This window comes from Schistocerca piceifrons, chromosome 2, assembly GCF_021461385.2.
Source record: "Schistocerca piceifrons isolate TAMUIC-IGC-003096 chromosome 2, iqSchPice1.1, whole genome shotgun sequence".
NCBI lineage: Eukaryota > Metazoa > Arthropoda > Insecta > Orthoptera > Acrididae > Schistocerca > Schistocerca piceifrons.
Window position 1 is genome coordinate 1129332023 of NC_060139.1, and position 72089 is coordinate 1129404111.

The following is a 72089-nucleotide window of genomic DNA, read 5'->3' on the forward strand; positions in this document are numbered from 1 at the left end:
CAGTGTATCGGAATCTAATTCTGATCCCCCAGGAAACGCTCAAACAAACCAGAAACAACAAGAAGAATTACTCTGCTAGTACTTAAGTCCTCACTGTGCCTTTTGTATTACATCCGGAAGCAATTTCTGTGTTTCATGGTCAATGTTAAGGTCCAAGGGATAGAGTAAAGCTGCAGTAATGCGTCAGAATCTAATACTGATCTCCCAGGAATCGGTCAAACCAAACCACAAACAATGAGAAGATTTACTCTTCTTACACTTAAGTCGGCATTGTGCCTTTTGTACTAAATCCCGACGCAATATCTGTGTTTCATCGTCAATGTGAAGGCCCGAGGGATACAGTAAAGCTGCAGTAATGCATCGCAATCCAATACTGATTCCCCATGAATTGCTCAAAGCAAACAACAAACAATGTGAAGATTTACTCTCCTTGTATTTAAGTCGGCATTGTGCCATTTTTATTAAATCCCGACGCAATTTCTGTGTTTCATCGCACAGTTCAGGTCCAAGGGATAGAGTAAAGCTACAGTAGTGCATCGGAATCTAATACTGATCTCCCAGGAAACGCTCAAACCAAACCTCAATCAATGAGAAGATTTACTCTTCATGTGTTTAAGTCGGCATTGTGCCTTTTGTATTAAATCCCGACGCAATATCTGTGTTACATCGTCAATGTGAAGGTCCAAGCGATAGAGTAAAGCTGCAGTAGTACATCGGAATCTAATACTAATCCTCCAGGATACGCTAAAAGCAAACCAGAAACAATGAGAAGATTTCCTCTTGTTGTACTTAAGTTGGCATTGTGCCTTTTGTATTAAATCACGACGCAATTTCTGTGTTTCACCGTCAATGTGAAGGTCCAAGGGATAGAGTAAAGCTGCAGTAGTGCATCGGAATGTAATACTGATCTCCTAGGATACGCTCAAAGCAAACCACAAACAATGAGAAGATTTACTCCTCTTGTACTTAAGTCGGCATTCTGCTTTTTGTATTAAATCACGACGCAATTTCTGTGTTTCATCGTCAATGCGAAGGTCCAGCGGATAGCGTAAAGCTGCATTAGTGCATCGGAATCTAATACTGATCAAGCATGAAACGCTCAAACCAAACCACAAACAATGAGATGGTTTACTCTTCATGTTTTTACGTTGGCATTGTGCCTTTTGTATTAAATCCCGACGCAATTTCTGTGTTACATCGTCAATGTGAAGGCCCAAGCGTCACAGTAAAGCTGCAGTAGTGCATCGTAATCTAATACTTATCTCCTAGGATACGCTCAAAGCAAACCACAAACAATGAGAAGATTTACTCTTCTTGTACGTAAGTCGGCATTCTGCTTTTTGTATTAAATCACGACGCAATTTCTGTGTTTCATCGTCAATGTGAAGGTCCAAGGGATAGAGTAAAGCTGCAGTAGTGCATCGGAATCTAATACTGATCTCCCAGGAAACGCTCAAACCAAACCACAAACAATGAGAAGGTTTACTCTTCATGTTTTTACGTTGGCATTGTGCCTTTTGTATTAAATCCCGACGCAATTTCTGTGTTACATCGTCAATGTGAAGGTCCAAGCGATAGAGTAAAGCTGCAGTATTACATCCGAATCTAATACTGGTCCACCACTAGACGGTAAAAGCAAACCAGAAACAATGAGAAGATTTACTCTTGTTGTACTTAAGTTGGCATTGTGCCTTTTGTATTAAATCCCCACGGAATTTCTGTGTTTCACCGTCAATGTGAAGGTCCAAGGGATAGAGCAGAGCTGCAGTAGTGTATCGGAAACTAATGCTTATCGCGCAGGAGACGCTCAAAACAAACCACGAGCATTCAGAAGGTTTACTCTTCTTGTACTTAAGTCAGCATTGTGCTTTTTGTATTAAATACCGACGCAATTTCTGTGTTTCATCGACAATGGGAAGGTCCAAGGGATAGGGTAAAGCTGCAGTAGTGCATCGGAATCTAATATTGATCCCCCAGGGATCGCTCAATGCGAACCACAAAAAAAGAGATGATGTACTCATCTTGTACTTAAGTCGGCGTTATGCCTTTTGTATTAAATCCCGACGCTATTTCTGTGTTTCATCGTCAATGTGAAGGTCCAAGCAATAGAGTAAAGCTTCAGTAGTGCACCGAAATCTACTACAGATCTCGCAGGAAACGCTCAAAACAAACCACAAACAATGAGAAGATTTACACCTCTTGTACTTAAGTCGGCAATGTGCCTTTTGTTATAAATCCCGACGCAATTTCTGTGTTTCATCGCCAATGTGAAGGTCGAAGAGATAGAGTAAAGCTGCAGTAGTGCATCGGAATCTAATACTGATCCCACAGGAAACGCTCAAAGCAAACCACAAACAATGAGAAGATTTACTCTTCTTGAACTTAAGTTTGCATTGTGCCTTTTGTGGTAAATCCCGACGCAATTTCTGTGCTTCATCGTCAATGTTAAGGTCCAAAGGGTAGAGTAAAGCTGCAGTAGATATTCGGAAACTAATACTGATCTCCCAGAAAACGCTCAAAGCAAACCGGAATCAATGAGAAGATCAACACTTCCTGTACTTAATTCGGCATTGTGCTTTTTATATTAAATCGCGACGCTATTTCTGTGTTTCATCGTCAATGTGAAGGTCGAACCAATAGAGTAAAGCTTCAGTAGTGCACCGGAATCTACTACTGATCTCGCAGGAAACGCTCAAAGCAAACCACAAACAAAGAGAAGATTTACACCTCTCGTTCTTAAGTCGGCATTTTGCTTTTGTATTAAATCCGACACATTTTCTGTGTCTCATCGTCAATGTGAAGCTCCAAGGGATAGAGTAAAGCTGCAGTAGTGCACCGAAATCCAAACCTGATCTCCCAGGAAACGCTCAAAGTAAACCACAAACAATGAGATGATTTACCCTTCTTGTACTTAAGTCGGCATTGTGCCTTTTGTATTAAATGCCGACGCAATTTCTGTGTTTCATCGTCAATGTGAAGGTCCAAGGGATAGAGTAAAGCTGCAGTAGTGCATCGGAATCCAATACTTATTTCCCAGGAAACGCTCAAACCAAACCACAAACATTGAGAAGAGTTACTCTACTTGTACTTAATCGGCATTGTGCCTTTCGCATTAGATCCCGACCCAATTTCGGTGTTTCATCGTAAATTTGAAGGTCCAAGGGATAACGCTGCAGTAGTGCATCGGAATCTAATACTGATCTCCCAGGAAACGCTTAAAGCAAACCACAAACAATGAGAAGATTTACTCCTCTTGTACTTAAGTCGGCATTGTGCCTTTTGTATTAATTTCCGACGCGATTTCTGTGTTTCATCGTCAATGTGAAGGCCAAGGGCAAGAGTAGAGCTGCAGTAGTGCATCGGAATCTAATAGATGTCACACAGGAAACGCTCAAACCAAACCACAAACAATGAGAAGACTTACTCTTCACGTATTTAGGCGGCATTGTGCCTTTTGCATTAAATCCCAACGAAATTTCTGTGCTTCATCGTCAATGTGAAGGTCCAAGGGATAGAGTAAAGCTGCAGTAGAGAATCGGAATCTGATACTGATCTCCCAGAAAACGCTCAAAACAAACCAAAAACAATGAGAAGATTACCTCTTCTGGTACATAAGTCGGCATTGTGACTTTTGTATTAAATCCCGACGCAATTTCTGTGCTTCATCGCAATGTGAAGGTTCAAGGGATAGAGTAAAGCTGCAGTAGTGCATCGGAAACCAATACTTATCTACCAGGAAACGCTCAAACCAAACTACAAATATTGAGAAGAGTTACTCTTCTTGTACTTAAGTTAACATTGTGACTTTTGTATTAAATCCCGACGCAATTTATGTGTTTCATCGTCTATCTGAAGGTTAAAGGGTTAGAGTAAAGCTGCAGTAGTGCACCGCAGGATACGCTCAAAGCAAACCACGAACAATGAGAAGATTTACTCTTCTTGTGCTTATGTCGGCATTGTGCCCTTTGTGTTAAATCCCGACGCAATCTCTGTGTTTCATCGTCAATGTGAAGGTCCAAGGGATAGCGTAAAGCTGCAGTAGTGCATCGGAATCCAATACTGATGTCCCAGGAAACGCTCAAACCAACCCACAAACATTGAGAAGAGTTACTCTTCTGGTACTTAAGTCGCCATTGCGCCTTTTGTATTAAATCCCGACGCCATCTCTGTGTTTCATGGTCAATGTGAAGGTCCAAGGGATAGAGTAAAGCTGTAGTAGTGCATCGGAATCCAATACTTATTTCCCAGGAAACGCTCAAACCAAACCACAAACATTGAGAAGAGTTACTTATCTTGTACTTAAGTCGGCGTTGTGCCTTTTGTATTAAATCCCGATGCAATTTCTGTGTTACATCGTCAATGTGAAGGTCCAAGGGATAGAGTAAAGCTGTAGTAGTGCATCGGAATCCAATACTTATTTCCCAGGAAACGCTCAAACCAAACCACAAACATTGAGAAGAGTTACTCTTCTTGTACTTAAGTCGGCGTTGTGCCTTTTGTATAACATCCCGACCCAATTTCTGTGTTTCATCGTCAATGTGAAGGTCCAAGGAATAACGCTGCAGTAGTGCATCCGAATGTAATACTGATCTCCCAGGAAACGCTCAAACCAAACCACAAACAATGAGAAGATTTACTCTTCATGTATTTAAGTCGGCATTGTGCCTTTTGTATTAAATCCCGATGCAATTTCTGTGTTACATCGTCAATGTGAAGGTCCAAGCAATAGAGTAAAGCTGCAGTAGTACATCGGAATCTAATACTGATCTCCCGGGAAGCGCTCAAAGCAAACCAGAAACAATGGGAAGATTTACTCTTCTTGTACTTAGGTCGGCATTGTGCCTTTTGTATTAAATCCGGAAGCAATTTCTGTGTTTCATCGTCAATGTGAAGGTCCAAGGGATAGAGTAAAGCTGCAAGAGTGCGTCGGAATCTAATACTGATCTGCCAGGAAACGCTCAAAGCAAACCACAAAGAATGAGAAGATTAACTCTTCTTGCACTTAAGTCGGCATTGTGACTTTTGAATGAAATCCTGCCGCAATTTCTGTGTTTCCTCGACAATTAGAAGGTCCAAGGGATAACGCTGCAGTAGTGCATCGGAATCTAATACTGATCTCCCAGGAAACGCTCAAAGCAAACTATAAATAATGACAATATTTACTCTTCTTATACTTAAGTCGGCATTGTGCCTTATGAACGAAACCCCGACGCGATTTCTGTGTTTCATCGTCAATGTGAAGGCCAAGGGAAAGAGTAAAGCTGCAGTACCGCATCGGAATCTAATACATGTCACACAGGAAACGCTCAAACCAAACCACAAACACTGAGAAGACTTACTCTTCGTGTATTTAGGCGGCATTGTGCATTTTGCATTATATCCCGACGCAATTTCTGTGCTTCATCGTCAATGTGAAGGTCCAACGGATAGAGTAAAGCTGCAGTAGAGAACCGGAATCTGATACTGATCTCCCAGAAAACGCTCAAGGCAAACCAAAAACAATGAGAAGATTACCTCTTCTTGTACTTACGTTGGCATTGTGCTTTTGTATTAAATCCGACGCAATTTCTGTGTTTCATCGTCAATGTGAAGATCCAAGGGATAGAGTAAAGCAGCAGTAGTGCAACGGAATCTAATACTGGTCCCCAGGAAACACTCAAAGCAAACCACAAACAATGAGAAGATATACTTATCTTAAACTTAAGTTGACATTGTGCCTTATGTATTAAATCCCGACGCCATTTCAGTGTTTCACCGTCAATGTGAAGGTCCAAGGGATAGAGTAAAGATGTAGTAGTGCATCGGAATCCAATACTTATTTCCCAGGAAACGCTCAAACCAAACCACAAACATTGAGAAGAGTTACTCTTCTTGTACTTAAGTCGGCGTTGTGCCTTTTGTATAACATCCCGACCCAATTTCTGTGTTTCATCGTCAATGTGAAGGTCCAAGGAATAACGCTGCAGTAGTGCATCCGAATGTAATACTGATCTCCCAGGAAACGCTCAAACCAAACCACAAACAATGAGAAGATTTACTCTTCATGTATTTAAGTCGGCATTGTGCTTTTTGTATTAAATCCCGACGCAATTTCTGTGTTTCATCGTCAATGTGAAGGTCCAACGGATAGAGTAAAGCTGCAGTAGGCATCGGAATCCAATTCTTATCTCCTAGGAAACGCTCAAAGGAAACCACAAACATTGAGAAGAGTTACTCTTCTTGTACATATGTCGGCATTGAGCATTTTCTATTGAATCCCGAAGCAATTTCTGTCATTCATCGTCAATGTGAAGGTCCAAGGGATAGAGTAAAGATGCAGAAGTGCATTGGAATCTAATATTGATCCCCAGGAAACGCTTAAAGCAAACCACAAACAATGTGAAAATTTATTCTTCTTATACTTAAGTCTGCATTGTGCGTTCTGTATTAAATCACTACGCAATTTGTGTGTTTCATCGTCAATGTGAAGGTCTAAGGGATAGAGTAAAGCTGAAGTAGTGCATCGGAATCTAATACTGATCTCCCAGGAAACGCACAAAGCAGACCACAAACAATGAGAAGATTGACTCATCTGATACTTAAGTCGGCAGTGTGCCTTTTGTATTACATAACGATGCAGTTTCTGTGTTCATCGTCAATGTGAAGGTCGAAGGGATAGATTAAATCTGCAGTGGTGCATCGTAATATCAATACTGATCTCCCAGGAAACGCTCAAAGCGAACCACAAAAAATGAGATGATTTACTCTTTTTGTACTTAAGTCGGCATTGTGCCTTTTGTATTAAATCCCGACGCAATTTCTGTGTTTCATCGTCAATGTGAAGTTTCAAGGGATAGAGTAAAGCTGCAATAATGCATCCGAATCTAATACTGATCTCCCGGGAAGCACTCAAAGCAAACCAGAAACAATTGGAAGATTCACTCTTCTTGTACTTAAGCCGGCATTGTGCCTTTTGTATTAAATCCGGAAGCAATTTCTGTGTTTCATCGTCAATGTGAAGGTCCAAGGGATAGAGTGAAGCTGCAAGAGTGCGTCGGAATCTAATACTGATCTCCCAGGAAACGCTCAAAACAAACTATAAATAATGACAATATTTACTCTTCTTTTACTTCAGTCGGCGTTGTGTCTTATGAACTAAATCCCGACGCGATTTCTGTATTTCATCGTCAATGTGAAGGCCAAGGGAAAGAGTAAACCTACAGTACCGCATCGGAATCTAATACATGTCACACAGGAAACGCTCAAACCAAACCACAAACACTGAGAAGACTTACTCTTCGTGTATTTAGGCGGCATTGTGCATTTTGCATTATATCCCGACGCATTTTCTGTGCTTCATCGTCAATGTGAAGGTCCAACGGATAGAGTAAAGCTGCTGTAGAGAACCGGAATCTGATACTGATCTCCCAGAAAACGCTCAAAGCAAACCAAAAACAATGAGAAGATTACCTCTTCTTGTACTTACGTTGGCATTGTGCTTTTGTATTAAATCCGACGCAATTTCTGTGTTTCACCGTCAATGTGAAGGTCCAAGGGATAGAGTAAAGCTGCAGTAGTGCATCGGAATCCAATACTTATTTCCCAGGAAACGCTCGAACCAAACCACAAACAATCTGAAGATTTACTCTTCTTGTTTTTAAGTCGGCATTGTGCCTTTTGTAATAAATGAGGACACGATTTCTGTGTTTCATCGTCAATGTGAAGGTCCAAATGATAGAGTAAAGCAGCAGTAGTGCAACGGAATCTAATACTGGTCCCCAGGAAACACTCAAAGCGAACCACAAACAATGAGAAGATATAAATTTCTTGTACTTAAGTTGACATTGTGCCTTATGTATTAAATCCCGACGCCATTTCAGTGTTTCACCGTCAATGTGAAGGTCCAAGGGATAGAGTAAAGCTGTAGTAGTGCGTCGGAATCTAATACTGATCTCCCAGGAAACGCTCAAAGCAAACAACAAAGAATGAGAAGATTAACTCTTCTTGCACTTAAGTCGGCATTGTGAGTTTTGAATGAAATCCTGCCGCAATTTCTGTGTTTCCTCGCCAATTTGAAGGTCCAAGGGATAGAGTAAAGCTGCAGTAGTGCATCGGAATCCAATACTTATTTCGCAGGAAACGCTCAAACCAAATCACAAACATTGAGGAGAGTTACTCTTCTTGTACTTAAGTCGGCATTGTGCCTTTTGTATTAGATCCCGACGCAATTTCTGTGTTTCATCGTCAATGTGAAGGTCCAAGGAATAACGCTGCAGTATTGCATCGGAATGTAATACTGATCTACCAGGAAACGCTCAAACCAAACCACAAACAATGAGAAGATCTACTCTTCATGTTTTTAAGTTTGCATTGTGCCTTTTGTATTATATCCCGACGCAATTTCTGTGTTACATCGTCAATGTGAAGGTCCAAGCGATAGAGTAAAGCTGCAGTAGTACATCGGAATCTAATACTGATCCACCAGGAGACGCTAAAAGCAAACCAGAAACAATGAGAAGATTTACTCTTGTTGTACTTAAGTTGGCATTGTGCCTTTTGTATTAAATCCCGACTCAATTTCTGTGTTTCATCGTCAATGTGATGGTCCAAGGGATAGAGTAGAGCTGAAGTAGTGTATCGGAATCTAATGCTTATCGCGCAGGAGACGCTCAAAGCAAACCACGAACAATCAGAAGGTTTACTCTTCATGTACTTAAGTCAGCATTGTGCTTTTTGTATTAAATCCCGACGCAATTTCTGGTTGTCATCGTCCATGTGAAGGTCCAAGGGGTAGAGTAAAGCTGCAGTAGTGCATCGGAATCCAATACTTATCTCCCAGGAATAGCTCAAAGGAAACCACAAACATTGAGAACAGTTATTCTTTTTGTACTTAAGTCGGCATTGAGCCTTTTGTATTGAATCCCGACGCAATTTCTGTGTTTCATCGACAATGGGAAGGTCCAAGGCATAGGGTAAAGCTGCAGTAGTGCATCGGAATCTAATAGTGATCCCCCAGGAATCGCTCAAAGCGAACCACAAAAATGAGATGATTTACTCATCTTGTACTTAAGTCGGCATTATGCCTTTTGTATTAAATCCCGAAGCTTTTTTGTGTTTCATCGCCAATGTGAAGGTCCAAGAGATAGAGTAAAGCTGCAGTAGTGCATCGGAATCTAATACTGATCCCCCAGGAAACGCTCAAAGCAAACCACAAACAAAGAGAAAATTTACTCTTCTTGTACTGAAGTTTGCATTGTGCTTTTCGTGGTAAATTCCGACGCAATTTCTGTGCTTCATCAGCAATGTGAAGGTCCAGGGGATACAGTAAAGCGGTAGTAGATATTCGGAAACTAATACTGACCTCCCAAAAACGCTCAAAGCAAACCAGAATCAATGAGAAGATCAACACTTCTTGTACTTAAGTCGGCATTGTGCCTTTTACATTAAATCCCGACGCGATTTCTGTGTTTCATCGTCAAAGTGAAGGTCCAAGAGATACAGTAAAGCTGCAGTAGTGCATCGGAATCCAAACCTGATCTGCCAGGTAACGCTCAAAGCAAATCACAAACAATGAGAAGATTTACTCTTCTTGTACTTAAGTCGGCATTGTGCCTTTTGTATTAAATTCCGACGCAATTTCTGTTTTTCATCGTTAATGTGAAGGTCCAAGGGATTGAGTAAAGCTGCAGTCGTGCATCGGAATCTAATACTGATATCCCAGGAAACGCTCAAGTCAAACTAGAAACAATTAGAAGATTTAGACTTCTTGTTCTTAAGTCGGCATTGCGCCTTTTGTATTAAATCCTCACGCTATTTCTGTGTTTCATCGTCAATTTGAAGGTCCAAGCTATAGAGTAAGCTGCAGTAGTGCACCGAAATCTAAAACAGATCTCCCAGCAAACGCTCAAAGCAAACCACAAACAATGAGAATATTTACTCATCTTGAACTTAAGTCGGCATTGTGCTTTTGTATTAAATCCCGACACGATTTCTGTGTTTCATCGTCAATGTGAAGGCCAAGGGAAAGAGTAAAGCTGCAGTACTGCATCGGAATCTAATACATGTCACACAGGACACGCTCAAACCAAACCACAAACAATGAGTAGACTTACTCTTCGCGTATTTAGGCGGCATTGTGCCTTTTGCATTATATCCTGACGAAATTTCTGTGTTTCATCATCAATGTGAAAGCCCAAGGGATAGAGTAAAGCTGCAGAAGTGCATCGGAATCTAATGCTGATCTCCCAGGAAACGCTCAACGCAAACCACAAACAATGAGAACATTTACTCTTCTTAAAGTTAAGTCGGCATTGCGCGTTTTGTATTAAATCCCGACGCAATTTCTGTGTTTCATCGTCAATGTGAAGTTCCAAGGGATAGAGTAAAGCTACAGCAGTGTATCGGAATCTAATACTGATCCCCCAGGAAACGCTCAAACAAACCAGAAACAACGGGAAGAATTACTCTGCTTGTACTTAAGTCCTCACTGTGCCTTTTGTATTAAATCCGGAAGCAATTTCTGTGTTTCATGGTCAATGTTAAGGTCCAAGGGATAGAGTAAAGCTGCAGTAGTGCGTCAGAATCTAATACTGATCTCCCAGGAATCGGTCAAACCAAACCACAAACAATGAGAAGATTTACTCTTCTTACACTTAAGTCGGCATTGTGCCTTTTGTACTAAATCCCGACGCAATATCTGTGTTTCATCGTCAATGTGAAGGTCCGAGGGATACAGTAAAGCTGCAGTAATGCATCGGAATCCAATACTGATTCCCCATGAATTGCGCAAAGCAAACAACAAACAATGTGAAGATTTACTCTCCTTGTATTTAAGTCGGCATTGTGCCATTTTTATTAAATCCCGACGCAATATCTGTGTTACATCGCACAGTGAAGGTCCAAGGGATAGAGTAAAGCTACAGTAGTGCATCGGAATCTAATACTGATCTCCCAGGAAACGCTCAAACCAAACCTCAATCAATGAGAAGATTTACTCTTCATGTGTTTAAGTCGGCATTGTGCCTTTTGTATTAAATCCCGACGCAATATCTGTGTTACATCGTCAATGTGAAGGTCCAAGCGATAGAGTAAAGCTGCAGTAGTACATCGGAATCTAATACTAATCCCCCAGGATACGCTAAAAGCAAACCAGAAACAATGAGAAGATTTCCTCTTGTTGTACTTAAGTTGGCATTGTGCCTTTTGTATTAAATCACGACGCAATTTCTGTGCTTCACCGTCAATGTGAAGGTCCAAGGGATAGAGTAAAGCTGCAGTAGTGCATCGGAATGTAATACTGATCTCCTAGGATACGCTCAAAGCAAACCACAAACAATAAGAAGATTTACTCTTCTTGTACTTAAGTCGGCATTCTGCTTTTTGTATTAAATCACGACGCAATTTCTGTGTTTCACCGTCAATGCGAAGGTTCAGCGGATAGCGTAAAGCTGCATTAGTGCATCGGAATCTAATACTGATCAAGCATGAAACGCTCAAAGCAAACCACAAACATTGAGAAGATTGAATCTTCTTCTACTTAAGTCGGCATTGTGACTATTGTATTAAGTCCCGCCACAATTTCTGTTCATCATCGCAATGTGAAGCTCCAAGGGATAGGGTAAAACTGCAGTAATGAATCGGAATCTAATACTGATCACCCAGGAAAAGCTCCAAGAAAACCACGAACAATGAGAAGATTTTCTCATCTTGTACCTTACTCGGCATTCTGCCTTTAGTATTAAATCCCGACGCAATTTCTGTGTTTCATCGTCAATGTGAAGGTCCAAGAGATAGAGTAAAGCTGCAGTAGTGCATCGGAATCCAATACTTGTCTCCCAGGGAACGCTCAAACAAAACCACAAACAATGAGAAGATTTACTCTTCTCGTTTTTAAGACGGCATTGTGCCTTTTGTTTTAAAACCCGACGCAATTTCTGTGTTTCATCGTCAATGTGAAGGTCCAAGGGATAGAGTAATGCAGCAGTAGTCCATCGGAATCTAATACTGATCTAACAGGCTACGCTCAAAGCAAACCTCTAACAATGAGAAGATTTACTCTTCTTGTACTTAAGTTAACATTGTGACTTTTGTATTAAATCCCGACGGAATCTCTGTGTTTCATCGTCAATGTGAAGGTCCAAGGGATAGAGTAAAGTTGCAGTAGTGCATCGGAATCCAATACTTATCTACCAGGAAACGCTCAAACCAAACCTCAATCATTGAGAAGAGTTACTCTTCTTGTACTTAAGTCGCCATTGTGCCTTTTGTGTAAGATCCCGACCCAATTTCTGTGTTTCATCGTCAATTTGAAGGTCCAAGGGATAAAGCCGAAGTAGTGCATCGGAATCTAATACTGATCTACCAGGAAACGCTCAAAGCAAATCACAAACAATGAGAAGATTTACACTTCTTGTACTTAGGTCAGTATTGTGCCTCTTGTATTAAATCCCGACGCCATTCCTGTGTTTCATCGTGAATGTGAAGGTCCAAGGGATAGAGTAAAGCTTCAGTAGTGCATCGGAATCCAATACTTATTTCCCAGGAAACGCTCAAACCAAACCACAAACAATGAGAAGGTTTACTCTTCATGTTTTTACGTTGGCATTGTGCCTTTTGTATTAAATCCCGACGCAATTTCTGTGTTACATCGTCAATGTGAAGGTCCAAGCGATAGAGTAAAGCTGCAGTAGTGCATCGGAATCTAATTCTTATCTCCTAGGATACGCTCAAAGCAAACCACAAACAATGAGAAGATTTACTCTTCTTGTACTTAAGTCGGCATTCTGCTTTTTGTACTCAATCACGACGCAATTTCTGTGTTTCATCGTCAATGTGAAGGTCCAAGGGATAGAGTAAAGCTGTAGTAGTGCATCGGAATCTAATACTGATCTCCCAGGAAACGCTCAAACCAAACCACAAACAATGAGAAGGTTTACTCTTCATGTTTTTACGTTGGCATTGTGCCTTTTGTATTAAATCCCGACGCAATTTCTGTGTTACATCGTCAATGTGAAGGTCCAAGCGATAGAGTAAAGCTGCAGTATTACATCCGAATCTAATACTGGTCCACCAGGAGACGGTAAAAGCAAACCAGAAACAATGAGAAGATTTACTCTTGTTGTACTTAAGTTGGCATTGTGCCTTTTGTATTAAATCCCGACGCAATTTCTGTGTTTCACCGTCAATGTGAAGGTCCAAGGGATAGAGCAGAGCTGCATTAGTGTATCGGAAACTAATGCTTATCGCGCAGGAGACGCTCAAAACAAACCACGAACAATCAGTAGGTTTGCTCTTCTTGTACTTAAGTCAGCATTGTGCTTTTTGTATTAAATACCGACGCAATTTCTGTGTTTCATCGACAATGGGAAGGTCCAAGGGATAGGGTAAAGCTGTAGTAGTGCATCGGAATCTAATATTGATCCCCCAGGGATCGCTCAAAGCGAACCACAAAAAAAGAGATGATTACTCATCTTGTACTTAAGTCGGCATTATGCCTTTTGTATTAAATCCCGACGCTATTTCTGTGTTTCATCGTCAATGTGAAGGTCCAAGCAATAGAGTAAAGCTTCAGTAGTGCACCGGAATCTACTACAGATCTCGCAGGAAACGCTCAAAGCAAACCACAAACAATGAGAAGATTTACACCTCTTGTACTTAAGTCGGCATTGTGCCTTTTATATTAAATCCGGACGCTATTTCTGTGTTTCATCGTAAATGTGAAAGTCGAAGCAATAGAGTAAAGCTTCAGTAGTGCACCGGAATCTACTACTGATCTCGCAGGAAACGCTCAAAGCAAACCACAAACAAAGAGAAGATTTACACCTCTTGTACTTAAGTCGGCATTGTGCCTTTTGAATTAAATGCCGACGCAATTTCTGTGTTTCATCGTCAATGTGAAGGTCCAAGGGATAGAGTAAAGCTGTAGTAGTGCATCGGAAACCAATACTTATTTCCCAGGAAACGCTCAAACCAAACCACAAACATTGAGAAGAGTTACTCTACTTGTACTTAATCGGCATTGTGCATTTCGCATTAGATCCCGACCCAATTTCGGTGTTTCATCGTAAATTTGAAGGTCCAAGGGATAACGCTGCAGTAGTGCATCGGAATCTAATACTGATCTCCCAGGAAACGCTTAAAGCAAACCACAAACAATGAGAAGATTTACTCCTCTTGTACATAAGTCGGCATTGTGACTTTTGTATTAAATCCCGACGCAATTTCTGTGCTTCATCGCAATGTGAAGGTTCAAGGGATAGAGTAAAGCTGCAGTAGTGCAACGGAATCCAATACTTATCTACCAGGAAACGCTCAAACCAAACCACAAATATTGAGAAGAGTTACTCTTCTTGTACTTAAGTTAACTTTGTGACTTTTGTATTAAATCCCGACGCAATTTATGTGTTTCATCGTCAATCTGAAGGTTAAAGGGTTAGAGTAAAGCTGCAGTAGTGCACCGGAATCCAATACTGATCTCCCAGGAAACGCTCAAACCAACCCACAAACATTGAGAAGAGTTACTCTTCTGGTACTTAAGTCGCCATTGCGCCTTTTGTATTAAATCCCGACGCCATTTCTGTGTTTCATCGTCAATGTGAAGGTCCAAGGGATAGAGTGAAGCTGTAGTAGTGCATCGGAATCCAATACTTATTTCCCAGGAAACGCTCAAACCAAACCACAAACATTGAGAAGAGTTACTTTTCTTGTACTTAAGTCGGCGTTGTGCCTTTTGTATAACATCCCGACCCAATTTCTGTGTTTCATCGTCAATGTGAAGGTCCAAGGAATAACGCTGCAGTAGTGCATCCGAATGTAATACTGATCTCCCAGGAAACGCTCAAACCAAACCACAAACAATGAGAAGATTTACTCTTCATGTATTTAAGTCGGCATTGTGCCTTTTGTATTAAATCCCGATGCAATTTCTGTGTTACATCGTCAATGTGAAGGTCCAAGCAATAGAGTAAAGCTACAGTAGTACATCGGAATCTAATACTGATCTCCCGGGAAGCGCTCAAAGCATACCAGAAACAATGGGAAGATTTACTCTTCTTGTACTTAAGTCGGCATTGTGCCTTTTGTATTAAATCCCGACGCAATTTCTGTGTTTCATCGTCAATGTGAAGGTCCAAGGGATAGAGTGAAGCTGCAAGAGTGCGTCGGAATCTAGTACTGATCTGCCAGGAAACGCTCAAAGCAAACCACAAAGAATGAGAAGATTAACTCTTCTTGCACTTAAGTCGGCATCGTGACTTTTGAATGAAATCCTGCCGCAATTTCTGTGTTTCCTCGCCAATTAGAAGGTCCAAGGGATAACGCTGCAGTAGTACATCGGAATCTAATACTGATCTCCCAGGAAACGCTCAAAGCAAACTATAAATAATGACAATATTTACTCTTCTTATACTTAAGTCGGCATTGTGCCTTATGAACGAAACCCCGACGCGATTTCTGTGTTTCATCGTCAATGTGAAGGCCAAGGGAAAGAGTAAAGCTGCAGTACCGCATCGGAATCTAATACATGTCACACAGGAAACGCTCAAAGCAAACCACAAACAATGAGAAGACCTACTCTTCGTGTATTTAGGCGGCATTGTGCATTTTGCATTATATCCCGACGCAATTTCTGTGCTTCATCATCAATGTGAAGGTCCAACGGATAGAGTAAAGCTGCAGTAGAGAATCGGAATCTGATACTGATCTCCCAGGAAACACTCAAAGCAAAACACAAACAATGAGAAGATATACTTTTCTTGTACTTAAGTTGACATTGTGCCTTATGTATTAAATCCCGACGCCATTTCAGTGTTTCACCGTCAATGTGAAGGTCCAAGGTATAGAGTAAAGCTGTAGTAGTGCATCGGAATCCAATACTTATTTCCCAGGAAACGCTCAAACCAAACCACAAACATTGAGAAGAGTTACTCTTCTTGTACTTAAGTCGGCGTTGTGCCTTTTGTATAACATCCCGACCCAATTTCTGTGTTTCATCGTCAATGTGAAGGTCCAAGGAATAACGCTGCAGTAGTGCATCCGAATGTAATACTGATCTCCCAGGAAACGCTCAAACCAAACCACAAACAATGAGAAGATTTACTCTTCATGTATTTAAGTCGGCATTGTGCCTTTTGTATTAAATCCCGACGCAATTTCTGTGTTTCATCGTCAATGTGAAGTTTCAAGGGATAGAGTAAAGCTGCAATAATGCATCGGAATCTGATACTGATCTCCCAGGAAACACTCAAAGCAAAACACAAACAATGAGAAGATATACTTTTCTTGTACTTAAGTTGACATTGTGCCTTATGTATTAAATCCCGACGCCATTTCAATGTTTCACCGTCAATGTGAAGGTCCAAGGTATAGAGTAAAGCTGTAGTAGTGCATCGGAATCCAATACTTATTTCCCAGGAAACGCTCAAACCAAACCACAAACATTGAGAAGAGTTACTCTTCTTGTACTTAAGTCGGCGTTGTGCCTTTTGTATAACATCCCGACCCAATTTCTGTGTTTCATCGTCAATGTGAAGGTCCAAGGAATAACGCTGCAGTAGTGCATCCGAATGTAATACTGATCTCCCAGGAAACGCTCAAACCAAACCACAAACAATGAGAAGATTTACTCTTCATGTATTTAAGTCGGCATTGTGCCTTTTGTATTAAATCCCGACGCAATTTCTGTGTTTCATCGTCAATGTGAAGTTTCAAGGGATAGAGTAAAGCTGCAATAATGCATCGGAATCTAATACTGATCTCCCGGGAAGCGCTCAAAGCAAACCAGAAACAATTGGAAGATTCACTCTTCTTGTACTTAAGCCGGCATTGTGCCTTTTGTATTAAATCCGGAAGCAATTTCTGTGTTTCATCGTCAATGTGAAGGTCCAAGGGATAGAGTGAAGCTGCAAGAGTGCATCGGAATCTAATACTGATCTCCCAATAAACGCTCAAAGCAAACAACAAAGAATGAGAAGATTAACTCTTCTTGCACTTAAGTCGGCATTGTGACTTTTGAATGAAATCCTGCCGCAATTTCTGTGTTTCCTCGCCAATTTGAAGGTCCAAGGGATAACACTGCAGTAGTGCATCGGAATCTAATACTGATCTCCCAGGAAACGCTCAAAACAAACTATAAATAATGACAATATTTACTCTTCTTTTACTTCAGTCGGCGTTGTGTCTTATGAACTAAATCCCGACGCGATTTCTGTATTTCATCGTCAATGTGAAGGCCAAGGGAAAGAGTAAACCTACAGTACCGCATCGGAATCTAATACATGTCACACATGAAACGCTCAAACCAAACCACAAATACTGAGAAGACATACTCTTCGTGTATTTAGGCGGCATTGCGCCTTTTTCATTAAATCCCGACGCAAGTTCTGTGCTTCATCGTCAATGTGAAGGTCCTAGGGATAGAGTAAAGCCGCAGTAGAGAATCGGAATCTGATACTGATCTCCCAGAAATCGCTCAAAGCAAACCATAAACAATGAGAAGATTACCTCTTCTTGTACGTAAGTCGGCATTGTGCATTTGTATTAAATCCGACGCAATTTCTGTGTTTCATCGTCAATGTGAAGCTACAAGTGATAGAGTAAAGCTGCAGTAGTGCATCGGAATCCAAACCTGATCTCCCAGGAAACGCTCAAAGTTAACCACAAACAATGAGAAGATTTACTCTTCTTGTACTTAAGTCGGCATTGTGCCTTTTGTATTAAATCCCGACGCAATTTCAGTGTTTCATCGTCAATGTGAAGCTCCAAGGGATAGAGTAAAGCTGCAGTAGGCATCGGAATCCAATTCTAATCTCCCAGGAAACACCCAAAGGAAACCACAAACATTGAGAAGAGTTACTCTTCTTCTACATAAGTCGGCATTGAGCATTTTCTATTGAATCCCGAAGCAATTTCTGTCATTCATCGTCAATGTGAAGGTCCAAGGGATAGAGTAAAGATGCAGAAGTGCATTGGAATCTAATATTGATCCCCAGGAAATGCTCAAAGCAAACCACAAACAATGTGAAAATTTACTCTTCTTGTACTTAAGTCGGCATTGTGCGTTCTGTATTAAATCCCGACGCAATTTCTGTGTTTCATCGTAAATGTAAAGGTCTAAGGGATAGAGTAAAGCTGAAGTAGTGCATCGGAATCTAATACTGATCTCCCAGAAAACGCTCAAAGCAAACCAAAAACAATGAGAAGATTACCTCTTCTTGTACTTAAGTCGGCATTGTGCTTTTGTATTAAATCCGTGGCAATATCTGTGTTTCATCGTCAATGTGAAGGTCCAAGGGATAGAGTGAAGCTGCAAGAGTGCATCGAAATCTAATACTGATCTCCCAGGAAACGCTTAAATCAAATCACAAACAATGAGAAGATTTTCTCTTCTTGTACTTAAGACGGCATTGTGCCTTTTATATTAAATCCCGACGCAATTTCTGTGTTTCATCGTCAATGTGAAGCTCCAAGGGATAGAGTAAAGCTGCAGTAGTGCATTGGAATCCAAACCTAAACTCCCAGGAAGCGCTCAAAGTAAATCACAAACAATGAGAAGATTTACTCTTCTTGAACTTATGTCTGCATTGTGTCTTTTGTATTAAATGCCGACGCAATTTCTGTGTTTCATCGCCAATGTGAAGGACAAGGGATAGAGTAAAGCTGCAGTAGTGCATCGGAATCCAATACATACATCCCAGGAAACGCTCAAACCAAACCACAAACATTGAGAAGAGTTACTCTTCTTGTACTTGATCGGCATTGTGCCTTTTGCATTAGATCCCGAACCAATTTCTGTGTTTAATCGTAAATTTGAAGGTCCAAGGGATAACGCTGCAGTAGTGCATCGGAATCTAATACTGATCTCCCAGGAAACGCTCAAAGCAAACCACAAACAATGAGAAGATTTACTCTTCTTGTACTTAAGTCGGCATTGTGCCTTCTGTATTAAATCCGGACGCAATTTCTGTGCTTCATCGCAATGTGAAGGTCAAAGGGATAGGGTAAAGGTGCAGTAGTGCATCGGAATCCAATACTGATCTCCCAGGAAACGCTCAAAGCAAACCACAAACAATGAGAAGATTTACTCATCTTGTACTTACGTCGGCATTGTGCCTTTTGTATAAAATTCTGACGCAATTTCTGTGTTTCATCGTCAATGTGAAGGTTTAATGGATAGATTAAAGCTGCAGTAGTGCATCGGAACCCAATACTTATCTCCCAGGAAATGCTCGAACCAAACCACAAACAATCTGAAGATTTACTCTTCTTGTTTTTAAGTCGGCATTGTGCCTTATCTATTAAATCCCAACGCGATTTCTGTGTTTCATTGTCAATGTGAAGGTCCAAGGGATAGAGTAAAACTGCAGTAGTGCATCGGAATCTAATACTGATCTCCCAGGAAACGCTCAAAGCAAACCACGAAAAATGAGAAGATTTACTCATCTTGTACTTACGTCGGCATTCTGCCTTTTCTACTAAATCCCGACGCAGTTTCTGTGTTTCATCGTCAATGTGAAGGTTCAATGGATAGAGTAAAGCTGCAGTAGTGCATCGGAATACAATACTTATCTCCCAGGAAACGCTCAAACCAAACCACAAACAATCAGAAGATTTACTCTTCTTGTTCTTAAGTTGGCATTGTGCCTATTGTAATAAATCGAGACGCGATTTCTGTGTTTCATTGTCAATGCAAAGGTCCATGGGATGCAGTAAAGCTGCAGTAGTGCATCGGAATCTGATACTGATCCCCCAGGAAACGCTCAAAGCAAACCACTAACAATGACAAGATTTGCTCTTCTTGTCCTTAATTTGACATTGTGCCTTTTGTATTAAATCCCAACGCCATTTCTTTGTTTCACCGTCAATGTGAAGGTCCAAGGGATAGAGTAAGGCTGCAGTAGTTAATCGGAATCTAATACTGATCTCCTAGGAAATGCCCAAAGCAAACCACAAACAATTAGAAGATAGACTCTTCTTGTACTTAGGTCGGCAGTGTGCCTTTTGTATTAAATGCCGACGCAAGTTCTGTGTTTCATCGTCAATGTGAAGGTCCAAGGGATTGAGTAAATGTGCAGTGGTGCATCGGAATCTCAATACTGATCTCCCAGGATACGCACAAAACAAACCACAAAAAATGAGAAGATTAATTCTTCTTGTACTTAAGTCGGCATTGTGTATTTTGTATTAAATCCCGTCGCTATATCTGTGTTTCATCGTCAATTTGAAGGTCCACGGGATAGAATAAAGCTTCAGTAGAGCACCGAAAAGTAATTATGATCTCCCAGGAAACGCTCATTGCAAGCCACAAACAATGAGAGGATTTACTGTTCTAATACTTAAGTCGGCATTGTGACTTTTGTATTAAATCCCGACGCTATATCTGTGCTTCATCGTCAATGGGGAGGTCCAAGGGATAGTGTAAAGCTGTAGTAGTGCATCGCAATCTAATACTGATCTACCAGGAAACGCTCAAACCAAACCTCAAACAATGCGATGATGTACTCTTCTTGTATTTAAGTCGGCATTTAGCCTTTTGTACTAAATCCCGACGCAATATTTGAGTTTGTTCGTCAATGTGAAGGTCCAAGGGATAGAGTGAAGCTGCAAGAGTGCGTCGGGATCTAATACTGATCTCCCCGGAAACGCACAAAGCAAACCACAAGCAATGAGAATATTTACTCTTCTTGCGCTTAAGTCGGCATTGTCACTTTCGAATGAAATCCTGACGCAATTTCTGTGTTTCATCGCCAATTTGAAGGTCCAAGGGATAAAGCTGCAGTAGTGCATCGGAATCTAATACTGATCTCCCAGGAAACGCTTAAAGCAAATCACAAACAATGAGAAGATTTACTCTTCTTGTCCTTTAGTCGGCATTGTGCCTTTTGTATTAAATCCTGACGCAATTTCTGGGTTTCATCGTTAATGTGAAGGTCCAAGGGATTGAGTAATGCTGCAGTCGTGCATCGAAATCTAATACTGATCTCCCAGGAAACGCTCAAAGCAAACTAGAAACAATGAGAAGATTTACTCTTCTTGTCCTCAAGTCGGCATTGCGCCTTTTGTAGTAAATCCCGACGCGATTTCTGTGTTTCATCGTCAATGTGAAGGCCAAGGGATAGAGTAAAGCTGCAGTTCTGCATCGGAATCTAATACATGACACACAGGAAACGCTCAAATCGAACCACAAACAATGCGAAGACTTACTCTTCTTGTACTTAAGGCGGCATTGGGCGTTTTGCATTAAACCCCGACGCAATTTCTGTGCTTCATCGTCAGTGTGAAGGTCCAAGGGATAGAGTAAAGCTGCAGTGGTGCAACGGAATCCAATACTTATTTCCCAGGAAACGCTCAAACCAAACCACAAACATTGAGAAGAGATACTCTTCTTGTACTTGATCGGCATTGTGCATTTTGCATTAGATCCCGACCCAATATCTGTGTTTTATCGTCAATTTGAAGATCCAAGGGATAACGCTGCAGTAGTACATCGCAATCTAATACTGATCTCCCAGGAAACGCTCAAAGCATACCAAAAACAATGAGAAGATTTACTCTTCATGTCTTTAACTCAGCATTGTGCACTTTGCATTAATTCGGGACGCAATTTCTGTGTTTCATCGTCAATGTGAAGGTCTAAGAGATAGAGTTAAGCTGCAGTAGTGAATCGGAATCAGTTACTGATCTCCCAGGAAACGCTCAAAGCAAACCACAAACAATGAGCAGATTTAGTCTTCTTGTACTTAAGACGGCATTGTGACCTTAAATGAAAACCTGACGCAATTTCCGTGTTTCAACGCCAATTTGAAGGTCCAAGGGATAAAGCTGCAGTAGTGCATCGGAATCTAAAACTGATCTCCCAGGAAACGCTTAAAGCAAATCACAAGCAATGAGAAGATATACTCTTCTTGTACTTAAGTCGCCATTGTGCCTTTTGTATTTAATCCCGACGCAATTTCTGTGTATCATCGTCAATGTGGAGGTCCAAGGGATTGAGTAAAGCTGCAGTAGTGCATCGGCATCTAATACTGATCTCCCAGGAAACGCTCAAAGCAAACCAGAAACAATGTGAAGCATTACTCTTCTTGTACTTAAGTCGGCATTGTGCTTTTTGTATTAAATCACGACGCAATTTCTGTGTTTCATAGTCAATGTGAAGGTCCAAGGGACTGAGTAAACCTGCAGTACTGCATCGGAATCAAATACTGATCCCCCAGGAGACGCTGAAAGCAAACCACAAACAATGAGAAGATTTACTCAACTTCTACTTAAGTCGGCATTGTGCCTTTCGTATTAAATCCCGACGCAATTTCTGTGTTTCATCGTCAATGTGAAGATCCAAAAAGGTTAGAGTGCATCGGAATCTAATACTGATCTCCCATTAAACGCTCAAAGCAAACCAGAAACAATGAGAAGATTTACTCTTCTGGTACTTAAGTCGTTATTATTCCTTATGTATTCAATCCCGACGCAATTTCTGTGATTCATCGTCAATGTGAAGGTCCAAGGGGTACAGTAAAGCTGCAGTAGTGCATCGGAATCTAATACTGATCTCCCAGGAAACGCTCAAAGCAAACCAGAAACAATGTGAAGTATTACTCTTCTTGTACTTAAGTCGGCATTGTGCTTTTTGTATTAAATCACGACGCAATTTCTGTGTTTCATCGTCAATGTGAAAGTCCAAGGGATAGAGTATAGCTCCAGTAGTGCATCGGCATCTAATACTGATCTCCATGAAACGCTCAAAGCAAACCACAAACAATGAGAAGATTTACTCATCTTGTACTTACGTCGGCATTGTGCCTTTTGTATTAAATCCTGACGCAATTTCTGTGTTTCATCGTCAATGTGAAGGTCCAATGGATAGATTAAAGCTGCAGTAGTGCATCGGAACCCAATACTTATCTCCCAGGAAACGCTCGAACCAAACCACAAACAATCTGAAGATTTACTCTTCTTGTTTCTAAGTCGGCATTGCGCCTTTTCTATTAAATCCCGACGCGATTTCTGTGTTTCATTGTCAGTGTAAAGGTCCATGGGATGCAGTATAGCTGCAGTAGTGCATCGGAATTAAAACTGATCCCGCAGGAAACGCTCAAAGCAAACCACAACCATTGAGAAGATTTACTCTTCTTGTACTTAAGTCGGCATTGTGCCTTTTGTATTAAATCCCTACGCAATTTCTGTGGTTCATCGTCAATGTGAAGGTCCAAGTGACAGAGTAAAGCTGCAGTAGTGCATCGGAATCTAATACTGTTCTCCTAGGAAATGGTCAAAGCAAACCACAAACAATTAGAAGATAGACTCTTTTTGTATTTAGGTCGGCAGTGTGCCTTTTGTATTAAATGCCGACGCTATATCTGTGTTTCATCGTCAATGTGAAGGTATAAGGGATAGAGTAAATCTGCAGTGGTCCATCGGAATCTCAATTCAGATCTCCCAGGATACGCTCAAAATAAACCACAAAAAATCGGAAGATTAACGGTTCTTGTACTTAAGTCGGCATTGTGTATTTTGTATTAAATCCCGACGCTATTTCTGTGTTTCATCGTCAATGTGAAGGTCCACGGGATAGAGTAAAGCACCAGTAGTGCACCGGAATGTAATTATGATCTCCCAGGAGACTCTCAAACCAAACCACAAAAAATGAGATGATTTACTCTTCTTGTATTTAAGTCGGCATTGTTCCTTTTGTATTAAATCCGGACGCAATATCTGTGTTTCATCGTCAATGTGAAGGTCCAAGGGATAGTGTGAAGCTGCAAGAGTCCGTCTTGATCTAATACTGATCTCCCAGGAAACGCTCAAAGCAAACCACAAACAATGAGAATATTTACTCTTCTTGCCCTTAAGGCCGCATTGTGACTTTTGAATGTAATCCTGACGCAATTACTGTGTTTCATCGCCAATTTGAAGGTCCAAGCGACAAAGCTGCAGTAGTGCATCGGAATCTAATACTGATCTCCCAGGTAACGCTTAAAGCAAATCACAAACAATGAGAAGATTTACTCTTCTTGTACTTTAGTCGGCATTGTGCCTTTTGTATTAAATCTCGACGCAATTTCTGTGTTTCATTGTTAATGTGAAGGTCTAAGGGATTGAGTAATGCTGCAGTCGTGCATCGGAATCTAATACTGATCTCCCAGGAAACGCTCAAAGCAAACTAGAAACAATGAGAAGATTTACTCTTCATGTATTTAAGGCGGCATTGTGCGTTTTGCATTAAACCCCGACGCTATTTCTGTGCTTCATCGTCAATGTGAAGGTCCAAGGGATAGAGTAAAGCTGCAGTAGTGCAACGGAATCCAATACTTATTTCCCAGGAAACGCTCAAACCAAACCACAAACATTGAGAAGAGTTACTCTTCTTGTACTTGATCGGCATTGTGCCCTTTGCATTAGATCCCGACCCAATATCTGTGTTTTATCGTCAATTTGAAGATCCAAGGGATAACGCTGCAGTAGTATATCGGAATCTAATACTGATCTCCGAGGAAACGCTCAAGGCAAATCACAAACAACGAAAAGATTTAATCTTCTTGTACATAAGTCGGCATTGTGACTTTTGTATTAAATCCCGACGCAATTTCAGTGCTTCATCGCAATGTGAAGGTCCAAGGGATAGAGTGAAACTGCAGTAGTGCATCGGAATCTAATACTGATCTCCCAGGAAACGCTCAAAGCAAACCACGAAGAATGAGAAGATTTACTCATCTTGTACTTACGTCGGCATTCTGCCTTTTCTATTAAATCCCGACGCAATTTCTGTGTTTCATCGTCAATGTGAAGGTTCAGTGGATAGGGTAAAGCTGCAGTAGTGCATCGGAATCCAATACTTAACTCCCAGGAAACGCTCAAGCCAAACCACAAACAATGAGAAGATTTACTGTTCTTGTTTTTAAGTTGGCATTGTGCCTTTTGTATTAATTCCCGACGCGATTTCTGTGTTTCATTGTCAATGCAAAGGTCCATGGGATGCAGTAAAGCTGCAGTAGTGCAACGGAATCTAATACTGATCCCCCAGGAAACGCTCAAAGCAAACCACAAACAATGAGAAGATTTGCTCTTCTTGTTCTTAAGTTGACATTGTGCCTTTTGTATTAAATCCCGATGCCATTTCTGTGTTTCACCGTCAATGTAAAGGTCCAAGGGGTAGAGTAAAGCTGCAGTAGTGCATCGGAATCTAATACTGATCTCCTAGGAAATGCTCGAAGCAAACCACAAACAATTAGAAGATAGACTCTTCTTGTACTTAGGTCGGCAGTGTGCCTTTTGTATTAAATGCCGACGCAATTTCTGTGTTTCATCGTCAATGTGAAGGTCCAAGGGATTTAGTAAATCTGCAGTGGTGCATCGGAATCTCAATACTGATCTCCCAGGATACGCTCAAAACAAACCACAAAAAATGAGAAGATTAACTCTTCTAGTACTTAAGTCGGCATTGTGTATTTTGTATTAAATCCCGACGCTATATCTGTGCTTCATCGTCAATGTGGAGGTCCAAGGGATAGTGTAAAGCTGTAGTAGTGCATCGCAATCTAATACTGATCTACCAGGAAACGGTCATACCAAACCACAAACAATGCGATGATGTACTCTTCTTGTAATTAAGTCGGCATTGTGCCTTTTGTACTAAATCCCGACGCAATATCTGAGTTTCATCGTCAATGTGAAGGTCCAAGGAATAGAGTGAAGCTGCAAGAGTGCGTCGGGATGTAATACTGATCTCCCAGGAAACGCTCAAAGCAAACCACAAACAATGAGAATATTTACTCTTCTTGCGCTTAAGTCGGCATTGTCACTATCGAATGAAATCCTGACGCAATTTCTGTGTTTCATCGCCAATTTGAAGGTCCAAGGGATAAAGCTGCAGTAGGGCATCGGAATCTAATACTGATCTCCCTGGAAACGCTTAAGGCCAATCACAAACAGTGAGAAGATTTACTCCTCTTGTACATAAGTCGGCTTTGTGCCTTTTGTGTTAAATCCCGACGCAATTTCTGTGTTTCATCGCCAATGTGAAGGTCCAAGGGTTAGAGTAAAGCTGCAGTTGTGCATCGGAATCTGTTACTGATCTCCCAGGAAACACTTAAAGTAAACGTCAAACAATGAGAAGATTTACTTTTCTTGTACTTAAGTCGGCATTGTGCCTTTTCATTAAATCCAGACGCAATTTCTGTGTCTCATCGTCAATGTTAAAGTTTAAGGGATACAGTAAAGCTTCTGTAGTGCATCGGAATCTAATACTGATCTCCCAGGAAGAGCTCAAAGCAAACCAGAAACAATGAGAAGATTTACTCCATTTGTACTTAAGTCGGCGTTGTGCCTTTTGTATTAAATCCCGACGCAATTTCTGTGTCTCATCGTCAATGTGAAGGTCCAAGGGATAGAGTAAAGCTTCTGTAGTGCATCGGAATCCAATATTTATTTCCCAGGAAACGCTGAACCAAACCACAAACATTGAGAAGAGTTACTCTTCTTGTACTTGATCGGCATTGTGCCTTTTGCATTAGATTCCGACCCTATTTCTGTGTTTCATCGTCAATTTGAAGGTCCAAGGGATGACGCTGCAGTAGTGCATCGGAATCTAATACTGATCTACCAGGAAACGATCAAAGCAAACCACTAACAATGAGAAGATTTACTCCGCTTGTTCTTATGTCGAGATTGTGCCTTTTGTATTAAATCCCGACGAATTTTTTTTGTTTCATCGTCAATGTGAAGGTCCGAGGGATAGAAAAAGGCTTCAGTAGTTAATCGTAATCTGATACCGATCTGCCAGAAAACGCTCAAAGCAAACCAGAAACAATGAGAAGATTACCTCTTCTTGTACTTACGTCGGCATTGTGCCTTTTGTATTACATCCCGACGCAATTTCTGTGTCTCATCGTCAATTTGAAGGACCAAGGGATAGAGTAAAGTTGCAGTAGTGCATCGGAATCTTATACTCATCTCCTATGAAACGCTATAAGCAAACAACAAACAATACGAAGATTTACTCCGCTTGTTCTCATGTCGGCATTGTGCCTTTTGTATTAAATCCCGACGCAATTTTTTTGTTTCATCGTCAATGAGAAGGTCCAAGGGTTAGAGTAAAGATGCAGTAGTGCATCAGAATCTGATACTGATCTCCCAGGAAACGCTCAAAGTAAACCACAGACAATGAAAAGATTTACTCTTCTTGTACTTAAGTCGCCATTGTGCCTTTTTGTATTAAATCCCGACGCAATTTCTGTGTTTCATCGTCAATGTGAAGGTCCAAGGGATAGATTAAGGCTGCAGTAGTGCATCGGAAACTAATACTTATCTCCCAGGAATCTCTGAAATCAAATCACAAACAATGAGAAGATTTACTCTTCTTGTACTTATGTCGGCATTGTGCATTTTGTATTAAATCCCGACGCAATTTCTGTGTTTCATCGTCAATGTGAAAGTCCAAGGGATAGAGTAAAGCTCCAGTAGTGCATCGGAATCTAATACTGATCTCCATGAAACGCTCAAAGCAAACCACAAACAATGAGAAGATTTACTCCTCTTCTACTTAAGTCGGCATTGTGACCTTAGAATGAAATCCCGACGCAATTTCTGTGTTTCATCGTCGATGTGAAGTTCCAAGGGACAGAGTAAAGCTGCAGTAATGCATCGGAATCTAATACTGATGTCCCACGAAACGCTCAAAGCAAACCACAAACAACGAGAGGATTTACTCATCTTGTACTTAAGTCGGCATTGTGCCTTTTGTGTAAAATCCCGACGCAATTTCTGTGTTTCATCGTCAATGTGAAGGTCCATGTGTTAGAGTAAAGCTGCAATAGTGCATCCGAAACTAATACTTATCTCCCAGGAGTCGCTCAATGCAAACCACAAACAATGAGAAGATTTACTCCCCTTGTACTTAAGTCGGCATTGTCACCTTTGAATTAAATCCCGACGCAATTTCTGTGTTTCATCGTCGATGTGAAGTTCCAAGTGTTAGAGTAAAGCTGCAGTAGTCCATCGGAATCTAATACTGATCTCCCACGAAACGCTCAAAGCAAACCACGAAAAATGAAAAAATTTTCTGATCTTGTACTTAAGTCGACATTGTGCCTTTTGTGTTAAATCCCGACGTAATTTCTGTGTCTCAACGTCAATGTGAAAGCCCAAGGGATAGAGTATAGCTGCTGTAGTGCATCGGAATCTAATACTGATCTCCCACGAAACGCTCAAAGCAAACCACAAACAACGAGAAGATTTACTCTTCTGGTCCTTAAGTCAGCATTGTGGGTTTTGCATTAAATCCCGACGCAATATCTGAGTTTCGTCGTCAATTTGAAGGTCCAAATGTTAGAGTAAATCTGCAGAAGTGCATCGGAATCTAACACGTATCTCCCAGGAAACGCTCAAACCAAACCACAAACACTGGGAAGAGTTACTGTTCTTGTACTTAAGTCGGCATTGAGGCTTTTGTATTAAATCTCGACGCAATTTCTGTGCTTCTTCGTCAATGGGAAGGTCGAAGAAATAGAGTAAAGCTGCAGTAGTGCATCGAAATCTAATACTGATCCCCCAGGAAACGCTCATATCAAACCACAATCAATGAGAAGATTTACTCTTCTTCTACTTAAGTCAGCATTGTGCCTTTTGTATTAAATCACGACGCAATTTCTGTGTTTCATCGTCAATGTGAACTTCCATGGGTTTGAGTATAGCCGCAGTAGTGCATCGGAATCTAATACTAATCTCCCAACAAACGCTCAAAGCAAACCACAAACAATGAGATGATTTAGTCTTCTTGTACTTAAGTCGGCATTGTGTGTTTTGTGTTAAATACCGACGCTATTTCAGTGTTTCATCGTCAATGTGAAGGTCCAAGGGATAGAGTAAAGCTGCAGAAGTGCATCGAAATCTAATACAGATCTCCCAGGAAACGCTCAAAGCAAGACACAAACAATGAGAAGATTTACTCTTCTTGAACTTAAGTCGGCATGTGCCTTTTGTATTAACCCCGACGCAATTTCTGTGCTTCATTCTCAATGTGCAGGTCCAAGAGATAGAGTAAAGCTGCAGTAGTGCATCGGAATCTAATACTGATCCCCCAGGAAACGCTCATATCAAACCGCAAACAATGAGAAGATTTACTCATCTTGTACTTAAGTTGGCATTGTTCCTTTTGTATTACATCCCGACGCAATTTCTGTGTTTCATCGTTAATGTGAAGGTCCAAGGGATAGAGTAAAGCTGCAGTAATGCACCGAAATCTAATACTGATCTCCCAGAAAAAGCTCAAAGCAAATCGGAAATAATGAGAAGATTAACTCATCTTGTACTTAAGTCGGCATTCTGCCTTTTGTATTAATTCCCGACGCAATTTCTGTGTTTCATCGTCAATGTGAAGTTCCAAGGGATAGAGTAAATCAGCAGCAGTGCATCGGAATCCAAACCTGATCTCCCAGGAAGCGCACAAAGCAAACCACAAACAATGAGAAGATTTACTCTTCTTCCACTTAAGTCAGCATTGTCCCTTTTGTATTAAATCCCGACGCAATTTCTGTGTTTCATCGTCAATGTGAACTTCCATGGGTTTTAGTATACCCGCAGTAGTGCATCGGAATCTAATACTGATGTCCCAGGAAAGGTTCAAAGAAAATCACAAACAATGAGATGATTTTGTCTTCTTGTACTTAAGTCGGCATTGTGGCTATTGTAATAAATCCCGACGAAATTTCTGTGTTTCATCGTGAATGTTAAGGTCCAAGAGATAGAGTAAAGCTGCAGTAGTGTATCGAAATCCAATACGTATCTCCCAAGAAATGCTCAAACGAAACCACAAACACTGGGAAGAGTTACTCTTCTTGTACTTAAGTCAGCATTGAGGCTTTTGTATTAAATCCCGACGCAATTTCTGTGCTTCTTCGTCAATGTGAAGGTCCAAGAAATAGAGCAAAGCTGCAGTAGTGCATCGGAATCTATTACTGATCCCCCAGGAAACGCTCATATCAAACCACAAACAATGAGAAGATTTACTCTTCTTCTACTTAAGTCAGCATTGTGTTTTTTGTAATAAATCCCGACACAATTTCTGTGTTTCATCGTCAATGTGAAAGTCCAAGGGATAGAGTAAAGCTCCAGTAGTGCATCGGAATCTAATACTGATCTCCATGAAACGCTCAAAGCAAACCACAAACAATGAGAAGATTTACTCCTCTTCTACTTAAGTCGGCATTGTGACCTTAGAATGAAATCCCGACGCAATTTCTGTGTTTCATCGTCGATGTGAAGTTCCAAGGGACAGAGTAAAGCTGCAGTAATGCATCGGAATCTAATACTGATGTCCCACGAAACGCTCAAAGCAAACCACAAACAACGAGAGGATTTACTCATCTTGTACTTAAGTCGGCATTGTGCCTTTTGTGTAAAATCCCGACGCAATTTCTGTGTTTCATCGTCAATGTGAAGGTCCATGTGTTAGAGTAAAGCTGCAATAGTGCATCCGAAACTAATACTTATCTCCCAGGAGTCGCTCAATGCAAACCACAAACAATGAGAAGATTTACTCCCCTTGTACTTAAGTCGGCATTGTCACCTTTGAATTAAATCCCGACGCAATTTCTGTGTTTCATCGTCGATGTGAAGTTCCAAGTGTTAGAGTAAAGCTGCAGTAGTCCATCGGAATCTAATACTGATCTCCCACGAAACGCTCAAAGCAAACCACGAAAAATGAAAAAATTTTCTGATCTTGTACTTAAGTCGACATTGTGCCTTTTGTGTTAAATCCCGACGTAATTTCTGTGTCTCAACGTCAATGTGAAAGCCCAAGGGATAGAGTATAGCTGCTGTAGTGCATCGGAATCTAATACTGATCTCCCACGAAACGCTCAAAGCAAACCACAAACAACGAGAAGATTTACTCTTCTGGTCCTTAAGTCAGCATTGTGGGTTTTGCATTAAATCCCGACGCAATATCTGTGTTTCGTCGTCAATTTGAAGGTCCAAATGTTAGAGTAAATCTGCAGAAGTGCATCGGAATCTAACACGTATCTCCCAGGAAACGCTCAAACCAAACCACAAACACTGGGAAGAGTTACTGTTCTTGTACTTAAGTCGGCATTGAGGCTTTTGTATTAAATCTCGACGCAATTTCTGTGCTTCTTCGTCAATGGGAAGGTCGAAGAAATAGAGTAAAGCTGCAGTAGTGCATCGAAATCTAATACTGATCCCCCAGGAAACGCTCATATCAAACCACAATCAATGAGAAGATTTACTCTTCTTCTACTTAAGTCAGCATTGTGCCTTTTGTATTAAATCACGACGCAATTTCTGTGTTTCATCGTCAATGTGAACTTCCATGGGTTTGAGTATAGCCGCAGTAGTGCATCGGAATCTAATACTAATCTCCCAACAAACGCTCAAAGCAAACCACAAACAATGAGATGATTTAGTCTTCTTGTACTTAAGTCGGCATTGTGTGTTTTGTGTTAAATACCGACGCTATTTCAGTGTTTCATCGTCAATGTGAAGGTCCAAGGGATAGAGTAAAGCTGCAGAAGTGCATCGAAATCTAATACAGATCTCCCAGGAAACGCTCAAAGCAAGACACAAACAATGAGAAGATTTACTCTTCTTGAACTTAAGTCGGCATGTGCCTTTTGTATTAACCCCGACGCAATTTCTGTGCTTCATTCTCAATGTGCAGGTCCAAGAGATAGACTAAAGCTGCAGTAGTGCATCGGAATCTAATACTGATCCCCCAGGAAGCGCTCATATCAAACCGCAAACAATGAGAAGATTTACTCATCTTGTACTTAAGTTGGCATTGTTCCTTTTGTATTAAATCCCGACGCAATTTCTGTGTTTCATCGTTAATGTGAAGGTCCAAGGGATAGAGTAAAGCTGCAGTAATGCACCGAAATCTAATACTGATCTCCCAGAAAAAGCTCAAAGCAAATCGGAAATAATGAGAAGATTAACTCATCTTGTACTTAAGTCGGCATTGTGCCTTTTGTATTAATTCCCGACGCAATTTCTGTGTTTCATCGTCAATGTGAAGTTCCAAGGGATAGAGTAAATCAGCAGCAGTGCATCGGAATCCAAACCTGATCTCCCAGGAAGCGCACGAAGCAAACCACAAACAATGAGAAGATTTACTCTTCTTCCACTTAAGTCAGCATTGTCCCTTTTGTATTAAATCCCGACGCAATTTCTGTGTTTCATCGTCAATGTGAACTTCCATGGGTTTTAGTATACCCGCAGTAGTGCATCGGAATCTAATACTGGTGTCCCAGGAAAGGTTCAAAGAAAATCACAAACAATGAGATGATTTTGTCTTCTTGTACTTAAGTCGGCATTGTGGCTATTGTAATAAATCCCGACGAAATTTCTGTGTTTCATCGTGAATGTTAAGGTCCAAGAGATAGAGTAAAGCTGCAGTAGTGTATCGAAATCCAATACGTATCTCCCAAGAAATGCTCAAACGAAACCACAAACACTGGGAAGAGTTACTCTTCTTGTACTTAAGTCAGCATTGAGGCTTTTGTATTAAATCCCGACGCAATTTCTGTGCTTCTTCGTCAATGTGAAGGTCCAAGAAATAGAGCAAAGCTGCAGTAGTGCATCGGAATCTAATACTGATCCCCCAGGAAACGCTCATATCAAACCACAAACAATGAGAAGATTTACTCTTCTTCTACTTAAGTCAGCATTGTGTTTTTTGTAATAAATCCCGACACAATTTCTGTGTTTCATCGTCAATGTGAAGGTCCAAGGGATACAGTAAAGCTGCAGTAGTGCATCGAAATCTAATTCTGATCTCCCAAAAAACGGTGAAAGCAAAACAGAGACAATGTGAAGATTAACTCCACTTGTACTTAAGTTGGCATTGTGCCTTTTGTATTAAATCCCGACGCAATTTTTGTGTTTCATCGTCAATGTGAACTTCCATGGGTTTGAGTATAGCCGCAGTAGTGCATCGGAATCTAATACTAATCTCCCAACAAACGCTCAAAGCAAACCACAAACAATGAGATGATTTAGTCTTCTTGTACTTAAGTCGGCATTGTGTGTATTGTGTTAAATACCGACGCTATTTCAGTGTTTCATCGTCAATTTGAAGCTCCTAGCAATAGAGTAAAGCTTCAGTAGTGCACCGGAATCCAATACAGATCTCCCAGGATACGCTCAAAGCAAGACACAAACAATAAGAAGATTTACTCTTCTTGAACTTAAGTCGGCATGTGCCTTTTGTATTAACCCCGACGCAATTTCTGTGCTTCATTCTCAATGTGCAGGTCCAAGAGATAGAGTAAAGCTGCAGTAGTGCATCGGAATCTAATACTGATACCCCAGGAAACGCTCATATCAAACCGCAAACAATGAGAAGATTTACTCATCTTGTACTTAAGTTGGCATTGTTCCTTTTGTATTAAATCCCGACGCAATTTCTGTGCTTCTTCGTAAATGTGAAGGTCCAAGGGATAGAGTAAAGCTGCAGAAGTGCATCGAAATCTAATACAGATCTCCCAGGAAACGCTCAAAGCAAGACACAAACAATGAGAAGATTTACTCTTCTTGAACTTAAGTCGGCATGTGCCTTTTGTATTAACCCCGACGCAATTTCTGTGCTTCATTCTCAATGTGCAGGTCCAAGAGATAGAGTAAAGCTGCAGTAGTGCATCGGAATCTAATACTGATCCCCCAGGAAACGCTCATATCAAACCGCAAACAATGAGAAGATTTACTCATCTTGTACTTAAGTTGGCATTGTTCCTTTTGTATTAAATCCCGACGCAATTTCTGTGTTTCATCGTTAATGTGAAGGTCCAAGGGATAGAGTAAAGCTGCAGTAATGCACCGAAATCTAATACTGATCTCCCAGAAAAAGCTCAAAGCAAATCGGAAAAAATGAGAAGATTAACTCATCTTGTACTTAAGTCGGCATTGTGCCTTTTGTATTAATTCCCGACGCAATTTCTGTGTTTCATCGTCAATGTGAAGTTCCAAGGGATAGAGTAAATCAGCAGCAGTGCATCGGAATCCAAACCTGATCTCCCAGGAAGCGCACAAAGCAAACCACAAACAATGAGAAGATTTACTCTTCTTCCACTTAAGTCAGCATTGTCCCTTTTGTATTAAATCCCGACGCAATTTCTGTGTTTCATCGTCAATGTGAACTTCCATGGGTTTTAGTATACCCGCAGTAGTGCATCGGAATCTAATACTGATGTCCCAGGAAAGGTTCAAAGAAAATCACAAACAATGAGATGATTTTGTCTTCTTGTACTTAAGTCGGCATTGTGGCTATAGTAATAAATCCCGACGAGATTTCTGTGTTTCATCGTGAATGTTAAGGTCCAAGAGATAGAGTAAAGCTGCAGTAGTGTATCGAAATCCAATACGTATCTCCCAAGAAATGCTCAAACGAAACCACAAACACTGGGAAGAGTTACTCTTCTTGTACTTAAGTCAGCATTGAGGCTTTTGTATTAAATCCCGACGCAATTTCTGTGCTTCTTCGTCAATGTGAAGGTCCAAGAAATAGAGCAAAGCTGCAGTAGTGCATCGGAATCTAATACTGATCCCCCAGGAAACGCTCATATCAAACCACAAACAATGAGAAGATTTACTCTTCTTCTACTTAAGTCAGCATTGTGTTTTTTGTAATAAATCCCGACACAATTTCTGTGTTTCATCGTCAATGTGAAGGTCCAAGGGATACAGTAAAGCTGCAGTAGCGCATCGAAATCTAATTCTGATCTCCCAGAAAACGGTGAAAGCAAAACAGAGACAATGTGAAGATTAACTCCACTTGTACTTAAGTTGGCATTGTGCCTTTTGTATTAAATCCCGACGCAATTTTTGTGTTTCATCGTCAATGTGAGCTTCCATGGGTTTGAGTATAGCCGCAGTAGTGCATCGGAATCTAATACTGATCTCCCAGGAAACGCTCAAAGCAAACCACAAAACAATGAGATGATTTAGTCTTCTTGTACTTAAGTCGGCATTGTGTCTTTAATGTTAAATCCCGACGGTATTTCTGTGCTTCATCGTCAATTTCAAACTCCTAGCTATAGAGTAAAGCTTAAGTTGTGCACCGGAATCTAATAGAGATCTCCCAGGAAACGCTCAAAGCAAGACACAAACAATGAGAAGATTTACTCTTCTTGTACTTAAGTCGGCATTGTGCCTTTTGTATTAAATCCCGACGCAATTTCGGTGTTTCATTGTCAATGTGAAGGTCCAAGAGATAGAGTAAAGCTGCAGTAGTGCATCGGAGTCTAACACTGATCCCCCAGGAAACGCTCATATCAAACGACAAACAATGAGGAGATTTACTCTGCTTGTACTTAAGTTGGCATTGTGCCTTTTGTATTAAATTCCGACGCAATTTATGTGTTTCATCGTCAATGTGAAGGGCCAAGGGATAGAGTAAAGCTGTAGTAGTGCATCGAAATCTTTATACAGATTTCCCAGGAAACGTTCAAAGCAAGACACAAACAATGAGAAGATTTACTCTTCTTGTACTTAAGTCGGCATGTTCCTTTTGTATTAATCCCGACGCAATTTCTGTGTTTCATTCTCAATGTGAAGGTCCAAGAGATAGAGTAAAGCTGCAGTAGTGCATCGGAATCTAATACTGATCCCCCAGGAAACGCTCATATCAAACCACAAACAATGAGAAGATTTACTCTGCTTGTACTTAAGTTGGCATTGTGCCCTTTGTATTAAATACCAACGCAATTTCTGTGTTTCATCGACAATGTGAAGGTCCGAGGGATAGAGTAATGCTGCAGTAGTGCATCGGAATTTAGTACTGTTCTCGCTGGAAACGCTCAAAGCAAACCACAAACAAAAAGTAGATTTACTCTTCTTGTACTTAAGACGGCGTTGAACCTTTTGTTTTAAATCCCGACGCAATTTCGTTGCTCCATCGTCAATGTGAAGGTCCAAGGGATAGAGTAAAACTGCAGTAGTGCATCGGAATCCATTACTGATCCCCCACGAAACGCTTAAAGCAAACCAGAAACTATGAGAAGATATACTCTTCTTGTACTTAAGTCGGAATTGTGCCATTTGCATTAAATCCCGACGCTATTTCTGTGATTCATCGTCAATGTGAAGTTCCAAGGGTTAGAGTGCATCGGAATCTAATACTGATCTCCCAGGAAACGATCATAGCAAACCAAGAAGAATGGGAGGATTTACTCTTCTTGTACTTAAGTCGGCATTGTGCCTTTTGTATTAGATCCCGACGCAGTTTATGAGTTTCATCGTCAACGTGAAGGTCCAAGGGATACAGTAAAGCTGCAGTAGTGCATCGGATTCAAATTCTGATCTCCCGAGAAACGTTAAAAGCAAACCTCAAACAATGAGAAGATTTACTCTTCTTGTACTTGAGTCAGCACTGTGCAGTTTGTATTAAATCCCGACGCAATTTCTTGTTTCATCGTCAATTTGAAGGTCCAAGGGATAACGCAGCAGTAGTGCATCGGAATCTAATACTGATCTCCCAGGACACGCTCAAAGCAATCCACAAACAATGAGAAGATTTTCTCTTCTTGTTCTTAAGTCAGCATTGTGCGTTTTGTATTAAATCACGACGCGATTTCTCTGTTTCATCGTCAATGTGAAGGTCCAGGAGGTAGAGTATGGCTGCAGTAGTGTATCGGAATCCAATACGTATCTCCCAGGAAACGCTCAAACCAAACCACAAACACTGGGAAGAGTTACTCTTCTTGTACTTAAGTCGGCATTGAGGCTTTTGTATTAAGTCCCGACGCAATTTCTGTGCTTCATCGTCAATGTGAAGGTCCAAGAAATAGAGTAAAGCTGCAGTAGTGCATCGGAATCTTATACTGATCGCCCAGGAAACGCTCATATCAAACCACAAACAGTGAGAAGAATTACTCTTCTTCTACTTAAGTCAGCATTGTGCCTTTTGTATTAAGTCCCGACGCAATTTCTGTGTTTCATCGTCAATGTGAAGGTCCAAGGGATACAGTAAAGCTGCAGTAGTGCATCGAAATCTAATTCTGATCTCCCAGAAAACGCTCAAACCAAACCACAAACACTGGGATGAGTTACTCTTCTTGTACGTAAGTCGGCATTGAGCCGTTTGTATTAAATCCCGACGCAATTTCTGTGCTTCTTCGTCAATGTGAAGGTCGAAGGGATAGAATAAAGCTGCAGTAGTCCATCGGAATCTAATACTGATCTCTCACGAAACGCTCAAAGCAAACCACGAAAAATGAAAAGTCTTTCTCATCTTCTACTTAAGTCGGCATTGTGCCTTTTGTGTTAAATCCCGACGCAATTCCTGTGTTTCAACTTCAATGTGAAGGTCCAAGGGATAGAGTAAAGCTGCAGTAGTGCATCGGAATCTAAAACTGGTCCCCCAGGAAGCGCTCCAAGCAAACCACAAACAATGAGACGATTTACTCTTCTTGTACTTAAGTTGGCATAGTGCCTTTTGTATTAAGACCCGACTCAATTTCTGTGTTTCATCGTCAATGAGAAGGTCCAAGGGAGAGAGTAAAACTGCAGTAGTGCATCGGAATCTAATACTTATCTCGCAGGAAACTCTCAAAGCAAACCACGAACAATGAGCAGATTTACTCCTCTTGTACTTAAGTCGGCATTGCGCGTCTTGTATTAAATCCCGACGCCATTTCTGTGTTTCATCGAGAATGTGAAGGTCCAAGGGATAGAGCAAAGCTGCAGTAGTGCATCGGAATCTAACACTGATCTCCCACGAAACGCTCAAAGCAAACCACAAACAATGAGAAGATTTACTCTTCTGGTCCTTAAGTCAGCATTGTGCGTTTTGTATTAAATCCCGACGCAATTTCTGTGTTTCGTCGTCAATGTGAAGGTCCCAGGGATAGAGTAAAGCTGCAGTAGTGCATCGGAATCTAATACTCATCTCCCAGGACTCGTACAAAGGAAACCACAAGCAATGAGGTGATTTACTTTTCTTGTACTTAGGTAGGCTTGTGCCTTTTGTATTAAATCCTGACGCAATTTCGGTGTTTCATCGTCAATGTGAAGGTACAAGGGATAGAGGAAAGCTACAGTAGTGCATCGGAATCTAATACTTATCTCGCCGGAAACGCTCAAAGCAAACCACGAACAATGAGATGATTTACTCTTCTCGTACTTAAGTACGCATCCTGCATTTTGTATTAAATCCCGACGCAATTTCTATGTTTCATCGTCAATGTGAAGGTCCAGGAGATAGAGTAAGGCTGCAGTAGTGTATCGGAATCCAATACGTATCTCCCAGGAAACGCTCAAACCAAACCACAAACACTGGGAAGAGTTACTCTTCTTGTACTTAAGTCGGCATTGAGGCTTTTGTATTAAGTCCCGACGCAATTTCTGTGCTTCATCGTCAATGTGAAGGTCCAAGAAATAGAGTAAAGCTGCAGTAGTGCATCGGAATCTTATACTGATCCCCCAGGAAACGCTCATATCAAACCACAAACAGTGAGAAGAATTACTCTTCTTCTACTTAAGTCAGCATTGTGCCTTTTGTATTAGATCCCGACGCAGTTTATTTTTTTCATCGTCAATGTGAAGGTCCAGGGGATAGTGTAAAGCTGCAGAAGTGCATCGGAATCTAATACTGATCTGTCAGGAAACGATCATATCAAACCACAAACAATGAAAAGATTTTCTCTTCTTATACTTATGTCAACATTTTTCCTTTTGTATTAAATCCCGAATCAATTTCAGTGTTTAATCGTCAATGTGAAGATCCAAAGGTTAGAATGCATCGGAAACTAATACTGATCTCTCAGGAGTCTCTTAAAGCTTACCACAAACAATGAGATCATTTACTCTACTTCTACTTAATTATGCATTGTACCTTTTGTCTTAAATCACGAAGCAATTTCTGTGTTTCATCGTCAATGTGAACGTCCAAGGGATAGAGTAAAGCTGCAGTAGCGCATCGGAAACTATGACTGATACCCCAGGAAACGCTCAAAGCAAACCCCAAAAAATGAGACGATTTACTCTTCTTGTACTTAAGTCGGCCTTATGCCTTTTGTCGTTAATCCCGACGCAATTTCTGTGTTTCATCGTCAATGTGAACTTCCATGGGTTTGAGCATAGCCGCAGTAGTGCTACGGAATCTAATAGTGATCTCCCAGGAAACGCTCAAAGCAAATCACAAACAATGAGATGATTTAGTCCTCTTGTACTTAAGTCGGCATTGTGTATTTTGTGTTAAATCCCGGCGCAATTTCTGTGTTCATCGTCAATTTGAAGCTCCTAGCTATAGAGTAAAGCTTCAGTAGTGCACCGGAATCTAACACAGAAATCCCAGGAAACGCTCAAAGCAAGACACAAACAATGAGAAGATTTACTATTCTTGTACTTAAGTCGGCATTGTGCCTTTTGTATTAAATCCCGACGCAATTTCTGTGTTTCATTGTCATTTTGAAGGACCAAGGGATAGAGTAAAGCTGCAGTATTGCATTGGAATCTAACACTGATCCCCCAGGAAACGCTCATATGAGCCCACAAACAATGAGAAAATTTACTCTTCTTGTACTTAAGTTGGCATTGTGCCTTTTGTATTAAATCCCGACGCGATTTCTGTGTTTCATCGTCAATTTGAAGGTCCAAGAGATAGAGTAGAGCTGCAGTAGTGCATCGAATTCTAATGCAGATCACCCAGGAAACTCTCAAAGCAAGACACAAACAATGAGAAGATTTTCTCTTCTTGTACTTAAGTCAGCATTGTGCCTTTTGTATTAAATCACGACGCGAATTCTGTGTTTCATCGTCAATGTGAAGGTCCAAGGGATAATGCTGCAGTAGTGCATCGTATTCTTATTCTGATCTCCCGAGAAACGCTGAAAGCAAACCTCAGACAGTGAGAAGATTTACTCTTCTTGTACTTGAGTCAGCATTGTGCGTTTTGTACTAAATCCCGACGCAATTTCTGTGTTTCATCATCAATGTGAAGGTCCAGGGGATATAGTAAGGCTGCAGTAGTGCATCGGCAACTAATACCTATCTCCCAATAATCGCTTATACCAAATCACAAAGAATGAGAAGATTTACTCTTCTTGTACTTATGTCGGCATTGTGCATTTTGTATTAAATCCCGACACAATTTCTGTGGTTCATCGTCAAGGCGAAAGTCCAAGGGATAGTGTAAAGCTGCAGTAGTGCATCGGAATCTAATACTGATCTCCATGCAACGCTCAAAGCAAACCACAAACAATGAGAAGATTTACTCCTCTTGTACTTAAGTCGGCATTGTGACCTTTGAATTAAATCCCGACGCAATTTCTGTGTCTCATCGTCGATGTGAAGTTCCAAGGGATAGAGTAAAGCTGCAGTAATGCATCGGAATCTAATACTGATCTCCCACGAAACGCTCAAATCAAACCACAAACAACAAGAGGATTTACTCATCTTGTACTTAAGTCAGCATTGTGCCTTTGTGTTAAATCCCGACGCAATTTCTGTGTTTCAACGTAAATTTGAAGGTCCAAGGGATAGAGTAAAGCTGCAGTAGTGCATCGGAATCCAATACTTATCTCCCAGATAACGCTAAAACAAAAGGACAAACAATGAGAAGATTTACTCTTCTTGCTTATAAGTCGGCATTGTGCTTTTTGTATTAAATCCTGACGCAAATTCTGTGTTTCATCGTCAATGTGAACGTCCAAGGGTTAGAGTAAAGCTCCAAAAGTGCATCGGAATCTAATACTGATCTCCCAGGAAACGCTTAAAGCAAACCGCAAACAACGAAAAGATATACTCTTCTTGTGCTTAAGTCGGCATTGCGCGTTTTGTATTAAATCCCGACGCAATTTCTGTGTTTCATCGTCAATGTGAATGTCCAACTGGGAGAGTAAAGCTGTAGTAGCGCATCGGATTCTAATTCTGATCTCCCGAGAAACGCTCAAAGCAAACCTCAAACAATGAGAAGATTTACCCTTCTTGTACTTAAGTCAGCATTGTGCGTTTTGTATCAAATCCCGACGTAATTTCTGTGTTTCATCGTCAATGTGAAAGTCCAATGGATAGAGTAAAGCTGCAGTAGTGCATCGTGATCTAATACTGATCTACCAGGAAATGCTCAAAGCAACCACACAATGGGAAGATTTACTCTTCTTACACTCAAGTCGGCATTGTGCCTTTTGTATTAAATCCCGACGCAATTTCTTTGTTTCATCGTCAATTTGAAGGTCCAAGGGATAACGCAGCAGTAGTGCATCGGAATATAATACTGATCTCCCAGGAAACGCTCAAAGCAATCTACAAACAATGAGAAGATTCTCTCTTCTTGTACTTAAGTCAGCATTGTGCCTTTTGTATTAAATCACGACGCGATTTCTGTGTTTCATCGTCAACGTGAAGGTCCAAGGGATAGAGTAAAGCTGCAGTAGTGCATCGGAAACTAATACTTATCTGCCAGGAGTCGCTGAAACCAAATCACAAAAAATGAGAAGATTTACTCTTCTAGTACTTATGTCGGCATTGTGCATTTTGTCTTAAATCCCAACGTAATTTCTGTGTTTCATCGTCAATGTGAAAGTCCAAGGGATTGAGTGAAGCTGCATTAGTGCATCGTAATCTAATACTGATCTCCATGAAACGCTCAAAGCAAACCACAAACAATGAGAAGATTTACTCCTCTTGTAGTTAGGTCGGCATTGTGACCTTTGTATTAAATCCCGACGCAATTTCTGTGTTTCAACAAAATGTGAAGGTCCAAGGGATACAGTAAAGCAGCCGTAGTGCATCGGAATCCAACACGTATCTCCCAGGAAACGCTCAAACCAAACCACAAACACTGGGAAGAGTTACTCTTCTTGTACTTAAGTCGGCATTGAGCCTTTTGTATTAAATCCAGACGCAATTTCTGTGTTTCATCGTCGATGTCAAGTTCCAAGGGATAGAGTAAAGCTGCAGTAATGCATCGGAATCTAATAATGATCTCCCACGAAACGCTCAAAGCAAACCACGAACAATGAAAAGATTTTCTCATCTTGTACTTAGGTCGGCATTGTGCCTTTTTTGTGTTAAATCCCGACGCAATTTCTGTGCTTCTTCGTCAATGTGAAGGTCCAAGGGATAGAATAAAGCTGCAGTAGTCCATCGGAATCTATTACTGATCCCGCAGGAAACGCTCAAAGCGAACCACAAGCAATGAGAAGATTTACTCTTCTTGTACTTAAATCGGCATTGTGTCTTTTGTGTTTAATCCCGACGCTATTTCTGTGTTTCGTCGTCAATATGAATGTCCGAGGGATAGCTGCAGTAGTGCATCGGAAACTAATACTCAACTCCCAGGACTCGCTCAAAGGAAACCACAAACAATGAGAAGAATTACTCTTCTTGTACTTAGGTAGGCATTGTGCCTTATGTATTTAATCCCGACGCAATTTCGGTATTTCATCGTCAATGTGAAGGTACAAGGGATAGAGTAAAGCTACAGTAGTGCATCGGAATCTAATACTTATCTCGCAGGAAACGCTCAAAGCAAACCACGAACAATGAGAAGATTTACTCTTCTCGTACTTAAGTCCGCATCGTGCATTTTGTATTAAATCCCGACGCAATTTCTATGTTTCATCGTAAAATTCGAAGGTCCAGGGGATAGAGTAAAGCTCCAGTAGTGCATCGGAATCCAATACTGATCCCCCACGAAACGCTCAAAGCAAATCAGAAACTATGAGAAGATTTTCTCTTCTTATACTTATGTCAGAATTTTTCCTTTTGTATTAAATGCCGAATCAATTTCAGTGTTTTATCGTCAATGTGAAGATCCAAAGGTTAGAGTGCATCGGAATCTAATACTGATCTCTCTGGAGACGCATAAAGCAAACCACAAGCAATAAGACAATTTACTCTACTTCTACTTAAGTCGCCATTGTGCCTTTCGTATTAATCCCGACGCAATTTCTGTGTTTCATCGTCAATGTGAAGGTCCAAAGGTTAGAGTGCATCGGAATCTAATACTGATCTTCCTGGAAAAGCTCAAAGCAAACCATAAACAATCAGAAGATTTGCTCTTCTTCTACTTAAGTAGACATTGTGCCGTTTGTATTAAATCCCGACGTAAAAACTGTGTTTCATCTTCATTGTGAAGGTCCAAGGGACAGAGTAAAGCTGCAGAAGTGCATCTGAATCAAATAGTGATCCCTCATTAAACGCTCAAAGCAAACCACAAACAATGAGAAGACTTATTCTTCTTGTACTTAAGTCGGCATTGTGCCTTTTGCATTAATTCCCGACGCAAAATCTGTGGTTCATCTTCAATGTGTAGGTCCAAGGGATGAACTAAAGCTGCAGTAGTGCATCGGAATCTAATACTAATCTCCCAGGAAACGCTCAAAGCAAACCATAAATAATGAGAAGATTTACTCTTCTTGTACTTAGGTCGGCATTGTGCCTTTTGTATTAAATTCCGACGCAACTTCTGTGTTTCATCGTCAATGTGAAGGTACAACGGAGAGAGTAAAGCTGCCGTAGTGTATCGGAATATAATACTGACCTCCCAAGAAACGCTCAAAGCAAACCACAGACAGTAAGTAGATTGACTATTCTTGTACTTAAGTCGGCATTGTGCTTTTGTATTAAATCCCGACGCAAAATCTGTGTTTCATCGTCAATGTGAAGGTGCAAGGGATTAAGTAAAGCTGCAGTAGTGCATCGGAATCTAATACTGATCTCCCAGGAAACGCTCAAAGCAAACCACAATCAATGAGAAGATTTAATCTTCTTGTACTTTAGTCGGCATGGTGCCTTTTGTATTAAGTCCCGACGCAATATCTGTTTTTCATCGTCAATGTGAAGGTCCAAGGGATAGAGTAAAGCTGCAGTAGTGCATCGGAATCCAATACTTATCTCCCAGAAAACGCTAAAACCTAACCACAAACAATGAGAAGATTTACTCTTCATGTTTATAAGTCGGCATTGTGCATTTTGTATTAAATCCCGACGCTATTTCTGTGCTTCATTGTCAATGTGAAGGTCCAAGGGATAGAGTAAAGCTGCAGTAGTGCATCGGAATCTAAAACTTATCTCGCAGGAAACGTTCAAAGCAAACCACGAACAATGAGAAGATTTACTCCTCTTGTACTTAAGTCGGAATTGTGCCTTTTGTATTAAATCCTGACGCAATTTCTGTGTTTCATCGTCAATGTGAACGTCCAAGGGTTAGAGTAAGGCTGCAAAAGTGCATCGGAATCTAATACTGATCTCCCAGGAAACGCTCAAAGCAAACCGCTAACAATGAAAAGATTAACTCTTCTTGTACGTAAGTCGGCATTGCACGTTTTGTATTAAATCCCGACGCAATTTCTGTGTTTCATCGTCAATGTGAACGTCCAAGGGTTAGAGTAAGGCTGCAATAGTGCATCGGAATCTAATACTGATCTCCCAGGAAACGCTCAAAGCAAACCGCAAACAACGAAAAGATATACTCTTCTTGTGCTTAAGTCGGCATTGCGCGTTTTGTATTAAATCCCGACGCAATTTCTGTGTTTCATCGTCAATGTGAAGGTCCAACTGGGAGAGTAAAGCTGTAGTAGCGCATCGGATTCTAATTCTGATCTCCCGAGAAACGCTCAAAGCAAACCTCAAACAATGAGAAGATTTACCCTTCTTGTACTTAAGTCAGCATTGTGCGTTTTGTATTAAATCACGACGCGATTTCTGTGTTTCATCGTCAACGTGAAGGTCCAAGGGATAGAGTAAAGCTGCAGTAGTGCATCGGAAACTAATACTTATCTGCCAGGAGTCGCTGAAACCAAATCACAAAAAATGAGAAGATTTACTCTTCTAGTACTTATGTCGGCATTGTGCATTTTGTCTTAAATCCCAACGTAATTTCTGTGTTTCATCGTCAATGTGAAAGTCCAAGGGATTGAGTGAAGCTGCATTAGTGCATCGTAATCTAATACTGATCTCCATGAAACGCTCAAAGCAAACCACAAACAATGAGAAGATTTACTCCGCTTGTAGTTAGGTCGGCATTGTGACCTTTGTATTAAATCCCGACGCAATTTCTGTGTTTCAACAAAATGTGAAGGTCCAAGGGATACAGTAAAGCAGCCGTAGTGCATCGGAATCCAACACGTATCTCCCAGGAAACGCTCAAACCAAACCACAAACAATGGGAAGAGTTACTCTTCTTGTACTTAAGTCGGCATTGAGCCTTTTGTATTAAATCCAGACGCAATTTCTGTGTTTCATCGTCGATGTGAAGTTCCAAGGGATAGAGTAAAGCTGCAGTAATGCATCGGAATCTAATAATGATCTCCCACGAAACGCTCAAAGCAAACCACGAACAATGAAAAGATTTTCTCATCTTGTACTTAGGTCGGCATTGTGCCTTTTTTGTGTTAAATCCCGACGCAATTTCTGTGCTTCTTCGTCAATGTGAAGGTCCAAGGGATAGAATAAAGCTGCAGTAGTCCATCGGAATCTATTACTGATCCCCCAGGAAACGCTCAAAGCGAACCACAAGCAATGAGAAGATTTACTCTTCTAGTACTTAAATCGGCATTGTGTCTTTTGTGTTAAATCCCGACGCTGTTTCTGTGTTTCGTCGTCAATATGAATGTCCGAGGGATAGCTGCAGTAGTGCATCGGAATCTAATACTCAACTCCCAGGACTCGCTCAAAGGAAACCACAAACAATGAGAAGAATTACTCTTCTTGTACTTAGGTAGGCATTGTGCCTTATGTATTTAATCCCGACGCAATTTCGGTATTTCATCGTCAATGTGAAGGTACAAGGGATAGAGTAAAGCTACAGTAGTGCATCGGAATCTAATACTTATCTCGCAGGAAACGCTCAAAGCAAACCACGAACAATGAGAAGATTTTCTCTTCTCGTACTTAAGTCCGCATCGTGCATTTTGTATTAAATCCCGACGCAATTTCTATGTTTCATCGTAAAATTCGAAGGTCCAAGGGATAGAGTAAAGCTCCAGTAGTGCATCGGAATCCAATACTGATCCCCCACGAAACGCTCAAAGCAAATCAGAAACTATGAGAAGATTTTCTCTTCTTATACTTATGTCAGAATTTTTCCTTTTGTATTAAATGCCGAATCAATTTCAGTGTTTTATCGTCAATGTGAAGATCCAAAGGTTAGAGTGCATCGGAATCTAATACTGATCTCTCTGGAGACGCATAAAGCAAACCACAAGCAATAAGACAATTTACTCTACTTCTACTTAAGTCGCCATTGTGCCTTTCGTATTAATCCCGACGCAATTTCTGTGTTTCATCGTCAATGTGAAGGTCCAAAGGTTAGAGTGCATCGGAATCTAATACTGATCTCCCTGGAAAAGCTCAAAGCAAACCATAAACAATCAGAAGATTTGCTCTTCTTGTACTTAAGTAGACATTGTGCCGTTTGTATTAAATCCCGACGTAAAATCTGTGTTTCATCTTCATTGTGAAGGTCCAAGGGACAGAGTAAAGCTGCAGAAGTGCATCTGAATCAAATAGTGATCCCTCATTAAACGCTCAAAGCAAACCACAAACAATGAGAAGACTTATTCTTCTTGTACTTAAGTCGGCATTGTGCCTTTTGCATTAATTCCCGACGCAAAATCTGTGGTTCATCTTCAATGTGTAGGTCCAAGGGATGGACTAAAGCTGCAGTAGTGCATCGGAATCTAATACTAATCTCCCAGGAAACGCTCAAAGCAAACCATAAATAATGAGAAGATTTACTCTTCTTGTACTTAGGTCGGCATTGTGCCTTTTGTATTAAATTCCGACGCAACTTCTGTGTTTCATCGTCAATGTGAAGGTACAACGGAGAGAGTAAAGCTGCCGTAGTGTATCGGAATATAATACTGACCTCCCAAGAAACGCTCAAAGCAAACCACAGACAGTAAGTAGATTGACTATTCTTGTACTTAAGTCGGCATTGTGCTTTTGTATTAAATCCCGACGCAAAATCTGTGTTTCATCGTCAATGTGAAGGTGCAAGGGATTAAGTAAAGCTGCAGTAGTGCATCGGAATCTAATACTGATCTCCCAGGAAACGCTCAAAGCAAACCACAATCAATGAGAAGATTTAATCTTCTTGTACTTTAGTCGGCATTGTGCCTTTTGTATTAAGTCCCGACGCAATATCTGTTTTTCATCGTCAATGTGAAGGTCCAAGAGATAGAGTATAGCTGCAGTAATGTATCGGAATCTAATATTTATCCCGCAGGAAAAGCTCAAAGCAAACCACAAACAATGAGAAGATTAACTCCTCTTGTACTTAAGTCAGCATTGTACCTTTTGTATTAAATCCAGACGCAAAATCTGTGTTTCATCCTCAATGTGAAGGTGCAAGGGATAGAGTAAAGCTGCAGTAGCGCATTGGAATCTAATACTGACCTCCAGGAAACGCTCAACGCAAACTATAAATAATGAGATGATTTACTCTTCTTGTACTTCAGTCAGCATTGTGCCCTTTGTCTTAAATCCCGACGCAATTTCTGTGTTTCATCGTCAATGTGAATGTCCAAGGGATAGAGTAAAGCTGCAGTAGTGCATCGGACTCTAATACTGATCCCCCAGGAGACGCTCAAAGCAAACTAGAAAACAATGAGGAGATTTACTCTTCTTGTACTTAAGTCGGCCTTATGCCTTTTGTCTTAAATCCCGACGCAATTTCTGTGTTTCATCGTCAATGTGAACGTCCAAGGGTTAGAGTAAGGCTGCAAAAGTGCATCGGAATCTAATACTGATCTCCCAGGAAACGTTCAAAGCAAACCACGAACAATGAGAAGATTTACTCCTCTTGTACTTAAGTCGGCATTGTGCCTTTTGTATTAAATCCTGACGCAATTTCTGTGTTTCATCGTCAATGTGAACGTCCAAGGGTTAGAGTAAGGCTGCAAAAGTGCATCGGAATCTAATACTGATCTCCCAGGAAACGCTCAAAGCAAACCGCAAACAATGAAAAGATTTACTCTTCTTGTACGTAAGTCGGCATTGCACGTTTTGTATTAAATCCCGACGCAATTTCTGTGTTTCATCGTCAATGTGAACGTCCAAGGGTTAGAGTAAGGCTGCAAAAGTGCATCGGAATCTAATACTGATCTCCCAGGAAACGCTCAAAGCAAACTGCAAACAATGAAAAGATTTACTCTTCTTGTACGTAAGTCGGCATTGCACGTTTTGTATTAAATCCCTACGCAATTTCTTTGTTTCATAGTCAATTCGAAGGTCCAAGGGATAACACAGCTGTAGTGCATCGGAATCCACTTCTGATCTCCCAGGAAACGCTCAAAGCAATCCACAAACAATGAGAAGATTTTCTCTTCTTGCACTTATGTGAGCATTGTGCCTTTTGTATTAAATAACGACGCGATTTCTGTCTTTCATCGTCATTGTGAAGGCCCAAGGGATAGAGTAGAGCTGCAGTAGTGCATCGGAATCCAATACTTATCTCCCAGAAAACGCTAAAACCTAACCACAAACAATGAGAAGATTTACTCTTCATGTTTATAAGTCGGCATTGTGCATTTTGTATTAAATCCCGACGCTATTTCTGTGCTTCATTGTCAATGTGAAGGTCCAAGGGATAGAGTAAAGCTGCAGTAGTGCATCGGAATCTAAAACTTATCTCGCAGGAAACGTTCAAAGCAAACCACGAACAATGAGAAGATTTACTCCTCTTGTACTTAAGTCGGCATTGTGCCTTTTGTATTAAATCCTGACGCAATGTCTGTGTTTCATCGTCAATGTGAACGTCCAAGGGTTAGAGTAAGGCTGCAAAAGTGCATCGGAATCTAATACTGATCTCCCAGGAAACGCTTAAAGCAAACCGCAAACAATGAAAAGATTTACTCTTCTTGTACGTAAGTCGGCATTGCACGTTTTGTATTAAATCCCGACGCAATTTCTGTGTTTCATCGTCAATGTGAACGTCCAAGGGTTAGAGTAAGGCTGCAAAAGTGCATCGGAATCTAATACTGATCTCCCAGGAAACGCTCAAAGCAAACTGCAAACAATGAAAAGATTTACTCTTCTTGTACGTAAGTCGGCATTGCACGTTTTGTATTAAATCCCTACGCAATTTCTTTGTTTCATAGTCAATTTGAAGGTCCAAGGGATAACACAGCTGTAGTGCATCGGAATCCACTTCTGATCTCCCAGGAAACGCTCAAAGCAATCCACAAACAATGAGAAGATTTTCTCTTCTTGCACTTAAGTGAGCATTGTGCCTTTTGTATTAAATAACGACGCGATTTCTGTCTTTCATCGTCAATGTGAAGGCCCAAGGGATAGAGTAGAGCTGCAGTAGTGCATCGGAAGCTAATACTTATCTCCCAGGAGTCGCTCAAACCAAATCACAAACAATGAGAAGATGTACTCTTCTTGTACTTATGTCGGCATTGTGCATTTTATATTAAATACCAACGCAATTTCTGTCTTTCATCGTCAATGTGAAACTCCAAGGGATAGAGTAAAGCTGCAGTAGTGCATCGGAATCTATGACTGATCTCCATGAAAAGCTCAAAGCGAACCACAAACAATGAGAAGATTTGCTCTTCTTGTACTTATGTCGGCATTGTGCCTTTTGTATTAAATCCAGACGCATTTTCTGTGTTTCATCGGCTATGTGAAGTTCCAAGGGATAGAGTAAAGCTGCTGTAATGCATCGGAATCTAATACTGATCTCCCACGAAACGCTCAAAGCAAACCACGAACAATGAAAAGAAGTTCTCATCTTGTACTTAAGTCGGCATTGTGCCTTTTGTGTTAAATCCCGACGCAATTTCTGTGTTTCAACGTCAATGTGAAGGTCGAAGGGATAGAGTAAAGCTGCAGTAGTGCATCGGAATGCAATACTTATCTAGCAGGAAACGCTCTAACCAAAACACAACAATGAGAAGATTTACTCTTCTGGTTAATAAGTCGGCATTGTGCCTTTTGTATTAAATACCGACGCGATTTCTATGTTTCATCGTCAATGTGGAGGTGCAAGGGATCGAGTGAAGCAGCAGTACTGCATCGGAATCTAATACTGGTCCCCCAGGAAACGCTCAAAGCAAAGTACAAACAATGAGAAGATATTCTCTTCTTGTACTTAAGTTGGCATAGTGCCTTTTGTATTAAATCCCGAGGCAATTTCTGTGTTTCATCGTCAATGTGAAGGTCCAAGGGATAGAGTAATGCTGCAGTAGTGCATCGGAATCTATTACTTATCTCGCAGGAAACGCTAAAAGCAAACCACGAACAATGAGCAGATTTACTCCTCTTGTACTTAAGTCTACATTGTGCCGTTTGTATTAAGTCCTGACGCAATTTCTGTGTTTCATCGTCAATTTGAAGATCCAAGTGTTAGAGTAAAGCTGCAGAAGTGCATCGGAATCTGATACTGATCTCCCAGGAAACGCTCAAAGCAAACCGCAAACAATGAGAAGATTTACTCTTCTTGTACTTAAGTCGGTGTTGCGCGTTTTGTATTAAATCCCGACGCCATTTCGGTGTTTCATCGTCAATGTGAAGGTCCAAGGGATAGGGTAAAGCTTCAGTAGTGCATCGGATTCTAATTCTGATCTCCCGAGAAACGCTCAAAGCAAACCTCAAACAATGAGAAGATTTACTCTTCTTGTACTTAAGTCAGCATTGTGCGTTTTGTATTAAATCCCGACGCAGTTTCTGTGTTTCATCGTCAATGTGAAAGTCCAATGGATAGAGTAATGCTGCCGTAGTGCATCGGAAACTAATACTGATTTCCCAGGAAACGCTCAAAGCAAACCAGACACAATGGGAAGATTTACTCTTCTTACACTCAAGTCGGCATTGTGCCTTTTGTATTAAATCCAGACGCAATTTCTGTGTTTCATCGTCTATGTGATGTTCCAAGGGTTAGAGTAAGGCTGCAGTAATGCATCGGAATCTAATACTGATCTCCCACGAAACGCTCAAAGCAAGCCGCGACAATGAAAAGATTTTCTCATCTTGTACTTAAGTCGGCATTGTGCCTTTTGTATTAAATCCCGACGCGATTTCTGTGTTTCATCGTCAATGTGGAGGTCCAAGGGATAGAGTAAAGCTGCAGTAGTGCATCGGAATCTAATACTTATCACGCAGGAAACGTTCAAAGCAAACCACGAACAATGAGAAGATTTACTCCTCTTGTACTTAAGTCGGCATTGTGCCTTTTGTACTAAACCCTGACGCAATATCTGTGTTTCATCGTCAATGTGAACGTCCAAGGTTTAGAGTAAAGCTGCAAAAGTGCATCGGATTCTTATACTGATCTCCCAGGAAACGCTCAAAGCAAACCACAAACAAAGAAAAGATTTACTCTTCTTGTACTTAAGTCGGCTTTGTGCCTTTTGTATTAAATCCCGACGCAATTTCTGTGTTTCATCGTCAATGTGAAGGTCCCAGGAATAGAGTAAAGTTGCAGTAGTGCATCGGAATCTAATACTCATCTCCCAGGACTCGCTCAAAGGAAACCACAAGCAATGAGATGATTTACTCTTCTTGTACTTAGGTAGGCATTGTGCCTTTTGTATTAAATCCCGACGCAATTAATATGTTTCATCGTTAATGTGAAAGTCCAAGGGATAGAGTAAAGCGTCAGTAGTGCATCGGAATCTAATACTGATCTCCATGAAACGCTCAATGCAAACCACAAACAATGAGAAGATTTATTCCTCTTGGACTTAAGTCGGCATTGTGACCTTTGAATTAAATCCCGACGCAATTTCTGTGTTTCATCGTCGATGTGAAGTTTCAAGGGATAGAGTAAAGCTGCAGTAATGCATCGGAATCTAATACTGGTCTCCCACGAAACGCTCAAAGCAAACCACAAACAATGAGAAGATTTTCTCTTCTGGTACTTAAGTCAGCATTGTGCGTTTTGTATTAAATCCCGACGCAATTTCTGTGCTTCTTCGTCAATGTGAAGGTCCAAGGGATAGAATAAAGCTGCAGTAGTGCATCGGAATCCAATAGAGATCCCCCAGGAAACGCTCCTGGCAAACCACAAACAATGAGAAAATTTACTCCTCTTGTCCTTATGTCGGCATTGTGCCTTTTGTATTAAATCCAGACGCAATTTCTGTGTTTCATCGTCTATGTGAAGTTCCAAGGGATAGAGTAAAGCTGCAGTAGTGCATCGGAATCTAATACTGATCTCCCAGGAAACGCTTAAAGCAAACCGCAAACAATGAAAAGATTTACTCTTCTTGTACGTAAGTCGGCATTGCACGTTTTGTATTAAATCCCGACGCAATTTCTGTGTTTCATCGTCAATGTGAACGTCCAAGGGTTAGAGTAAGGCTGCAAAAGTGCATCGGAATCTAATACTGATCTCCCAGGAAACGCTCAAATCAAACTGCAAACAATGAAAAGATTTACTCTTCTTGTACGTAAGTCGGCATTGCACGTTTTGTATTAAATCCCTACGCAATTTCTTTGTTTCATAGTCAATTTTAAGGTCCAAGGGATAACACAGCTGTAGTGCATCGGAATCCACTTCTGATCTCCCAGGAAACGCTCAAAGCAATCCACAAACAATGAGAAGATTTTCTCTTCTTGCACTTAAGTGAGCATTGTGCCTTTTGTATTAAATAACGACGCGATTTCTGTCTTTCATCGTCAATGTGAAGGCCCAAGGGATAGAGTAGAGCTGCAGTAGTGCATCGGAAGCTAATACTTATCTCCCAGGAGTCGCTCAAACCAAATCACAAACAATGAGAAGATGTACTCTTCTTGTACTTATGTCGGCATTGTGCATTTTATATTAAATACCAACGCAATTTCTGTGTTTCATCGTCAATGTGAAACTCCAAGGGATAGAGTAAAGCTGCAGTAGTGCATCGGAATCTATGACTGATCTCCATGAAAAGCTCAAAGCGAACCACAAACAATGAGAAGATTTACTCTTCTTGTACTTATGTCGGCATTGTGTCTTTTGTGTTAAATCCCGACGCTATATCTGTGTTTCATCGTCAATGTGAAGGTCCAAGGGATAGAGTAAAGCTGCAGTAGTGCATCGGAATCCAATACAGATCCCCCAGGAAACGCCCCTGGCAAACCACAAACAATGAGAAAATTTACTCCTCTTGTCCTTAAGTCGGCATTGTGCCTTTTGTATTAAATCCAGACGCATTATCTGTTTTTCATCGGCTATGTGAAGTTCCAAGGGATAGAGTAAAGCAGCAGTAATGCATCGGAATCTAATACTGATCTCCCACGAAACGCTCAAAGCAAACCACGAACAATGAAAAGAAGTTCTCATCTTGTACTTAAGTCGGCATTGTGCCTTTTGTGTTAAATCCCGACGCAATTTCTGTGTTTCAACGTCAATGTGAAGGTCGAAGGGATAGAGTAAAGCTGCAGTAGTGCATCGGAATGCAATACTTATCTAGCAGGAAACGCTCTAACCAAACCACAACAATGAGAAGATTTACTCTTCTGGTTAATAAGTCGGCATTGTGCCTTTTGTATTAAATACCGACGCAATTTCTATGTCTCATCGTCAATGTGGAGGTGCAAGGGATCGAGTGAAGCAGCAGTACTGCATCGGAATCTAATACTGGTCCCCAGGAAACGCTCAAAGCAAAGTACAAACAATGAGAAGATATTCTCTTCTTGTACTTAAGTTGGCATAGTGCCTTTTGTATTAAATCCCGAGGCAATTTCTGTGTTTCATCGTCAATGTGAAGGTCCAAGGGATAGAGTAATGCTGCAGTAGTGCATCGGAATCTATTACTTATCTCGCAGGAAACGCTAAAAGCAAACCACGAACAATGAGCAGATTTACTCCTCTTGTACTTAAGTCTACATTGTGCCGTTTGTATTAAGTCCTAACGCAATTTCTGTGTTTCATCGTCAATTTGAAGATCCAAGTGTTAGAGTAAAGCTGCAGAAGTGCATCGGAATCTGATACTGATCTCCCAGGAAACGCTCAAAGAAAACCGCAAACAATGAGAAGATTTACTCTTCTTGTACTTAAGTCGGTGTTGCGCGTTTTGTATTAAATCCCGACGCCATTTCGGTGTTTCATCGTCAATGTGAAGGTCCAAGGGATAGGGTAAAGCTTCAGTAGTGCATCGGATTCTAATTCTGATCTCCCGAGAAACGCTCAAAGCAAACCTCAAACAATGAGAAGATTTACTCTTCTTGTACTTAAGTCAGCATTGTGCGTTTTGTATTAAATCCCGACGCAGTTTCTGTGTTTCATCGTCAATGTGAAAGTCCAATGGATAGAGTAAAGCTGCCGTAGTGCATCGGAATCTAATACTGATTTCCCAGGAAACGCTCAAAGCAAACCAGACACAATGGGAAGATTTACTCTTCTGGTACTTAAGTCAGCATTGTGCGTTTTGTATTAAATCCCGACGCAATTTGTGTGCTTCTTCGTCTATGTGATGTTCCAAGGGTTAGAGTAAGGCTGCAGTAATGCATCGGAATCTAATACTGATCTCCCACGAAACGCTCAAAGCAAGCCCCGACAATGAAAAGATTTTCTCATCTTGTACTTAAGTCGGCATTGTGCCTTTTGTATTTAATCCCGACGCGATTTCTGTGTTTCATCGTCAATGTGGAGGTCCAAGGGATAGAGTAAAGCTGCAGTAGTGCATCGGAATCTAATACTTATCACGCAGGAAACGTTCAAAGCAAACCACGAACAATGAGAAGATTTACTCCTCTTGTACTTAAGTCGGCATTGTGCCTTTTGTACTAAATCCTGACGCAATATCTGTGTTTCATCGTCAATGTGAACGTCCAAGGTTTAGAGTAAAGCTGCAAAAGTGCATCGGATTCTTATACTGATCTCCCAGGAAACGCTCAAAGCAAACCACAAACAATGAAAAGATTTACTCTTCTTGTACTTAAGTCGGCTTTGTGCCTTTTGTATTAAATCCCGACGCAATTTCTGTGTTTCATCGTCAATGTGAAGGTCCCAGGGATAGAGTAAAGTTGCAGTAGTGCATCGGAATCTAATACTCATCTCCCAGGACTCGCTCAAAGGAAACCACAAGCAATGAGATGATTTACTCTTCTTGTACTTAGGTAGGAATTGTGCCTTTTGTATTAAATCCCGACGCAATTAATATGTTTCATCGTTAATGTGAAAGTCCAAGGGATAGAGTAAAGCGTCAGTAGTGCATCGGAATCTAATACTGATCTCCATGAAACGCTCAAAGCAAACCACAAACAATGAGAAGATTTATTCCTCTTGGACTTAAGTCGGCATTGTGACCTTTGAATTAAATCCCGACGCAATTTCTGTGTTTCATCGTCGATGTGAAGTTTCAAGGGATAGAGTAAAGCTGCAGTAATGCATCGGAATCTAATACTGGTCTCCCACGAAACGCTCAAAGCAAACCACAAACAATGAGAAGATTTACTCTTCTGGTACTTAAGTCAGCATTGTGCGTTTTGTATTAAATCCCGACGCAATTTGTGTGCTTCTTCGTCAATGTGAAGGTCCAAGGGATAGAATAAAGCTGCAGTAGTGCATCGGAATCCAATAGAGATCCCCCAGGAAACGCTCCTGGCAAACCACAAACAATGAGAAAATTTACTCCTCTTGTCCTTATGTCGGCATTGTGACTTTTGTATTAAATCCAGACGCAATTTCTGTGTTTCATCGTCTATGTGAAGTTCCAAGCGATAGAGTAAAGCTGCAGTAATGCATCGGAATCTAATACTGATCTCCCACGAAACGCTCAAAGCAAACCACGAACGATGAAAAGATTTTCTCATCTTGTACTTAAGTCGGCATTGTGCCTTTTGTGTTAAATCCCGACGCAATTTCTGTGTTTCGACGTCAATGTGAAGGTCCAAGGGATAGACTAAAGGTGCAGTAGTGCATCGGAATCCAATACTTATCTCCCAGGAAACGCTCAAACCAAACCACAAACAATGAGAAGATTTACTCTTCTGGTTAATAAGTCGGCATTGTGCCTTTTGTATTAAATCCCGACGCGATTTCTATGTTTCATCGACAATGTGAAAGTCCAATGGATAGAGTAAAGCTGCCGTAGTGCATTGGAATCTAATACTGATCTCCCAGGAAACGCTCAAACCAAACCACAAACAATGGAAAGATTTACTCTTCAGGTTAATAAGTCGGCATTGTGCCTTTTGTATTAAATCCCGACGCGATTTCCGTGTTTCATCGACAATGTGAAGGTCCAAGGGATAGAGTAAAGCTGCAGTAGTGCATCGGAATCTAATACTTACGTCGCAGGATACGTTCAAAGCAAACCACGAACAATGAGAAGATTTACTCCTCTTGTACTTAAGACGGCATTGTGCCTTTTGTATTATATCCTGACACAATTTCTGTGTTTCATCGTCAATGTGAACGTCCAAGGTTTAGAGTAAAAATGCAGAAGTGCATCGGAATCTAATACTGATATCCCAGGAAACGCTCAAAGCAAACCGCAAACAATGAGAAGATTTATTCCTCTTGTACTTAAGTCTGCATTGAGCATTTGTATTAAATCCGGACGCAATTTTTGTGTTTCATTGTCAATTTGAAGATCCAAGTGTTAGAGTAAAGCTGTAGAAGTGCATCGGAATTTAATACTGATCTCACAGGAAACGCTCAAAGCAAACCGCAAACAGTGAGAAGATTTACTCTTCTTGTACTTAAGTAAACATTGCGCGTTTTGTATTATATCCCGACGCCATTTCGGTGTATCATCGTCAATGAGAAGGTCCAAGGGATAGAGCAAAGCTGCAGTAGTGCATCGGAATCTAATACTGATCTCCCACGAAACGCTCAAATCAAACCAAAAACAATGAGAAGATTTACTCTTCTGGTACTTAAGTCAGGATTGTGCGTTTTGTATTAAATCCCGACGCAATTTCTGTGTTTCGTCGTCAATGTGAAGGTCCCAGGGATAGAGTAAAGCTGCAGTAGTGCATCGGAATCTAATACTCATCTCCCAGGACTCGCTCAAAGAAAACCACAAGCAATGAGATGATTTACTCTTCTTGTACTTAGGTAGGCATTGTGCCTTTTGTATTTAATCCCGACGCAATTTCTATGTTTCATCGTCAATGTGAAAGTCCAAGGGATAGAGTAAAGCTGCTGTAGTGCATCGGAATCTATTACTGATCTCCATGAAACGCTCAAAGCAAACCACAAACAATGAGAAGATTTATTCCTCTTGTACTTAAGTCCGCATTGTGACCCTTGAATTAAATCCCGACGCAATTTCTGTGTTTCATCGTCGATGTGAGGTTTCAAGGGATAGAGTAAAGCTGCAGTAATGCATCGGAATCTAATACTGATCTCCCACGAAACGCTCAAAGCAAACCACAAACAATGAGAAGATTTACTCTTTTGGTACTTAAGTCAGCATTGTGCGCTTTGTACTGAATCCCGACGCAATTTCTGTGCTTCTTCGTCAATGTGAAGGTCCAAGGGATAGAATAAAGCTGCAGTAGTGCATCGGAATCCAATACAGATCCCCCAGGAAACGCTCCTGGCAAACCACAAACAATGAGAAAATTTACTCCTCTTGTCCTTATGTCGGCATTGTGCCTTTTGTATTAAATCCAGACGCAATTTCTGTGTTTCATCGTCTAAGTGAAGTTCCAAGGGATAGAGTAAAGCTGCAGTAATGCATCGGAATATAATACTGATCTCCCACGAAACGCTCAAAGCAAACCACGAACAATGAAAAGATTTTCTCATCTTGTACTTAAGTCGGCATTGTGCCTTTTGTGTTAAATCCCGACGCAATTTGTGTGTTTCAACGTTAATGTGGAGGTCCAAGGGATACAGTAAAGCTGCAGTACTGCATCGGAATCCAATACTTATCTCCCAGGAAACGCTCAAACCAAACCACAAACAATGAGAAGATTTACTCTTCTGGTTAATAAGTCGGCATTGTGTCTTTTGTATTAAATCCCGACGCAATTTCTATGTTTCATCGTCAATGTGGAGGTGCAAGGGATAGAGTGAAGCTGCAGTACTGCATCGGAATCTAATACTGGTCCCCCAGGAAACGCTTCAAGCAAACCACAAACAATGAGAAGATTTTCTGTTCTGGTACTTAAGTTGGCATAGTGCCTTTTGTATTAAATCCCGACGCAATTTCTGTGTTTCATCGTCAATGTGAAGGTCCAAGGGATAGAGTACAGCTGCAGTAGTGCATCGGAATATAATACTTATCTCGCAGGAAACGCTCAAAGAAAACCACGAACAATGAGAAGATTTACTCCTCTTGTTCTTAAGTCTGCATTGAGCATTTTGTATTAAATCCTGACGCAATTTCTGTGTTTCATTGTCAATTTCAAGATCCAAGTGTTAGAGTAAAGCTGCAGAAGTGCATCGGAATCTAATACTGATCTCCCAGGAAACGCTCAAAGCAAACCGCAAACAATGAGAAGATTTACTCTTCTTGTACTTAAGTCGGCGTTGCGCGTTTTGTATTAAATCCCGACGCCATTTCGGTGTTTCATCGTCAATTTGAAGGTCCAAGGGATAGGGTAAAGCTTCAGTAGTGCATCGGATTCTAATTCTGACCTCCCGAGAAACGCTCAAAGCAAACCTCAAACAATGAGAAGATTTACTCTTCTTGTACATAAGTAAGCATTGTGCGTTTTTTATTAAATCCCGACGCAGTTTCAGTGTTTCATCGTCAATGTGAAAGTCCAATGGAGAGAGTAAAGCTGCCGTAGTGCATCGGAATCTAATACTGATCTCCCAGGAAACGCTCAAAGCAAACCACACACAATGGGAAGGTTTACTCTTCTTACACTCAAGTCGGCATTGCGACTTTTGTATTAAATCAAGACGCAATTTCTTTGATTCATCGTCAATTTGAAGGTCCAAGTGATAACGCAGCTGTAGTGCTTCGGGATCTACTACTGATCTCCCAGGAAACGCTCAAAGCAATCCACAAACAATGAGAAGATTTTCTCCTCTTGTACTTAGGTCAGCATTGTGCCTTTTTTATTAAATCACGACGCGATTTCTGTGTTTCATCGTCAATGTGAAGGTCCAAGGGAAAGAGTAAAGCTGCAGTAGTGCATCGGAAACTAATACTTATCTCCTAGGAGACGCCCAAACCAAATCAAAATCAATGAGAAGATTTACTCTTCTTGTACTTATGTCGGCATGGTGCATTTTGTATTAAATCCCGACGCAATTTCTGTGTTTCATCGTCAATGTGAAAGTCCAAGGGATAGAGTAAAGCTGCAGTAGTGCATCGAAATCCAACACGTATCTCCCAGGAAACGCTCAAACCAAACCACAAACACTGGGAAGAGTTAATCTTCTTGTACTTAAGTCGGCATTGAGCATTTTGTATTAAATCCGGACGCAATTTCTGTGCTTCTTCGTCAATGTGATGGCCCAAGGGATAGAATAAAGCTGCAGTAGTTCATCGGAATCTAATACTGATCCCCAAGGAAACGCTCAAAGCGAACCACAAACAGTGAGAAAATTTACTCTTCTTGTACTTAAGTAAGCATTGTGTCTTTTGTCTTACATCCCGACGCTGTTTCTGTGTTTCGTCGTCAATGTGAAGGTCCCAGGGATAGAGTAAAGCTGCAGTAGTGCATCGGAATCTAATACTCATCTCCCAGGACTCGCTCAAAGGAAACGACAAGCAATGAGATGATTTACTCTTCTTGTACTTAGGTAGGCATTGTGCCTTTTGTATTTAATCCCGACGCAATTTCTATGTTTCATCGTCAATGTGAAAGTCCAAGGGATAGAGTAAAGCTGCTGTAGTGCATCGGAATCTATTACTGATCTCCATGAAACGCTCAAAGCAAACCACAAACAATGAGAAGATTTATTCCACTTGTACTTAAGTCCGCATTGTGACCTTTGAATTAAATCCCGACGCAATTTCTGTGTTTCATCGTCGATGTGAGGTTTCAAGGGATAGAGTAAAGCTGCAGTAATGCATCGGAATCTAATACTGATCTCCCACGAAACGCTCAAAGCAAACCACAAACAATGAGAAGATTTACTCTTCTGTAACTTAAGTCAGCATTGTGCGTTTTGTATTAAATCCCGACGCAATTTCTGTGCTTCTTCGTAAATGTGAAGGTCCAAGGGATAGAATAAAGCTGCAGTAGTGCATCGGAATCCAATACAGATCCCCCAGGAAACGCTCCTGGCAAACCACAAGCAATGAGAAAATTTACTCCTCTTGTTCTTATGTCGGCATTGTGCCTTTTGTATTAAATCCAGACGCAATTTCTGTGTTTCATCGTCTATGTGAAGTTCCAAGGGATAGAGTAAAGCTGCAGTAATGCATCGGAATCTAATACTGATCTCCCACGAAACGCTCAAAGCAAACCACGAACAATGAAAAGATTTTCTCATCTTGTACTTAAGTCGGCTTTGTGCCTTTTGTGTTAAATCCCGACGCAATTTGTGTGTTTCAACGTTAATGTGGAGGTCCAAGGGATACAGTAAAGCTGCAGTACTGCATCGGAATCCAATACTGATCTCCCAGGAAACGCTCAAACCAAACCACAAACAATGAGAAGATTTACTCTTCTGGTTAATAAGTCGGCATTGTGCCTTTTGTATTAAATCCCGACGCAATTTCTATGTTTCATCGTCAATGTGGAGGTGGAAGGGATAGAGTGAAGCTGCAGTACTGCATCGGAATCTAATACTGGTCCCCCAGGAAACGCTTCAAGCAAACCACAAACAATGAGAAGATTTTCTGTTCTGGTACTTAAGTTGGCATAGTGCCTTTTGTATTAAATCCCGACGCAATTTCTGTGTTTCATCGTCAATGTGAAGGTCCAAGGGATAGAGTACAGCTGCAGTAGTGCATCGGAATATAATACTTATCTCGCAGGAAACGCTCAAAGCAAACCACGAACAATGAGAAGATTTACTCCTCTTGTACTTAAGTCTGCATTGAGCCTTTTGTATTAAATCCTGACTCAATTTCTGTGTTTCATTGTCAATTTTAAGATCCAAATGTTAAAGTAAAGCTGCAGAAGTGGATCGGAATCTAATACTGATCTCCCAGGAAACGCTCAAAGCAAACCGCAAACAATGAGAAGTTTTACTCTTGTTGTACTTAAGTCGGCGTTGCGCGTTTTGTATTAAATCCCGACGCCAGTTCGGTGTTTCATCGTCAATTTGAAGGTCCAAGGGATAGGGTAAAGCTTCAGTAGTGCATCGGATTCTAATTCTGATCTCCCGAGAAACGCTCAAAGCAAACCTCAAACAATGAGAAGATTTACTCTTCTTGTACTTAAGTCAGCATTGTGCGTTTTGCATTAAATCCCGATGCAGTTTCTGTGTTTCATCGTCAATGTGAAAGTCCAATGGAGAGAGTAAAGCTGTCGTAGTGCATCGGAATCTAATACTGATCTCCCAGGAAACGCTCAAAGCAAACCAGACACAATGGGAAGATTTACTCTTCTTACACTCAAGTCGGCATTGCGACTTTTGTATTAAATCAAGACGAAATTTCTTTGTTTCATCGTCAATTTGAAGGTCCAAGTGATAACGCAGCTGTAGTGCTTCGGGATCTACTACTGATCTCCCAGGAAACGCTCAAAGCAATCCACAAACAGTGAGAAGATATTCTCTTCTTGTACTTGGTCAGCATTGTGCCTTTTTTATTAAATCACGACGCGATTTCTGTGTTTCATCGTCAATGTGAAGGTCCAAGGGATAGAGTAAAGCTGCAGTAGTGAATCGGAAACTAATACTTATCTCCTAGGAGACGCCCAAACCAAATCAAAATCAATGAGAAGATTTACTCTTCTTGTACTTATGTCGGCATGGTGCATTTTGTATTAAATCGCGACGCAATTTCTGTGTTTCATCGTCAATGTGAAAGTCCAAGGGATAGAGTAAAGCTGCAGTAGTGCATCGAAATCCAACACGTATCTCCCAGGAAACGCTCAAACCAAACCACAAACACTGGGAAGAGTTAATCTTCTTGTACTTAAGTCGGCATTGAGCCTTTTGTATTAAATCCGGACGCAATGTCTGTGCTTCTTCGTCAATGTGATGGTCCAAGGGATAGAATAAAGCTGCAGTAGTTCATCGGAATCTAATACTGATCCCCAAGGAAACGCTCAAAGCGAACCACAAACAATGAGAAAATTAACTCTTCTTGTACTTAAGTCAGCATTGTGTCTTTTGTCTTACATCCCGACGCTGTTTCTGTGTTTCATCGTCAATTTGAAGGTCCAAGGGATAGAGTAAAGCTGCAATAGTGCATCGGAATCCAATACAGATCCCCCAGGAAACGCTCCTGGCATACCACAAACAATGAGAAAATTTACTCTTCCTGTCCTTAAGTCGGCATTATGCCTTTTGTATTAAATCCAGACGCAATTTCTGTGTTTCATCGTCTATGTGAAGTTCCAAGGGTTAGAGTAAGGTTGCAATAATGCATCGGAATCTAATACTGATCTCCCACGGAACGCTCAAAGCAAACCACGAACAATGAAAAGATTTTCTCATCTTGTACTTAAGCCGGCATTGTGCCTTTTGTATTACTTCCGACGCAATTTCTGTGTTTCATCGTCAATGTGAAGGTCCAAGGGATAGAATAAAGCTGCAGTAGTGCATCGGAATCTAATACTTATCTCACAGGAAACGTTCAAAGCAAACCACGAGCAATGAGAAGATTTACTCCTCTTGTACTTAAGTCGGCATTGTGCCTTTTGTATTAAATCCTGACGCAATTTCTATGTTTCATCGTCAATGTGAACGTCCAATGTTTAGAGTAAAACTGCAAAAGTGTATCGGAATCTTATACTGATCTCCCAGGAAACGCTCAAATCAAACCGCAAACAATGAAAAGATTTACTCTTCTTGTACTTAATTCAGCATTGTGCGTTTTGTATTAAATCCCGACGCAATTTCTGTGTTTCATCGTCAATGTGAAAGTCCAAGGGATAGAGTAAAGCTGCAGTAGTGCATCGGAATCTAATACTGATCTCCCACAAAACGCTCAAAGCAATCCACGAACAATGAAAAGATTTTCTCATCTTGTACTTAAGTCGGCATTGTGCCTTTTATGTTAAATCCCGACGCAATTTCTGTGTTTCAACGTCAATGTGAACGTCCAAGGGACAGAGTAAAGCTGCAGTAGTGCATCGGAATCCAATACTTATCTCCCAGGAAACGCTCAAACCAAACCACAAACAATGAGAAGATTTACTCTTCTGGTTTATTCGTCGGCATTGTGCCTTTTGTATTAAATCCCGACGCGATTTCTATAATTCATCGTCAATGTGGAGGTGCAAGGGATAGAGTGAAGCTGCAGTACTGCATCGGAATCTAATACTGGTCCACCAGGAAACGCTCCAAGCAAACCACAAACAATGAGAAGATTTACTCTTCTTGTACTTAAGTTGGCATAGTGCCTTTTGTATTAAATTCCGACCTAATTTCAGTGTTTCATCGTCAATTTGAAGATCCAAGTGTTAGAGTACAGCTGCAGAAGTGCATCGGAATCTAATACTGATCTCCCAGGAAACGCTCAAAGCAAACCGCAAACAATGAGAAGATTTACTCTTCTTGTACATATGTCGGCATTGCGCGTTTTGTATTAAATCCTGACGCCATTTCTGTGTTTCTTCGTCAATTTAAAGCTCCAAGCTATAGAGTAAATATTCAGTAGTGCACCGGAATCTAGTGCAGATCTTCCAGGAAACGCTCAAATCAAGACACAAACAATGAGAAGATTTACTCTTCTTGTACTTAAGTCGGCATTGTGCCTTTTGTATTAAATCCCGACGCAATTTCTGTGTGTCATTGTCAATGTGAAGGTCCAAGAGATAGAGTAAAGCTGCAGTAGTGCATCGGAATCTAATACTGTACCCCCAGGTAACGCTCATATCAAACCACAAACAATGAGAAGATCTACTCTTTTTGTACGTAATTTGACATTGTGCCTTTTGTATTAAATCCCGACGCAATTTCTGTGTTTCATCGTCAATGTGAAAGTCCAAGGGATAGAGTAAAGCTGCAGTAGTGCATCGAAATCTAATACTGATCTACCAGAAAACGCTCTAAGCAAAACAGAAATCATGAGAAGACTAACTCTTCTTGTACTTAAGTTGGCATTGTGCCTTTTGTATTATTTCCCGACGCAATTTCTGTGTCTCATCGTCAATGTGAAGTTCCAAGGGATAGAGTAATTCAGCAGCAGTGCATCGGAATCCAAACCTGATCTCCAGGAAGCAGTCAAAGCAAACCACAAACAATGAGAATATTTATTCTTCTACTTAAGTCAGCATTGTGCCTTTTGTATTAAATCCTGACGCAATTTCAGTGTTTCATCGTCAATGTGAAGGTCCAAGGGGTACAGTAAAGCTGCAGTTGTGCATCGAAATCTAATACTGATCTCCCAGAAAACGCTCAAAGCAAAACAGAAACAATGAGAAGATTATCTCTTCTTGTACTTAAGTCGGCATTGTGCCTGTTGTATTAAATCCCGACGCAATTTCGGTGTTTCATCGTCAATGTGAAGGTACAAGGGACAGAGTAAAGCTGCCGTAGTGCATCGGAATCTAATACTGATCCCCCAGGAAACGCTCAAAACTTTCCCCAAACAATGAGAAGATTTACGCTTCTTGTACTGAAGTCGGCCTTATGCCTTTTGTCTTAAATCCCGACGCAACTTCTGTGTTTCATCGTCAATGTGAAGGTCCATGGGATAGAGTTAATATGCAGTAGTGCATCGGAATCAGTTACTGATCTCCCAGGAAACGCTCAAAGCAAACCATAAACAATTAGAAGATTTGCTCTTCTTGTACTAATGTCGGCATTGTGCCTTTTGTCTTAAATCCCTACTCAATTTCTATGTTTCATTGTCAATGTGAAGGTACAAGGGATAGAGTAAAGCTGCAGTAGTGCATCGGAATCTAATACAGATTCCCCAGGAAACGCACAAAGCAAACCACAAACAACGAGAAGATTTACTCTTCTTGTACTTAAATTGGCATTGTGCCTTTTGTATTAAATCCCGACGCAAAATGTGTGTTTCATCGTCAATGTGAAGGTCTAAGGGATGTAGTAGAGCTGCAGTAGTGCATCGGAATCTAATACTGATCCCCCAGGAAACGCACAAAGGAAACCACAAACAATGAGAAGATTTACTTTTCTTGTACTTAAGTCGGCATTGTGCCCTTTGTATTTAATCCCGAATGAATATCTGTGTTTCATCGTCAATTTGAAGGTACAAGGGTCAGAGTAAGGCTGCCATAGTGCATCGAAATCTAATACTGATCTGCCAGGAAACGCTCAAAGCACACCTTAAACAATGAGAAGATTTACTCTTTTCGTACTTAAATCGGTACTGTGCCTTTTGTATTAAATCCCGTCGCAATTTCTGTGTTTCATCGTCAATGTGAAGGTCCAAGGGGTAGGGTAAAGCTACAGTAATGCATCCAAATATAATACTGATCGCCCAGGAAACGCTCAAAGCAAACCTCAAGCAATGAGCAGATACACTCTTCATGTACATAAGTCGGCATTGTGACTTTTGTATTAAATCCCGAGGCAATATCTGTGTTTCATCGTCAATGTGAAGGTCGAAGGGGTTGAGTAAAGCTGCAGTAGTGAATCGGAATCTAATACTGATAAGCCAGGAAACGCTCAAAGCAAACCATATACAATGAGAAGATATACTCTTCTTGTACTTACACGGGATCGTGCCGTTTGTCTTAAATCCCGACGTAATTTCTGTGTTTCATAGTCGATGTGAAGGTCCTAGGGATAGCATAATTCTGCAGTAGTGCATCGCAATCTAATACTGATCTCCCACGAATCGCTCAAAACAAACCACAAACAATGAGAAGATTTACTCTTCTTTTACTTATGTCGGCATTGTGCCCTTTGTATTTAATCCCGACGCAATATCTGTGTTCCATCATCAATGTGTAGGTGCAAGCGATAGAGCAAAGCTGCAGTTGTGAATCGGAATGTAGTACTGATACCCCAGGAAACGCTCAAAACAAACCACAAACAATGAGAAGATTTACTCTTCTTTTACTTAAGTCGGCTTGCGCCTTTTGTATTAAAACCCGACGCAAAATCTGTGTTTCATCGTCAATGTGATGGTCCAAGGGATAGAGTAAAGCTGAAATAGTGCATCAGAATCTAATACTAATCTCCCAGGAAACGCTCAAAGCAAACCATAAACAATGATAAGATTTACTCTTCTTGTACTTTAGTCGGAATTGAGCCTTTTGTCAGAAATCCTGACGCAATTCCTGTGTTTCATCGTCAATGTGAATGTCCAAGGGATAGAGGATGGCTGCAGTAGTGCTTCGGAATCTAATTCTGGTCTCCCAGGAAACGCTCAAAGCAAACCACAAACAATGTGAAGACTTACTCTTCTTGATCTTAAGTCGGCATTGTGCCTTTTGTTTTAAATTCCGACGCAATTTCTGTGTTTCATCGTCATTGTAAATGTCCAAGGGATAGAGTAAAGCTGCAGTAGTGCGTCGGAATCTAATACTGATCCCCCAGGAAACACTCAAAGCAAACCACAAACAATGTGAAGATTTACTCTTCTTGTACTTAAGTCGGCATTGTGCCTTTTGTATTAAATCCCGACGCAAAATCTATGTTTCATCGGCAATGTGAAGGCCCAAGAGATGGAGTAAAGCTGCAGAGGTGCATCGGAATCTAATACTGATCTCACAGGAAACGTCCAAAGCAAACCATAAACAATGAGAAGACTTACTCTTCTTGTAATTAAGTCGGCATTGTGCCTTTTGTATTAAAGCCCAACGCAATTTCTGTTTTTCATCGTCAATGTGAAGCCCCAAGGGGTAGAGTAAAGCCACCGTAGTTCATCGGAATCTAATACTGATCTACAAGGAAACGCTGAAAAAAACCATATACAATGAGAAGATTTACTCTTCTTGTACTGAAGTCGGCATTGTGCCTTTTGTATCAAATCCCGACGCAATATCTGTGTTCCATCATCAATGTGAAGGTCCAAGGGATAGAGTAAAGCTGCAGTAGTGCATCAGAATCCTATACATATCTCCCAGGAATCGCTCAAAGCAAACCAGAAACAATGAGACGATTTACTCTTCTTGTACTTAAATCGGCATTTTGCCTTTTTCATTAAATCCCGATGCAATATCTGTGTTTCATCGCCGATGTGAAGATCCTAGGGATAGAGTAAAGCTGCAGTAGTGCATCGGAATCTAATACTTATCTCCCAGGAGAGGAACAAAGCAAACCACAACCAATGAGAAGATTAACTCTTCTTGTACTAAAGTCGGCATTGTGCCTTTTGTGTTAAATCCCGACTCAACTTCTGTGTTTCATCGTCAAAGGGAAGGTCCAAGGGTTAGAGTAAAGCTGCAGTAGTGCATCGGAATCTAATACTGATTTTCCAGGAGACGCTCAAAACAAACGACAAACAATGAGAAGACTTACTCATCTTGTACTTAGGTCGGCATTGTGCCTTTTGTATTAAATCCCGACGCAATATCAGTCTTTCTTCGTCAATGTGAAGCTCCAAGGGATAGAGTAAAGCTGCAGTAGTGCATCGGAATCTAATACTTATCTCCCAGGAGACGAACAAAGCAAACCAAAACCAATGAGAAGATTAACTCTTCTTGTACTAAAGTCGGCATTGTGCCTTTTGTGTTAAATCCCGACGCAACTTCTGTGTTTCATCGTCAAAGGGAAGGTCCTAGGGATAGAGTAAAGCAGCAGTAGTTTAACGGAATCTAATACTGATCTCCCAGGAAACGCTCAAAGCATATCACAGACCATGGGTAGATTTACTCTTCTTGTACTTAGGTCGGCAATGTGAATCTTGTATTAAATCCCGGCGCAATTTATGTTTCATCGTCAATGTTAAGGTCCAAGGAATAGAGTAAAGCTGCAGTAGTGCATCGGAATCTAATACTGATCCCCCAGGAAACGCTCAAAGCAAACTACAAACAATCTGAAGATTTACTCTTCTTGTACTTAGGTCGGCATTGTGCCTTTTGTATTAAATTCCGACGCAATTTTAGTGTTGCATCGTCAATGTGAAGGGCCAAGGGATAGAGTAAAACGTAAGTAGTGCATCGGAATCTAATACTGATCTCCTAGGAAAAGCTCAAAGCAAACCACAAACAATGAGAAGATTTACTCTTCTTGTACTTAAGTCGGCAATGTGCCTTTTGTATTAAATCCCGACGCAACTTCTATGATTCATCGTCAGTGTGAAGGTCTAAGGAATAGAGTAAAGCTGCAGTAGTACATCGGAATCAAATACTGATCACCCAGGATACGCTCAAAGCTAACCACAAGCAATGAGAAGATTTACTCTTCTAGTACTTAAGTCGGCTTTGTGCCTTTTGTAGTAAATTCCGACGCAATTTGAGTGTTTCATCGTCAATTTGAAGGTCCAAGCGATAGAGTAAAGCTGAAGTAGTGCATCGGAATCTAATACTGATCTCCTAGGAAACGCTCAAAGCAAACCACAAACAATGAGAAGATTTACCCTTCTTATACTTAAGTCGGCATTGTAGCCTGTGTCTTAAATACAGACCCAATTTCTGTTTTACATCGTCAATGTGAAGGTCCACGGCATAGAGTAAATCTGCAGTAGTGCTACGGAATCTAATACTGATCTCCCAGGAAAAGCTCAAAGCAACCCACAAACAATGAGAAAGATTTACCCTTCTTCTACTTAAGTCAGCATTGTGATTATTGTATTGAATCCCGACGCAATTTCTGTGTTTCATCGTCAATTAGAAGGTCCAATGGATAGAGTAAAGCTGTAGTAGTGAATCGCAATCTAGTACTGATCTTCCAGGGAACGCTCATAGCAAACCACAAACTTTGAGAAGATTTAATCTTCTTCTACTTAACTCGGCATTTTCCTTTTATATTAAATCCCGACGCAATTCCCGTTTTCCATCGTCAATGAGAAGGTCCAAGGGATAGACTAAATCTGCAGTAGTGAATCGGAATCTAGTACTACTCTAACACGAAACGCTCAAAGCAAACCACAAACAATTAGAAGATTTACTCTTCTTGTACTTAAGTCGGCATTGTGCCTTACATATTAAATCCCGACGCAACTTCTGTGTCTCATCGTCAATGGAAAGGTCCAAGGGATAGAGTGAAGCTGCAGTAGTGCATGGGAATCTAACACTGATTTACCAGGAGACGCTCGAAACAAACCACAAACAATGACAAGATTTACTCATCTTGTACTTAGGTCGGCATTGTGCCTTTTGTATTAAATCCCGACGCAATATCTGTTTTTCATCGTCAATGTGAAGCTCCAAGGGATAGAGTAAATCTGCAGTAGTGCATCGGAATCTAATACTTATCTCCCAGGAGACGAACAAAGCAAACCACAACCAATGAGAAGATTAACTCTTCTTGTACTAAGGTCGGCATTGTGCCTTTTGTGTTAAATCCCGACGCAACTTCTGTGTTTCATCGTCAAAGGGAAGGTCCTAGGGATAGAGTAAATCAGCAGTAGTGTAACGGAATCTAATACTGATCTCCCAGGAAACGCTCAAAGCATATCACAGACCATGGGTAGATTTACTCTTCTTCTACTTAGGTCGGCAATGTGAATCTTGTATTAAATCCCGACGCAATTTATGTTTCATCGTCAATGTTAAGGCCAAGGAATACAGTAAAGCTGCAGTAGTGCATCGGAATCTAATACTGATCACCCAGGAAACGCTCAAAGCAAACTACAAACATTCTGAAGATTTACTCTTCTTGTACTTAGGTCAGCATTGTATCTTTTGTATTAAATTCCGACGCAATTTTAGTGTTGCATCGTCAATGTGAAGGGCCAAGGGATAGAGAAAATCTGCAGCAGTACATTGGAATCTAATACTGATCCCCCAGGATACCCTCAAGCTAAGCACAAGCAATGTGAAGATTTACTCTTCTTTCACTTAAGTCGGCTTTGTGCCTTTTGTAATAAATCCCAACGCAATTTGAGTGTTTCATCGTCAATGTGAAGGTCCAAGGGATAGAGTAAAGCGTAAGTAGAGCATCGGAATCTAATACTGATCTCCCAGGAAAGGCTCAAAGCAAACCACAAACACTGAGAAGATTTACTCTTCTTGTACTTAAGTCGGATTTATGCCTTTTGTCTTTAATCCCGACGCAATTTCGGCGTTTCAGCGTCAATGTGAAGGTCCACGGGATAGAGAAAATCGGCAGTAGTGCATCGGAATTAAATACTGATCTCCCAGGATACGCTCAAAGCAAACCACAAGTAATGAGAAGATTTACCCTTCTTGTACTTAAGTTGGAATTGAGTCTTTTGTATTAAATCCCGACGCTATTTCTGGTTTCATCGTCAATTTGGACGTTCAAGGGATAGAGTAAAGCTGCAGTAGTACATCGGAATCATATAATGATCTCCCAGGAAATGCTCAAAGCAAACCACAAACAATGAGAAGTTTTACTCTTCTTGTACTTATGTCGACATTGTGCCTTTCGTATTAAATCCCGATGCAATTTCTGTCTTTCATCGTCAATGTGAAGGTCCAAGGGATAGAGTAATCATGCAGTAGTGCATTGGAATCTAATACTTATCTCTCAGGAAACGCCCAAAGCTAACCGGAACAATGGGAAGATTTACTCTTCTTATACTTAAGTCGGCATTGAGCAATTTCTATTAAATTCCGACGCAATTTCTGTGTTTCATCGTCAATGGGAAAGTACAAGGGATAGAGTAAAGCTGCAGTAGCGGATCGGAATCTATCACTCATCTCCCAGGAAACGCCCGAAGCAAACCTCAAACAATGAGAAGATTTAATCTTCTTCTACTTGACTCGGAATTTTCCATTTATATTAAATCCCGACGCAATTTCCGTGTTCCATCGTCAATGACAAGGTACAAGGGATAGAGTAAATCTGCAGTAGTGAATCGGAATCTAGTACTGATCTCCCACGAAACGCTCAAAGCAAATCACAAACAATTAGAAGATTTACTCTTTTTGTACTTAAGTCGGCATTGTGCCTTATGTATTAAATTCCGACGCAACCTCTGTGTCTCATCGTCAATGGGAAGGTCCAAGGGATAGAGTGAAGCAGCAGTAGTGCATGGGAATCTAATACTGATTTACCAGGAGACGCTCAAAACAAACCACAAACAATGACAAGATTTACTCATCTTGTACTTAGGGCGGCATTGTGCCTATAGAATTAAATCCCGACGCTATTTCTGTGTTTCATCGTCAATGTGAAGGTCTAAGGGATAGAGTAAAGCTGCAGTAGTGCATCGGAATCTAATACTGATCTCCCAGGAATTGCTCAAAGCAAACCTCAAACAATGAAAAGATTTACTCTCATTGTACTTAAGTCGGCATTGTGCCTTTTCATTAAATCCCGACGCGATTTCTATGTTTCATCGTCAATGTGATGGTCCAAGGGATAGAGTAAAGCTGCAGTAGTGCATCGGAATCTAATACAGATCTCCCTGGAAACGCTCAAAGCAAACCACAAAAAGGAGAAGAATTACTATTCTTGTACTTAAGTCGGCATTGTGCCTCTTTATTAAATAGCGGTGCAATGTCTGTGTTTCATCGTCAATGTGAAGGTCCAACGGATAGAGTAAGGCTACAGTAGTGAACCGGAATGTAATAATGATCTCCCAGTAAAAAGTTCCAAGCAAACCACAAGCAATGAGAAGATTTAACCTTCTTGTACTTAAGTCGGCATTGTGCCTTTTGTATTAAATCCGGACGCAATTTCTGTGTTACATCGTCAATGTGAAGGTCCAAGGGATACAGTGAAGCTGCAGGAATGCATGGGAATATAATTCTGATCTTCCAGGAAACGCTCAAAGCAACCCAGAAATAATGAGAAGATTTATTCGTTTTGTACTTAAGTCGGCGTTATGCATTATGTATTAAATCCTGTAGCAAATTCTGAGTTTCATCGTCAATGTGAAGGTCCAAGGGATAGAGTAATTCTGCAGTAGTGAATCGGAATCTAATACCGATCTCCCAGGAAACGCTCCAAGCAAACCACAAACAATGTGAAGATTTACTCTTCTTGTCCCTAAGTCGGCATGGTGCCGTTTGTATTAAATCCCGACGCAATTTCTGTGTTTCATCGTCAACGAGAAGGTCCCAGGAATAGAGTAATGCTGCAGTAGTGCATCGGAATATAATACTTATCTCACAGAAACCGCTCAAAGCAAACCAGAAACATAGAGAAGATT